We start from the raw sequence: 72,089 nt of genomic DNA, 5'->3' as shown, positions 1-72,089 counted from the left end.
TGATACATAGACATTTCTCCATGTTATATCACTTATCTCTAACTACTTTAAAGGCTAACATGACTTTGATTTCTGCAGTGGAAGCTCTTGGTGAAATAGTTGAACAACTGGGTAAAAAAGGCTGGAATTTCAATTTGAAACATTATGACAAAAACTTGAACTGGCAAACACCAATAGTGGACTCCTCCCTTATGTATGACTGTACTGTTAATTGCACCTGCCATTCTGATGATGAATGTCACATCAGTGCCATGTATGTTCCTTTTTATGTTTTTAAATATACTTATTATTCAACTCAATTTTTTGCTTAAAATGTTATTTATGATTTTTTTATTTTATTTATTTTTAAATTAGGAGGCAATGATGTTTGAATACTAGCCTATGCTCTGTATGTTAAACTTATTAATGTCAGTTGAAAGTCCAAATTCTGTTTTGTATAGATGAAAAAAAGAGTAATGTGTTGAGAAAACCCTGGTATTGTTCTGTCACTTCTTATTTACACGACGCAACCGGTTGCCATGAACATCTATTCATATATTGCTAATTACTAGGGTTGTTGGGAAAATTAAGGTTGTATTTTGATGTCCCATAGAAAGGGAACGACTGCCAACAGTACTCATAGTAATTTCGAAGTGGAAATCTGATATTTTGAGTATGCAAAGTGACAAGAATAAATGGCAGCCAATCTACAAATGAAATTCAAAATAACGAATATTGTCATGTACTAAAAGAACATAAATATGATCACTTTCAAGATAAATGAGCGAATTTTCTGTTCTTCATTAGGTGACCTCATTTTAGTAACAGTTGATTGAACTTTCACTTCTCATACCATAAAATGTTTGGTAGGTGCGTTCGAATTCAGTTCAGAAATGTTAAATGTCCAACACACCAGAGGCACCAATACACATCTATAATTAGGCATGTAAATCTGCAGGATGTATGTACTCTAATTACTTGGAGTTTTTCATGTTTTGTGCTTTTAATTATTTGTTGTTATACATTGTTGGTTTTTGAAAAATTGAATTCTGTAATTATTTATTTTCATGGAGATGACTCTCTTAGGTAATATATTGTATACAAATCTCTAATTCAAGGATGAATAAATAATGAGTGCAGCTAGAAATTTCAGGATGCAGTCAAGATTAGAAAGATTGAAGCAGATTCAAACAAAAACCACCATGCCCATGGTTTGCGATGATGATTTCAATTGGTATCCTTGTAATTGCATTGCTTCTTGGGCATATAATCAACGCAACAGTGAATCGAATAGCCAAAGTAATGATTTATTTTGGCTTCTACAAGGGTATCAATATCTTTTGTAGCTTTATACTATTTGTGTGGAGAATCAAAATAATTATGTCATTTTTGGTGGCTGTGGGGAAAGGATTGGGATAGTTTAACAACTGGATAAATTACATTATTTTTGGTGTGATCTAAATGTAAGTTTATAAATTAATTAGTAAGTTTATTCATATGCTTCTGGCGGTTTTTAAATTAATTTGTTTTTTTATTTTTCAGGTCAGAAATTTCTTGGAGAGATGCAAAATATGGTCAAAGAATTCAAGAATTTACTTTTTTCTAGTTTTTTATTTTTTATTTTTTAATGTATGTAATCACAGTTAATTTTTTTTTATTAATTTCTTTGTATATACTTTTAAACATTTAACTTTCATTTATGAAATATATGATATTATTTCATTCAATATATGGTTGTGATTCAAAATATAGTATATAGTGTGTATTACATTATTCAAATGCGCGTGCAAAAATAATATTGATTATTCTTTAAATATGTCAATTTTTTTTTATCACAGGTTTTATTAGTTATTAATCACACTTAAAAGGTGTGATCTAAAGTTTTTAATCACACTTAAAAGGTGTGATCTAAATGTTTTTAGTCACACTTAAAAGGTGTGATCTAAGGTGTGAACTAAAGTTTTTAATCACACTTAAAAGGTGTGATTTAAATGTTTTTAACCACACTTAAAAGGTGTGATCTAAATGTTTTTAATCACACTTAAAATGTGTGATTTAAATGTTTTTAATCACACTTAAAAGGTGTGAACTAAAGTTTTTAATCACACTTAAAAGGTGTGATCTAAATATTTTTAATCACACTTAAAAGGTGTGATCTAAATGTTTTTAACCACACTTAAAAGGTGTGATCTAAATGTTTTTAATCACACTTAAAACATGTGATGAAAGCATTTTTTAATGACACTTAAAAAGTGTGATTAAAAATGACCATTTTTAATCACACTCCTAAAGACCACACTTTAATAAAACTTAAAAGGTGTGATTAAAAAACATACATCACACCAAAAAAGTGTGATCTTTATCTATATTTGTAGTAGTGTTGCCAGAGAAGGAAGAGCTGTGTGTGATCCAGGGGGACGGATTTGAGCAAGGGGCAAATGATTTGACGGCTGTGGAGGAGGACTTTGCCAACCTACAGTTTTTCGATGACCAAGAATCAGGGGGCATGGCAGTCAACTGGTTTGATTATGAGGAATCGACAGAGGCCACTGGATGGCTGGATGATCAACCAGATATGGTGGAAGAATCCCAACCAGAACAGGGCCCAGCAAGGGCGAGAGTATTAACTGTGGCCGGAAGGGCTGGAAGTCAGGTTACATTGCTGGATAGCGCCGGTACGAAGAATTTCGCTCAGGACAGAAGCATTGTGAATGCAGGGAAAGTTGAACAACAAACTACACTGACACAGGTAGAACAACAAGGTTCTGAGAGAACTGGGAAAGCCAAAATCCATGAGGGGATCGGAAGTGCTGTGGGCACAAGAACAGAGGATGCTGTGAGCATGCAGGCTGAAAGTGCTGTGAGTACAAACATGCCCGAGCCAAACAGGTGCCTTTTGAATGCCAACGGAATGTGGTGGGAAGATGATGACTTATGTCTTGCCCACACAGACAAAGACTGGGGAAGCAATCAACCAAATGACACCTGGTACCTCGATGAGGTTGATCACATGATAAGAAGCGGGCGGTACTTCAAGCCCCCGCACCTAGACCAACCCGAGGCATCTGGAAAGGATAAAGAAGCTGAGAAACAGAAGGAGAAGCAGTTTGAAGAGGAGGCTGTACTGAAACAGCTGAAGAAGATACAAGCAGACATCTCCATCTGGGGACTGCTTATGGCGTCGGGAGTATACAGACAAGCTGTCTTCTCTGCCATGGACAAGGCCAAACTCTCTATAGATACTACACCAGAACAGCTGGTTGGACTGGTTTTTCCGGGAGGAGGTTCCCCGGCATTAACCTTTTCAGACAAAGAACTACCACCTGAGGGCACAAATCACAACAAACCCCTCTACGTTTCCGTGGAATGTAGAGACAAGTTGGTGCTAGTAGTTCTTATCGACACGGGATCCGCCATTAATGTATGCCCGTCAAGGACGGCATATGCAATCGGGTTGAAGCCCGCAGACTTCGTGCCGACTACTCAAGTGATCAGAGCCTACGATAACACTAGCAGGAAGGTGATGGGGATTGTCAAAATTCAGACTCAGGTTGGTCCAGGACAACACGACATTGAATTCCATGTCTTGGACGTTCCCGCAACCTTTAACCTACTTTTAGGGCGACCGTGGTTGCACCAGGTCAAGGTAGTCTCTTCCACTTTGCATCAGATGTTAAAGTACCCTCACGGGAAAGGGGTAGCTATTGTTTTTGGGAATTCATCAATCCATCCACCGCCAGAAGTGTCTACACCAGTCTTGAAAATCGAGCACGGCATGGAGGATGTGTTCTTATCAGGATTTACTTTGGCTGAGGCCCGGGTTATGCAAAATATCATGGCCGTTAATGAGGAAGTATACGTTAGTGCTCAATCCGTCTACCTCATGAACAAGTTACAACACATCCCCAGGATGGGATTAGGAAGGAGCAGCTGGAAGGGCGTCGCAGCATTGGCTGAAGTGCCACACAACCCTCATACCTTTGGCTTGGGTTATATGCCCACCAAAGAGGACTGGGTGAGGAAGGGTAAAGAGATGGCTGGGAGAGCCAGAGCAAAGAAGGCGGGGAAGCCTTTTGAGCTGATGCATAGGCCCATTCAGGGTACCCTAAACGGACACTTCGTCCGGGAGGGGAAGGACTTTCCGTTTTGCGGCTTCCCAGAGCCGTGGATAAACGCGGAGAAGAAGCGCGTACCAGGTTTCGAGATCTTCTTCGACCTGCAACTACCTGGGGATGATATTACCGAAGAGCAGACGGACCCATCAGCTGAGGTTGAACAGAGTAAGAAAGTGCAGTTTGAGGACACCGAACTTGAAATGGGGGTAGCGCTGGCAAGTCTACTCTCAGATTCTCCGATCGACCAGGAGTGCTTGGGGGATAACTTCTCGGTATGCGTGATCGGTAATGGAACGGCTGCAGGCCCACCAGTAACTATTTTGGATGCATCTATCGCACCCTCTCTCACTTGGCAGTACGAGGAGGGGTTTTTGTCCAGCAGTACCGAATCAGGTAGTGAGCCAGAATCTGATTCCACCGAGTCCTATGAGTCGGAATCAGGTTCTAGCTCGACTGAGTCTGAGTCTGGTAATCCTGGGGATGATAACCCGGATGCCACAGTTATGTCCAGGTCGTCTTTTTCTTTCTCGTTTAAGTCTGTTGTAACCGAGAATTCGGACGATTTGGATGTGCTTAATGAGAATTAAGTGACTGTGGTTTTTGAGTACTTTTCTGTGCCCTTAATTTATTGCATAAACTCAGACTTTCAAAATTTTGATGAAAACGACGAGGAAGAAATTCCTCCGGTTTTGCAACATTTAATTGAGCAGGAACAGGAGAGATTTGTCAAACCCTTAACAGATGAAATCATTACCGTGAATATTGGTACTGAGGAGGACCCGCGGCTGGTCCAGATCGGGTCCACGTTGTCTTCGGAGGAATGCGAGCGCTTAGTCGCTTTATTAAAATATTTCAAAGATTTTTTCGCGTGGTCCTACGAAGACATGCCTGGGATCGATCCTGAGATTGTACAGCACCGGATTCCCCTTGACCCTGAGGCCCGACCTGTCAAACAGAAACTCAGAAGGATCCGCCCGGACCGGGCTCTCAAGATTAAAGAAGAGGTCACCAAGCAAATCGATACAGGCTTCCTGCTAGTATCCGAATACCCGACTTGGTTAGCCAACATCGTTCCAGTGCCGAAGAAGGATGGCAGGATCTGGGTGTGCGTGGATTTCAGGGATTTAAACAGAGCTAGTCCGAAGGACGACTTTCCCTTACCGCATATAGATGAGTTGGTGGATTTCACAGCAGGGCATGCTTTGCTCTCATTCATTGATGGCTTCTCAGGGTACAATCAGATAGTAATGGCACCTGAAGATTAGGAAAAGACTGCATTCACCACCCCGTGGGGGACATACTGCTACAGAGTAATGCCGTTTGGGTTGAAGAATGCTGGAGCTACATATCAACGGGCTGCAACTACAATATTGCATGATATGATCCACAAAGAGGTTGAGGTGTACGTGGACGACATGATTGTCAAGTCCAAAGAAAGAGAGGGCCACTACACTGCCTTACAGAAGTTCTTCCAAAGGATCAGGGAATTCCGGTTGCGGCTGAATCCTCAGAAATGTACGTTCAGTGTTACAGCGGGAAAAATGCTGGGATTTCTGATTACACAAAGAGGTATCGAAGTCGACCCATCCAAAATCAAGGCCATCCTAGAAATGCCCCCACCAAGGACTGAAAAGGAGGTGTGAGGCTTTCTAGGTAAAGTGCAATTCATAAGACAGTTTATCTCAAAATTAACCTTGACTTGTGAACCACTTTTTGGCCTCCTGAAGAAAGGCAAGAAATTCCAATGGGCTGGCCGGTGCCAAGCTGCTTTCGAACAGATCAAGGAATATTTACAGAACCCGCCCGTGTTGTCGCCACCAGAGCCAGAAAAACCTTTGATATTGTACCTTTCAGTGACTGAGACTACAATGGGCTGCATGCTCGCACAAGAATCAGAGGATAAGGTGGAGAGGCCCATCTACTATCTGAGCAAGAAGATGTTGGATTACGAGACCCGCTACACTCCGCTGGAGAAGGCTTGCTTAGCTTTGGTATGGGCTACCAGGAAACTGCGGCACTACTTGTTAGCTCACTCCGTAATGTTGGTTTCACGACTGGATCCCATCAAATACCTTTTCGAGAAACCGGCACTTACGGGTAGGCTAGCTCGTTGGCTGGTGTTGCTCTCCGAATTCGATCTGAAATATGTAACACGCAAGTCAGTCAAGGGAAGAGCAGTGACAGAGTTCTTAGCCGATCATCCAGTCGAAGGAGGTGAAGCAGTTGAATACTTATTCCCAGATGGAGCCATTTTGCACATCGACGACGAATATTGGACGATGTACTTTGACAGAGCATCAAATCAATACGGGTATGGGATAGGAGTGTTGCTGATAGCACCCGACAATTCCCATATCCCTCTAGCCTTCAAACTCCGGTTCAAAGTCTCGAACAACGAAGCAAAATATGAGGCATGCATTGCCAGTCTAGAAGCAGCCCTAGAACTAGGGGCAAGACGGTTGGACGTCATCAGGGATTCAAACCTTATTGTGTCTCAAGCAAAAGGAGACTGGAAAGTCAAAGAAGAAAAGATGATGTATCACCAGACCTTGGACTTATTAATTCCTCGGTTTGAAAAGCTAAACTTTGCTCATCTTCCAAGAGAGAACAACAGGTTCGCAGATTCTTTAGCAACTCTATCTTCCACGATAGACATCTCGTTTGGAATCCGGATGCGTCCAGTCGTCATTAACCAGAAATTTGCACCAGCCTATGAGTCGATCGCTGCTATAGATGAGGTTCAGGACGAAAACCCCTGGTATTACGACATTTGGAATTTCTTGGAGAAGGAAGCATATTCGCCAGGGGTAAATGCCAAGGATAAGAGGGCAATCAGAAGAATGGCCGTTCAGTTCATCATCTGTGGGGGTAAGTTGTATAAGAGAGGTCATCTGGGAATGCATAAACTGTGTGTTGAAGCCGAGGAATCGAAGCGCCTGATGGAGGCCATCCACGGAGGAGAATGCGGTGTGCATATGAACGGAGTAATGCTAGCACGGAAGATCCTCAGACAGGGTTACTACTGGTCCACCATGGAGGAGGATTGTATTAGTTTTGTCCGGCGATGCCACAAGTGTCAGATCCATGCAAACCGCATGAATATCCCGCCGTCGAAGCTGTACAACATGACTTCGCCATGGCCGTTTTCAGTTTGGGGAATTGACGTGATCGGGGCTGTCACTCCGAAGGGGTCGAATGGGCATGAGTTCATCCTGGTTGCGATAGATTATTTCACAAAGTGGGTCGAGGCCCAATCATATGCGGTATTGAAGGCGTCGCACGTTGCAAAGTTTATCAGAAACAACATCATCTGTCGCTATGGGGTCCCAAACGAGGTCATTTCAGATAATGGTTCCCACTTTAAGAAGGAAGTGATTGACTTGTTGGAGAAATACAAAGTGGCTTTCCATAAGTCATCCACATACCGGCCGCAAACCAACGGAGCGGTCGAGGCCGCCAACAAGAATATCAAACACATACTACAGAAGATGGTGGAAACCTACCGGGATTGGCTAGATAAACTGCCATTTGCTCTGTGGGGCTACCGGACGTCAATTAGAACTTCTACTGGAGCGACTCCGTATTCATTGGTTTATGGGATGGAGGCCGTTCTACCTATCGAGATTGAAGTCCCGTCATTACGAGTATTGGCTGAGTGTCAAATAGTCGAAGCAGATTGGCAGCAGAGCAGGTTTGAGGAACTCATGCTCTTTGATGAGAGAAGACTGAAAGCACTGTACCATGTTCAAGGTTATCAGCGCAGAATTGCCCGGGCTTTCAACAAGAAAGTTAAGTCCAGGAATCTAAAGGAAAGAGATTTGGTGCTCAAGGACAATCGACCTCCCATCCACGACCCAAGGGGCAAGTTCAGACCGAATTGGACTGGTCCCTATATCATCAAAGCTATCTGGTCAGGTGGAGCTGTGGTTCTGATGAACCTAGATGGCCTGGAATTTTCCCAACCGATCAACATGGACAAGTTGAAGAAATATTACCCTTGAGAGGCTCGCTAGGCCGAAAACCCGAAAGGGCGACCTAGGCAAAAGTTAGAGCACAAAAAATTGGAAAATATAAAAACTGAGCTCGCAAGGTTGAAAACCCGCAAAGGGCGACCTTGGCAAAAGTTAGAGCGTAAAAGGAGAGTGAAAATACTCGAGTGAACCTAAGCTTGAACTACGTAAGGCTTGATTCCCATTTTCGGGATACGTAGGCAACTTCATTCTGAAGTTCAGCCATAAACTTTTCCCCGATCAACTTTGTCCATTTGATCATCTCAGTCATCTTTGTCTATCAGCATTTAAGGGCTTCCATTGGAATCTCCGGTGCAGTGCTATTCAGACTAGGGGCAACTTTCCGTTGCCATGCAGTGCCGCGGTACTTTTCAGACTAGGGGCAACTTTCCTGTTGCAAGGATCTGGGGTTGTGCATCTCAGAGACAGATCTTAAGCGTGTCCAGTTCTGATCCATATCGAAAATGGTTTTGAAAAGTTTTAATAAAAGTTGACTTTGTTCAAATTAATATCTTTACAACTAAGACCATTTTTGGACCAAAGCGGAAAATTTTTAGTACCACAACCTTAAATTTCATTGATTTCAAAACAGAATTCTCCTGCTCTTGCATACAATCGAAGTTACTTTTTATTACATTCATAAAGAAAACTTGAAAGTACTAATAAAGCAATAAATCCGGGGCATAGTCAAGTCAAGTATCCCTGCGCCCCCTCCCAGAGCTGGTCAAAGCCTCTAATGCCAAGCTAGGCCCAATCTGTGCTTCCTCATTGAGCCAATCCAAGCACTCGTCAGATAAAGTGCAACTGAAAGTGGGAGCAGGGGCCAGGAGCTCTCTAGTCCTCCATGCTGTGGCATATCGGGCAAGCTGTGCACCTCGGACCGGGAAAGCAGCTGGGTACTCAATCCCCTCTGGTGGGCAAATCTGATCATGACCGAATTGGCGCAGGAACCGGAACGGAAAGTAGAACACACAGTGGGTCAGACCAATCAACTGGATCCCGATCAGCCGGGACATGCTATAGCTCATTGCCGGGAGATTGAGCCAAGGACAACGCCAAACAATGCGATCTGCAGACAAATTGCACATCCAGTCAAACCACCACCTTTCATCAAGAGCATCGACTAGACGCTGTCGAAAGAAATAGCCTCGAGCTGAGTAGGCTGGGCAAGAGTCCACAACCTGCAATTTGTCCATCAACCATACCTGGGAAGGGATGAAAAATGAGAGAATAAAGAATAGAGAGATGTACGGTGAGAGAAAAGTGAGAAAAGGGTTTTTGTGAGAAGAGCCGAGCCTGAGGGCCGAGTGATGTGAGCAAATACATATGTAAGATTGGGTGGGAAACATTACCTGCAGCAGCAGTGGACTCCCAGCAAATCTAGTCGTCTCCCGGCGATAGATAGCATCCAAGCCCATCAGTGTCTCGGCCAAGGTCATGGCGATGCAGCTCTTTCCTTCTTTCAAGCCTTGAGCAACTTCAATCAGATGAATGTTAAATCTGCCAAAGCACAGGGAAAGCAGAAAGTGAGACAGCAGGCACAAGCAAAGGGCGTGTTGCCGCAAACCTTGCCAATAATGGTTGTTGCGGTCACCAGCGTCAAAAAAGCGGTGAGTCAGGCCGAGGATATCCAGTTCCCCATTACAGATCAGAGACCGAGCATCATGCGCTGTGAGTCCACACATCCGCTCTAAAGCTTGGGCGTGGCCAAAGCGCAACTGGGGCAAGATCTCTTCATGACATTCAGATTCCATCAAAACTTGAAAATCTTCAAAAGTTGGACATACCTCTTGCCCGCCAAAGCTAAAGACATGCGTCACCGGATTCCAAAACCTCGCCGCAGCATGGAGGAAAGGAAGGTGCAACGGAGTGCGACTCAGCGTAAACAGTGCATTCAAGCCGAAACCCCGGAAGTTCAACTTTTCCGAACCATCTAGAGAAGCGATCCAAGCTGTGAGATTTTCAACGAGAAAAGCCTCCATTTTTGTGCAAAACTAAGATGAATTGAATCAAAACACGTAGCTAAGGCTTTTAAAGAGGAAAATACACTATTCGGGGGACAAGTGTCAAAAATTTGACGGTTGCTGCGCTAAGTGGCCGGCCGGCCACTTTTTCTGGCAGGCCGGCCATTTCTTTTTTCAAAACCTGGCCGGTGGCCGCCCCTTTGCAATAAATCTGGCCGACCGGCCCCAAAAAGTAGCCGGCCATGCTCCAATGTGTGTCTTTAGCCCTGTTTTATCCTCCAAGAGAAAGTTTCAAGCATTTCCATGCAACGGGTGTGTCGAAAGCCTCTATTTCCCTCTGTTTCGGATGCGTTCCGTTGCCCAGATCGTCCGAAGTATACTTTGTTTTGTTAAGTTTTGTTTATCGAGTTGCTGTTTTGTTTATCGAGTTGTCGTTTTGCTTATCGAGTTGTTTGTCGAGCTGTCATGTTTCGTGTTTTTGAGTTGTTACTCTTTGTTTAAGCAATTTTTGTTTGAGTCTTGTTTATTGAGTTGTCAATACTATTGCGTTTTGCTTATCGAGTTGTAAACTTGCTAAGGTTTTGTTATATCTTAGAAAGTTAAGTTGTTGCGTCAGTTCACTACCTGACTGGGCAAAATGCATAATGCACATTTCTATTCAATCTCATTATGGTGCAAAATGATGCGATATAATGCTAAGAGTTTAATACAACACTTTTTTCAAAAGCTGTTTCATTCTGTCATGCCTCGCTTGTTACAACATTTTACAGGCTAAGGCACAAGTTTTACAAAGAATAAAACTGCCCGATAATGTACAATGTGCTACAACTACTAGCAAAAAGATAAGTAAAACAGGAAACAGCCGCATCTGTGCTCTCAAGAGCAGGAATAAGAGGCCCTCTTCGTCCTCTTCTGCGGAATAGACTCTCCGCCACCATCGCCATCATCATCATCGGAATCGGAGTCGTCATCCTCGGGATCTCCCTCAGCCTCGCCTCCACTCCCGGAACCCAGACCGGAGTCGTCCTCTCTGTCAGCAGATGTCTCCGACTGACAATCTGCAGCGTCCTCCTCCTCCTCATCCTCACCAGGCTCCTCCTCTATAATGTGTGCTCTGCGTCTACGAGACGACCCCTCTCCAGCTCCTCGAAAAGGCCTGGATGGCCCAGCTCCTCGAAAAGGCCCAGATGGCCCAGCTTCTCGAAAAGGCCCAGATGGTCCACCTCCCCGAGAAGGCCCAGGTGGCCCGGCCTGCGGCTGAGCAGATACCGGGGGCATCTGAGAATAAAGAGTTCAATTTAAATACATTAGTCCAAATATGTACATCAGATGCAGATACAAGAAAACTACATGAAGTGGGTACATGTAAATACAGTGTGTAAGTGAGGTGTGTGTCAGATGTGCTCTACACAAGTAGCCTATCAATGCAGTAGAAATCAGCATATCATCAGAAGTATGATAAATGCCAGAAAACTAAAGGGTACCTGGAAGCCCATGATAGACAACTGTGCCTCCCTCCGCAGGACCATCCCCTCAAGTGAGGCTACCATCTCGAGCACCTGATCCATGTACTCAACAGGGGGCTGTAGATGCAAAGGCAAGGGTATCAGTAAAGGAATGAACGTCCAAGTATCTGAATAATGAATCAAAGCTGTAAAACATACCGGCGGTGAGTCGGGGTCTCTAATATATCGATGGCCGGGCATCGGAGGCTCTATCGGGATCGGAATCGGAGAGGTAGTCCCATATTGCCACACCATCAACTTGGTCGACATGTCCGGCCACCCAGGATGAGGATAAGTCGGAGGAATCGGGGGAACCAATCCACCTCCACCTCTAGATGTACCAGCCCTGCTGGTGGAAGGGGCGTCCGCAGCCCGAGCTCAGGCCTGGCTGAAGATGGCACGCCAGCAGGCCTCATCGTCAGAGTACGAACTTCCGTCAATGGAGGCATCAGGTATATGTGACGGTAAGTAGCGTAATCCCCCTCCTCAAAATGTAGCAAGGCATCAGTACCCAGCATAGCATTAACAACATCCCGGGAGGAGAGCCTATCCGCAATCCGCATATCGACTGGGGGTGCTGAGGGAGGGTCCTAAGAAATGTACCCCCAGACCTGACGCAAGAAGCGGTACCCCAAAAACCAGGCCCTACCAACTGGCCCTTCGAACAGGAGCCTGTACCGGGAGGCACCCCACCATCCGGCAAACTGGAATCGGAGACCTTCACCTAAAGGCGCCCATGGCTGCCATGTAATCTGCGGATAACAGACGCACAAACCAAGCAGGAATCGAAAATCTACAGGTCAAATCAAAGATAAAAACAGAAAGAACTGAGAGTTCTGAAATACCTCCGTCGACCGCACAGTGTCGAAGTACTGTCGCAGATAAAGGAGAGACTCCCGAGGTCTCGGGCGATGCTGGCCTTCAAATACAAGTGAGTACGGGGTCACGAGAGGTCCCTCCACCACCAACTCCGGGGCCAATGTCGGGAAATACACATAGACCCACAACTGTGGAAAACAAAGCAGAATACGAAGTGCTAAGGGCAAAGTGCACGATACAGAGTATAAATTGCGCCGTGTGTGCAATATGCAAGTAATAAGGAGTAGAAATGTAAATCAAGAGGGCAGAAAGTAACTCTCAGGCTCTCCAATAGCCGCCAAGTAAGTCCCCCCGTCCGCGGGAGGTCGCGCTCATGTAACAATAAAGGGTAGCCAAGCCGGCGCCACCCCAGTCATACCGCCTGACCTGTGACAGGTCCACCAAAGCACTCAATAGATAAAGCCCAACAGTGTTCCCCCTGTCGGCAAACAAAGTGGTCCTGAAGAGGAACATCAGAAAGCCACGGGCATACTACGCTGCCTCCTCAGGAGTCCCGGGCTCCATCTCCACCCGCCGAAAATGGGAAGAGAACCAGGTGTATCGGACTCTCCCCGAAGTTTTATCAACAGGCGGGCGAGCCCCCAGCAAATATATCCAAGCAGCCTCCCACTGGCCCATGTCCTCGTCGTAAGGGATAGGCCAACCTCCCACGTCAAGGCCAGTCAGTATGGCGAAGTCGAACGGGGTCATAGTCAAGTCCCCCGTGGCAGAAAAATAGAAGGAGTTGGTGGTGTCCCACCATCTCTCCACCAAGGCGGCCATCAACGTCCTCCTGGCAGGACAATGAGATAGCCCAGTACAGAAGGGCCCAAACCCTGCCAAGTCAACCAAATCCCGAACAGCCTCCGGGACCTCGGTGTACCAATCTCTCGCCGCGGTAGAGCCATATCCCCGCACAGTGTGAGAGGTCACCTGCATTCAGAATGGATACATCTTTCAGCATAAAATGAGTAAGCTGCGTGCAAATAAAATGAATAGGCTGCGTGCAAAGTAAAGTAAGTGAGCCGCGTGTTTAGAATCAGTGTGTGCTGCGTGTTCACCTTCAATATGGACTGTGTGTTCAGAAAATCAGCGTTTGGGCTGCGTGTTCAACTCTCAATCAGTGTGTGCTGCGTGTTCACCTTCAATTTGGGCTGTGTGTTCAGAAAATCAGTGTTTGGGCTGCGTGTTCAACTCTCAATCAGTGTGTGCTGCGTGTTCACCTTCAATTTGGGCTGTGTGTTCAGAAAATCAGTGTTTGGGCTGCGTGTTCAACTCTCAATCAGTATGTGCTGCGTGTTCACCTTCAATTTGGGCTGTGTGTTCAGAAAATCAGTGTTTTGGGCTGCGTGTTCAACTCTCAATCAGTGTGTGCTGCGTGTTCACCTTCAAATTAGGCTGTGTGTTCAGAAAAATCAGTGTTTTGGGCTGCGTGTTCAACTCTCAATCAGTATGTGCCGTGTGTTCACAATCAATTTATGGGCTGAGTGTTAAGGAATTCAAGTGATTGAACCGTGTGTTCAGAGTGCAAACAAAATGCATGAAAAATTCATAATATGTTACAAAAAAGGTAAAAACGAAGTAAATACCTCTCGTGCCTCATGGGAGAGGTGATACTCTGGCTCCCGCAGAAGGAGATCCCCGGGTGCTCGCTCGTCAAAATCGGTGAAGTGATAGAAAACAGCCCGTGGAAGAACATGTGCCGGTGGGTCGTACCTCTCGGGGATAAAGGGGCGAACCCTCGGATGCAAAGACATGATGTCAGGCTCGACTTCGGCGCCTAGAGAACCTCCGCCATGGGGAAATTGACCCGCCATTTCAAGAAATCTGCAAAAGAGGCAAAAATGAGCCAAAATTGGAAAAAGTCAACAAAAGTCAACTCTCGAGAAATGAAAAAGTCAACAAAAGTCAACTCCCGAGAAAATCTTCCAAATATTGAGACAAATATTGAGACAAACTCACCTCAAGTGGCGAAAATGAGAAAAGAAGCCCCGAAATCAAAATTTAATCGGTTCAAAGTGCTTAAAACTGAAAGATTTCACGAAAACAACTTGCGTGGGACGTTGGAAAGCGCGTATAGAGCCCAAATCTGAGGGAGAAAATGGTTTGGGAAGGAAGAGGAGATGTTTTCGGAGCTTCACTTTTGAGCACGAAGTGTTTGGATGAGTGTATTTAAAGAAAAGAGGTTGAAAAGACAAAATTGCCCCGAAATTTGGCAAAGTGGCCGGCCGGCCACTTTTTCTGGCAGGCCGGCCATTTCCTTTTCAAAAACTGGCTGGTGGCCTCCCTCTCCCAATAAAGTTGGCCGATGGTGTTCCCCACATGCCCCCCAAGGTCCCTGCAAATTTTGAGGAGGATTGGAGTCCCCGGGACCTGAAAAAGTACAAAAGAAGTGCACTTTCTGTTGCGAAATCGCTCCGCCGGAACCTCAGCTTCAACTTCCGATGCGTGTCTCATCATTACTCATCGAAAGTGAGATATATCCTTTTGAACATGTTGTAACCTCTCCGGGAGGTGAACCGGAGGCCGCGATCGAGTCGCCCTTGCCGAAACGCGCATTTCCTTGCTCGTTGTTTTGTGACAAACATACATCCTGGTTTACGCTTGTTCTGCGTTATCATGCACATAACTTGCATTCTCATGCACATACTTGCATTGTTATGCACGTCTCTTTGATATCACCGAGCCTCCGTGCTTAAACTCGCATTGTCACGCGCGTTTCTTCCCGCATTACGATGCACTTTTCCATCAACACCGCGATTGTCTGCATTCGATATCACATTGAACATATATTGTTAGATATGTTGTGCTTGTTGAATTTCTTTATTTTGCAGGCACGATATTGTATGTACGGTTCATTCGAGGCTGGTGCGACCAGACGAACAACGCAGGTATTGTATCTTCTCCGTGTGAGACGCGATGAGAATTGAATAATTCTCTGCATTCCTAACTGCATGAAATGTAGTTGTTGCTTTGCATTATTGCTTAAAACTGTTGCATCTATTGTGAATATGTGCTTCATTACAGCTTGCTGCATTCGCATGATCCTTGAGTTACCTTTGGCTTCTTGCATTGTCGGTTGCATTTTCCCCTGCCTGCGGGCACTCCTGCGGGCACATCTATGTTTATCTCACCTGTTTGTCTAATTCTTCGGCCTTGTCAAAAATGGGTCGTCTCTGGGCTTTGACATTCACTCCCGTCACTTATGACTTTCGAGTTCTGTCAAAGAGGGGAAACTGTAGACACCCCATTTTTGACCGACCTTAAGACTCAGACGTCACCGATTGAGCGCTTGATGATGTTGCATATCGTGCTCGTTCAGAAGTTTCAGAGTCTCGGCTGCGAGCCTTGCCTTCGGACTTCCGGACTCTTTCATGCTTTGCCTCGATTTACAAACCAAGCTCTGTTTTCTCTGTTCTCTCTTCCCGAAGGGAGGGAGAGGTCTCGTAGATCATCTCTCAGTGGCCGTAGGCTACGTTTTGTGGTCGTAGGCCATTTTGCCCGTTTGGAGCTCGGTTTCTGATTTTTCGGAGCCGTTGGCCGTGTGCCACGGTTCGGGACCGCTTAACCACCTCCGTTTGCTCCGGTTTTTGGCATGCATCTTATTTGCTCCCTTTGGAGGGACACTGTGGCTCGAAAAACCAACTTCGTGGTCGAACACCACTTCCGGTGCCTAACAGTCAGTTTTCGGGGCCTCGGGTTGCGCGTTTCGGCCCCCGAACCTTCATTTTGCATCGGTTTGGGTTCATTTTTGGCAGGAACCTCTGTTTCATTGTTAGAAAGGTCATAGAAGGATGGGAGGCCAGTAATTGTTCTGACAACCAGTTTTATTCCTCCATCGCCCTCCGTCGCCCGTTTTTCTCACTTGAAAGCCAATGTTGACCACCCTAAGGCCACTTTTTCTTGCCCCAAACCACATATTTGTGTTGTACACACCTGGGAGGCCACCAATATCACATGGCCGGCCAGTAATTCTGGTTGACCCTTTTGAACCCCTCCTAAAAGTGGCCTTTTCTCTCTCCAGGTTCACTTTCTCTAATTTTTGACTACATGGTTGTGTTGTGCACACATGGGAGGCCACCAATCTGGGGTGGCCGGCCACTAATACCTCTTGACCCTTTTGACCCTTGGCCGGCCGGCCATGGGGAGAGCCAACCGGCCACCTAAACCCTAGATAACCAGCCGGCCATGATCCTCTCTCCAGGCACTTTACAGATATGCATTCTATTTCCCCCCAGATTTTGTATCCGGGGGGCTGCACTTTTGGGGGGAAACTTGAATTCTTTCCCCCCCCCAATTTTTTCCCCCTTTTTCTCCCCTTCTTTTGCCTATATAACAGCAGCTCCAGTTCCCATCTAAGGGTTACAAAAAATTGCTCTTAGCCTCCTATATTGTATCTCCCTCTCCTTCTCTTCCAAACACCAAAACCTCTCCAAACCCTACACCATTTACCCTACACCCCTTAGCACAAGGCCTCCACCTTCCATTCCAGTAGCTTCAAGGTCATTTCCAAAGCTTAGGAGCACCCAAACTTGGTCCAAAAGGCTGTCAAAGATTGGTCTTCAAGGGTAAGCCCCTTTCTCCTCTTCTTGGCTCTATTTTTGCATACAATCTAAGATATACTTACTCGCATATTTGGGCTCCGACCCTAACTGAAAATAGCATTATTTTGAGCTCCTTTTCATGTTTGTTTAAGGGTCTCTCCCTGTTTGAGGCTTTCTTTTTGTACTTGCTTCTTTACCTCTCTTGTATGCCTCTTTCTTGCATAGTATGTTTAGCCTATTTGTAAACTGTTTTGAGCTTGATTATAAACTGTGAAGTGGCTTATTTTGAGCCCTTCTTAAATATTGTTGAAGGGCTCTTCACTGTTTGAGGCTTCCTTTTGGCACTTGCCTCTTTGTCCCTCTTTTGCCTCATTTTTGCATGTTTTGTTAGCCCCTTGTGCTTGTATTTTTGGGCTCTAGTCCAAACTGTAAATAGCCTTATTTTGACCACCTATTCATGTTTAATCAAGGGTCCTTTGTTTTTTGAGGCTCCCTTTCTGCTCTTTGTGTTTAAACCTCTTTTTAGGCCTTATTTTGCATAGTACTTTAAGGTTGCATGTATAATGTTTTGGGTTTGGTCACTAACTGTAAAATACCATATTTTGGGCCCCTCTTCAACTTTGTTGAAGGGCCCTCCTTTGTTTGAGGCCAGAAACCATCAATTGCTACTTTGCCTCCCTTTTGGCCCATTTCTTGCACAATGTTTTAGGCCTGTTTGTGTTTAGATCCGTGGCTTGTTGTGAACTGTAAAGTACTTCATTTTGAGCCCCTCTTCAACTTTGTTGAAGGGCTCTTAGTCATTAGGGGCCAGAAGCTGCTACTTGTTTCATTACCTCTCTTACGGTGCCATTTTTGCATGCTAGCTTAGTCCTATTTGTGTCCATTGTTTGGCCTTTCTTAAAACTGTAAAAATGCTTGTTTTGGGACTATCTTGATCCTGTCTTCACACTTCATGTTCAAATAATGAATGCTTTGCATAGCCATAGGTCATTCCATGTGCCTAAATTCATGTTTTGGGTCCCATTCCATGCATCGGGAGCCATGTTTCCATGTTTCGGGATCATTTTGCATCGCATTTCAGTGCTGAAACTTGCATGCTCATATGTCATATTCCATGCCTTCCCATGTCTTGTTAGAGTGGCATTTGTGCCTTAGGATCGGTCCTCGGTTTGCGTGCAAGTGTGCACGCATTTCGAGTGTCTCATTTTCATACCCATGGCCTCTTATGTGAGTGTGGTTGAGGTCCATTCATGTTGGTGTAAGTCCATTGTGCATTGTGTATGCCATTTCATTTCATAGCATTGCGTATGCTAGGTTGTATGTTAGAGTATTGTGTATGCCATGTTATCTCGTGCATCGTGCATGCCATTTCATAACATTGTGTATGTTAGGTTGTATGTTAGTTGCATTTCATGCATGTCATGCATATTGCATTGTGCTTGGGATAGGAGTTAGCCCAAGCACGGGAAACGAGGGACGTTTCGTACTTCGAGTGACGGAACGTGTCTCAATTCCCAGTCACCGACACTCTGGATTGCCCATGATGGAGTTAGGTCTTGTTGTGTTTTCATATGCATTCATTCTATATTGAGTTGCACAATTCGACTCCTCGGCCATCATGCATCGAGATGCGTGATTGGTGGCACGAGGATCGAGGCATGCATACATTTGTGAAAATACATTGCCGTGCCCTTTTCCTGCTCTCTGTTGTAGCAAATCAAGAATCAGTAGCCTTTCAAAGGCCTTGCACCGCATTCTGGCATCAATCGCAAACAGAGGCTAATTGGGGCATCGTAGTGGATTTCCGTGCCAAGTAACCCGGACATACATCATTCATCATCCGAAGCAGAGTCGAGGCAGTGCCTGGCTTGTATGCCAGTTTAATGCTTTCCTAGTTAAATTTGTTATTTAATTTGGATTCTGTACATATTTGGACTGTATTATTTATTTGGACTGTACTATTTATTTGGGACTGTATATTATTTTATTCGGACCCTCCGAGTGAGGGTACAACTGTAATAAGTGTGCGTGTGTGTGATGTATGTCTTCCAACCCCACGTCTTTCTCCCTTTTATTTACCCACTTATGATGGTTAGATTTGCGCATGTTTCAATTAGCATACAGTATGATAGCATGTTTACATTCATTCATCTGCCTTGCATGCACCGGGCTCGGCGCATCATAATAACTGCATTGAATTTTCAATTCCAAGTTGAATACATGTTAGCTGTAGCATTTCATATGCCATGTCTAGAATAGCCGAGCCTGCTATAGTTGCACTTTTGCATGCGTTGCATTAGGCATTTCTGTATAATTAGGATCATGCATGGATTTCTAATTAGTTTCTGTTTTGGCTTGGAGTACTCGGTAAGTTTTATGCTTTAGCATCCTTGCATGCGTGTGAGTGACTGTCATGAATAGCATGCTTACCATGAGGCTATGTGCTTATATGATATAACTGCCTGAATGCCTGTGGGTGAAGGTTGGGTTATTTGGATTGGAACAATTCATTCACTGTGTGTTTTAAGCCCACTTGATAGTGGCAAAATCACGTTTTCTAAGCCCACCTGAGGGTGGCAAATCCACATCTTAGCCTACTTGCGAATAGCACCATGAAACCATTTTTCAAACAAACAAACATGAAATGTTTTGTTCCAATTCAGGCGATCCAGTCTATGCTTATATGCTGTGCGCATCACATAGTAAATCTAGGCTAATAACCGGGATAAGAACGCATAATGTTTTCAAAAATAGATATCATGGTTAGTAGAGGCCGATCTTTGATCGGGCGAGCGGGGGTGCTCACGAAGTGACCTTCCCCAATCGTACCCAAGTTCCCGAGCCGAGGCAACTTTGGTGATGACGGACACGTGGCCTTAGGCAAACGAGTCAGGGTTTCCTAAATTTCTCCAAAATAAAATATTTAGGTGGCGACTCTCTATCTGGCAAAGCAGTCCATGTTTAGTACTTCTTTCAAAATCTGTTTTCTCAAAACGATTTGCCGGATTTGGACTCTTTGGTTCAGATTTAGAACCGTGACAAATTGAGAGTCCGAACTGTAGTGAGCCCAATATCGAACGGAACGGGAGACTCGTTCCTCCCGGGGCGTTCGGGGACGTCTACACTATGGCCTCTTATGTGAGTGTGGCTGAGGTCCACTCATGTTGGTGTAAGTCCATTATGCATTGTGTACGTCATTTCATTTCATAGTACTGCGAATGCTAGGTTGTATGTTTGCGCATTGTGCATGCCATGTTATCTCGTGCATTGTGTATGCCATCTCATAGCATTGTGCATGCTAGGTTGTATATTAGTTGCATTCATGCATGACATGCATATTGCATCGTGCTTGGGATAGGAGTTAGCCCGAGCACGGGAAATGAGGGACGTTTCGTACTTCGAGTGATGGAACGTGTCTTAATTCCCTGTCACCGACACTCTGGATTGCTCATGATGGAGTTAGGTCTTGTTGTGTTTTCATATGCATTCATTCTATATTAAGTTGCACAATTCGACTTCTCGGCCATCATGCATCGAGATGTGTGATTGGTGGCACAAGGATCGAGGCATGCATACATTTGGGAAAATACATTGCCATGCCCTTTTCCTGCTCTCTGTTGCAGCAAATCAAGAATCAATAGCCTTTCAAAAGCCTTGCACAGCATTCCGGCATTAATCGTAAACAGAGGCTAATTGGGGCATCGCAGTGGATTTCCGTGCCAAGCAACCCGAGCATGCACCATTTATCATCCGGAGCGGAGTCGAGACAGTCCCTAGCTTGCATGCTAGTTTACTGCTTTCCTAGATTAATTTGTTAATTAATTAGGATTCTGTACATATTTGGACTGTATTATTTATTTGGACTGTACTACTTATTTGGGACTGTATATTATTCTTTCAGACCCTCTGCGCGAGGGCAATATTGTAATAAGTGTGCATGTGTGTGATGTATGTCTTCTAACCCCACGTCTTTCTCCCTTTTATTTACCAGCTTATGATGGTTAGATTAGGGCATATTTCAATTAGCATACAATATGATAGCATGTTTGCATTCATTCATTTGTCTTGCATGCACCGGGCTCGGCGCATCATACTAACTGCATCGTATTTTCAATTCCAAGTTGAATACATGTTAGCTGTAGCATTTCATATGCCATGTCTAGAATAGCCGAGCCTGCTATAGTTGCACTTTTGCATGTGTTGCATTAGGCATTTCTGTATAATTAGGATCATGCATGGATTTCTAATTAGTTTCTGTTTTGGCTTGGAGTACTCGGTAAGTTTTATACTTTAGCATCCTTGCATGCGTGTGAGTGACTGTCATGAATAGCATGCTTACCATGAGGCTATATGCTTATGTGATATAACTGCCTGAATGCCTGTGGGTGAAGGTTGGGTTATTTGAATTGGAATAATTCATCAAATGTGTGTTTTAAGCCCACTAGATAGTGGCAAAATCATGTTTTCTAAGCCCATCTGAGGGTGGCAAATTCACGTCTTCGCCTACTTGCGGGTAGCACCATCAAACCATTTTCAAACAAACAAACATGAAATGTTTTGTTCCAATTCAGGCGATCCAGTCTATACTTGTATGCTGTGCGCATCACATAGTAATCTAGGCTAATAACCGGAATAAGAACACATAATGTTTTCAAAAATAGATATCATGATTAGTAGAGACCGATCTTTGATCGGGCGAGCAGGGGTGCTCACGAAGTGACCTTCCCCAATCGTACCCAAGTTCCCGAGCCGAGGCAACTTTGGTGATGACGGACACGTGGCCTTAGGCAAACGAGTCAGGGTTTCCTAAATTTCCCCAAAATAAAATATCTAGGTGGCGACTCTGTATCTGGCAAAGCAGTCCATGTTTGGCACTTCTTCCAAAATCTGTTTTCTTAAAACGATTTGCCGGATTTGGACTCTTTGGTTTAGATTTAGAACCGTGACAAATTGAGAGTCCAAACTGTAGTGAGCCCAATATCGAACGGAACGGGGGACTCGTTCCTCCCGGGGCGTTCGGGGGGACGTCTACAGTTATCTACAAAAATGGATTGAATACCCTGGGATGTGATCTTTTTTCTTCCTTCTACCAAAAATCAAAATCAAGTTTATTTCGTGGTATGATGTCAGTACCTTCCATGAAGCCTTCTAATTTTTTAGAACATAAATTACAATTAGCACCAGCTGTATTTGCATTGGCAATGTAACCAAACAAACATAATAATGTTGTAAGTTTTTAAACAAGTAATTTAATTCCTATAGTTTACTGAAAATCACTATTGCATGATTGTATGAAACAATTTATTTGAGTTATTTATATCTTATTTTATTCAAACAATTTGGCATAGCTTCTGTCATGCCCGAAACTCGCTCCTAAAAGTTAGGGCATGACCAACTCGATAACGGTCTCAAACTTAATTAAGTATATAATATGGGGCCCGAACGGAAGCAATTATCAAAGTAAAACAACATTCATTGAGCTACACTTATATGCCAGGATCATAAACATTTCATCAGACAGTCCAACACACAACAAACACAAGCATAAGGGGTAGTTGTATACACACATAAAGATACAGTCCCATCCCCGCAACTGGGGGAATATCAAAACATCACTAATGAAGGTTACACATGATTAATCACATTTGACAAAAGGCTAGTGGCCAATGCTATAAGTTACGAAAAAAACTCCACAAAAATGTATAACCTTCATCTAATTGCTTGGACACAGCGGGGTTGACAAAAGAAAAGCTGCTAGAGCTGGACTGGGGTTGACTTCCGAGCTGATTACCTACAGAGACAGACATAACACGGAGTGAGCAAGGCTCAGTGAATAATAGTACGTAGAAAGTTCAAATGAATAAACTTGAATCACAATGTATATAAGTCCTTAGGTCACAAGTTTGGTTTTTCTTGTAAACATTTTCAAAATGGCCTTGGGCCCAATCTTTATATAAAACGGCCTCAGGCCCAGTTTCATGCAAGACGGCCTCAGGCCCAACATATTATATGGAACAGCCTCGGGCCCATATATTGTACGGAACGGCCTCGAGCCCATATGTTAACAGCTATCTGAATATTGGAGGGTAGGTGGTACATCAACATGTACACCACCTCCCTTGGCCATAGGCCATGAATCACAATTAATTCAAGTCACATTACGGTCGGTGAGACATCGACATGTCCTCACTTTCCTCTTCTGTAGATTTGTCCACACTCAGTGGCTTATAATTGAACGACCTTAGGCCCATCATTAGCAAAGCAGAATGACCTCAAGTCCATGAAGATATTATTGTTCAATAGTACACATAAGTTTCCAATTGCTCATCACGAGTTGACATAATTAACTTACGAATACAGAATCTTAATATTAATTATTAACAGTAAACGAAATATGTCACTACAGTACTATTACTCACAGTGCTGTGGTGGAGCGATAGTCCCTTCCGGTACGTGACCTACACCCACATGCAACTCATAAATTAGTCCATTTTCCTTCTCAATCAATGTCTGATTCGTTCAATCTCTAATAAATTACTAGCATTTAAAAAGTTTCAAACACACATTTTAGCAATCCTAGAGGGTCAAGCAGAAGAAACGGAGGACACAGATTTTCTCCCCTTGGGCCGCACGTGCGGAAGCCCTTCACCATACGTGCGGGAAAATGGGTCGCACGTGCGCCCCGCATGTGCATATATTTCAGTAACCAAACTTCAAATTCCCCTGTTTTCCGCACGTGCGGTTGTAAGCCCCGCATGTGCGGTTGTTGTCCCTGTTTTGTGCAGTCCGAATCAAAGCATAAATTCATCGAAGTCACCACATCACAAAGGGGAGAAATGGGTAAACCAACTCAAAATAATGGCATAACATCACCATAATCATGGATTACAAGTTATAATACCACAATAAACCTAAATTACAAGTCTAGTTAGACCATAATCGCTCCTTGATTCACATACACAATTCAATTCCCTTATGTTTATGGTCACATTTGATATATATAAACAATATATATATGTATATCCATGTGAGTTCAACATGAAAACCAAGGAATAGGATGTAATTCCTCCATATAACTCAAATTAATTCCAAAATAACCAAGTGATAAGAACACCTTTCCAATTAAGCAATTATCATACACTTGATCCCAATTGCAAACCCTAGTTTGCATGAATGTAAAAGAAATCCATACTAAGTTCAAGAGAGAGGTTAGACAAAGTGAATTGAACCTACCTTGAGCTTAAATCTCTACAATCCCTCTCAATTTCCTAATCTTCCTCCTTGTTGAAGCTTTCCACTTTTCTCTTTCTCTCTAACCCTCTCTCCTTCTCTTAAGAGATATTTTGTTCTTACCACAACAAGTGACCAACTAAAATATTAAAGGCTTATTTAAAAGTTAGACACAAATTAATCAGTTTAATCATTCCGAATCAGATTTTTACAGAAATTCATATTATGATCTAAAAATCATGCTTATCACAATTATACCGTCAATTTCGGATTATCGAGCTTCCAAGGCTCTCAATTACTGATCTAAACGTCACAATTGTAACAGATATTTTTCATAATTGGAAGATTTAAATCCATAACCATGTAATTCACACAATTAAACTTAATTTCACATGGAATTTCACATTAACCAGATAAATATACATAATAAGAGGCCGAAAGCATAGCAGAAAACATATAAGAGAGTCGGGTTGTTACACTCTCCCCCCTTAAAAGTTTGGTCCCTCAAACTTGTTTTACCTTATGATAGAAATAATTCCAGATATTGGTGTTGCATTTCCTCTTCTTTTTCCCAAGTAGCCTCTGTTCCATAATGTTCTTGCCATTCAACTTTTACCATTGGGATTTCTTAATTCCGTAGCTGTTTCGCTTGCCAATCCAGAATTCGAATTGGTTTTTCTTCATAGGTTAATTTATCATCCAATGTAATTTGGTGGTGATCTATGACATGAGAAGGATCTGGAAGATACCCTCACAACATAGATATGTGAAATACATTATGTACTTGACTCATACTTAGTGGAAGGGCAACTCGGTAGCCACCGAACCCACTTTCTCCAGAACTTGGAATGGACCAACATATTGGGGTGTTAACTTACCCTTTTTTTCGAATCTTGGGTGTCCCTTCATTGGAGTGACTTTCACAAAAACATGACTATCTACTTCAAACTCCAAATCTCTTCATCGATTATCCGCATAACTCTTTTGTCTACTTTGAGCGGTTTTCAATCTTTCCCGAATAGTTTTAATCTTTTCAGTCATCAGCTGTACAATTTCAGGCCCTAACAATGATCTATCTCCAACTTCGGCCCAACACACGGGGGAGCGACATGGTCTTCCGTATAAAGCCTCATAGGGTGCCATCCCAATGCTCGAATGATAACTATTATTGTATGCGAACTCCACCAATGGCAGATGGATTTCCCAACATCCCTGAAAGTTCAAAACACACATCCGTAACATATCCTCTAAGGTTTGTATTGTTCTCTCGGATTGTCCATCTGTCTGAGGGTGAAAAGTTGTGCTAAATTTTAACTCTGTCCCCATAGCATTCTATAAACTTTGCCAAAATCTCGACACAAATTTCGGATCCCTATCTGACATAATTGAGATTGGAACACCATGGAGTCTTACAATTTCATTCACATAAATCACAGCAAGTTTATCCGCGTTATACTGAGTTTTCACAGGTAGGAAATGGGCGGATTTAGTTAACCGGTCTAGAATGACCCATACAGAATTCATACCCTAAGAAGTCCGGGGTAAACCTACCACAAAATCCATAGTCAGATGTTCTCACTTCCACTCCGGGATTGGAAGGGGTTGCAACAACCCTGCCGGTCTCTAATTATAATCTAAAAATCATGCTTATCACAATTATACTATCAATTTCGGATTATCGAGCTTCCAAGGCTCTCAATTACTGATCCAAACGTCACAATTGTAACAGATATTTTTCATAATTGGCAGATTTAAATCCATAACCATGTAATTCACACAATTAAACTTAATTTCACATGGAATTTCACATTAACCAGATAAATGTACATAATAAGAGGCCGAAAGCATACCAGAAAACATATAAGAGGGTCGGGTTGTTACAGCTTCTTATAATTTATTAGGTTAAAATAACTTAAGTAAGTTGAAAGAAATTAATTATCCTAAAGTTAAGAAACGGATGCCTTTGATTTTGATTTTTTATTTTTAAATAAGTTACTAGTGCTCTTTGAAATCTTGATATATCAATTGGCCTCCCCTCACAAATCCTAGCTACATTATGTTGCATTTTGGTTCTTACATATGTTCCTTTGTTGTTTTTTTGACAAGTTCCATCATTTAATATATATGGTCACAATTATTTCAAAATTTTGCTAATAAATACTCTTAAAATACAAGAAATATATAAAAATAGATAGATCTTAAGAGACTTTTCACTAAATATAAAATATTTTTTGACAATAGACTATTGATCTATTGTTCTATATGATTTCCAAGGACCAATCTTTTACATCTACAAATTTTGTACATGATTAATCGGCAAGAACTCATTGGTTGATTGAGAACAAGATAGATGATAATGAAAGATATATATGACTTTGACAAAGTCCAAGGAAAGATTGGAAGAGCTGAGGTTGTTCCGTTCATATTCATTCATTAATCACTTGACTAGCTATGTTAGTGGATGTGGATGTTAGTTTTCCAAAATGTTTTGACCAGCACGAGAGAACAAATTGGAAATTTCTCAACTGTGGAATCTGATCTCTGGCCTACATTTCCAAAGTTTGGCAACATTGATAGGCTATATTTGGAGATTCTTAATATTATTTTTGAATTTATTACATTAGCATGATAGAGAGTTGAGTTTTAGTTTCCTGATTTTTAAACAAATTAATAATTAATATTTAATAATCCACATCATTCACGTAAATCCTAATTACTTTTATTTTTCTCACAAATACTGAGCCCTCGTTTGGGAACATGTTAATTTAGTAACTTTTTAGTTATTTGGCTAAAATATGAGTTAAAAAAAACTAGTATGTTTGAGATGACTTTTTAGATTTTTACGAAAAGATGTGCAAAAAGTATAGAGAAAAGAGAATCTTTGACTTTTTGGTATGGGTTGTTGGCTTTTTGGCTAATTTAATAACTTTTTGACTTTTTTGCTAAAAAGTTCGGTTGCCAAACGAGGCCTGAATAAAAATAGGGATATTTACCAATAAATATCATCTCATAAATAAATACTTCAATTAGTCCTAAGTTTTTTTTATTGATCTGTTAAGTCCTATTAGTACAGTGTTTCTCTTCGTGTGATCCTATTTTTGATTTTTTGGTAGTGTTTTGGTAGACAATTATACCTTTTTATTAATTTGACATGTATGATGTGATACTCCAATGTGGCAGATATTAATGTGACACTCTAAAAAAAAATTGAAAACTCCTTAGTGTACTTTTTCTAAATGTGACAACGTGACGAGTATGATGTGACACTCCAAAACTTTTATTCCAAAAAATATTTAATATCATTAGTTTGTTTTTCCTAATGTAACAACGTGATGAGTATGATGTAACATTCTAAAACTTTTACTCAAAAAAAAAAAAAAAAAATTCTTTAGTGTACTTTTATCAAACGTGACAACGTGACAGGTATGATGTGACACTTTAAAAAAAATTAAAAACTCCTTAGTGTACTTTTACCAAACGTGATATGTGACACTCTAACGTAAAAAAAATTAAAAATTCTTTAGTATTCTTTTCTCAAATGTGACACTGTAATGTGACGGGTATGATATGACACTAAAAAATTCTTTAGTGTATTTTTTTCAAATGTAATACTCTAATGTGACGGGTAAATGAGTCATTACATATTCAAATGACTAAATGGATCACAAGAAAAAATATGGGACTATATGAATTATAAATTCAAAATATAAAACTTATTGGTCAATCTCCTATAAAATACTATTTGTAAATTCTATCATATGACAGATCAAGTGAAAGACTTTTGCCGAATTTTTACAAAATTGTCAATTTTAATTTTTTTATTAATAAAAAATAGTATTTATTATTGATAATAAAACATTACAAGAGAAAGAGTGAGCAAAAAAAAAAAAACACAATTAGCAATCTACCCCACACGAGAAAAAGTAGTTGGCATGCTATAATTTGGAAATAAATTTTTGGCAAATCATTTAAAATAAATTTTTAAGTGGTCTTGTAAACTTTTAATTTCACCAAAATTTATAAAAATCAAAAGTCGAAAACCAATAGTGTCAATGTGTCATGTTAATCTCTCCACTAACCAACTAGTCCTAACTTAGTTGGCCAGCATACCTTTTGTAGGACTTAATCCCAAAAAGGTCATATGTTCAATTTTCTTTTAAGGGGGGTTGAATTAAGGGTATGCAAGCACTTAGGTGCTTTGTCAAGGGTGAAAAAATTTTCTCCCATAAATATTAATCTAACAACTAACAATTAACATTTGCCGATCAAAAACAATAAAAATAGAAATAAAATGTTAAATCTCCCAACTAACAAAACATGGAAATATGTGGTGTCGCTTATATTCCAAATTTGACTAATCTAACCTAATTAAATCAAATCAAAATATCTTTAGTCTCGGTTATATAAGCGAAGTTTGACTACGCACATTATTCTATTCTCCAATACTATTCTTTAAAACGATCCAATTTAAGATTTGTACAACCCCTTTTAACATTGAAACCTTTCTGGTCCATTAATATGATGTGGTTAGTATCTCTCAGTTTTTGAAACCAATAAAAGGTTCTGATAAAAAACAAATAAATAAACATTATATCTACAATTTTAGAAATTATGTTTTATCTCTTGACATTTTAGGAATTATAATTTCATTTCTATAGTTAATAGTCTCATTTCACAATTTTTCTACTTATATAAAAAGTAACAACTCCTAATAGAAAAACAGATGAAATTATATTGCAAAACAAAGGAGAAAAAAAATACAGGAAATAAAAGAAAGCAAGAAAAGATAGTATGTATAAGTTTAATATTTTCATTCCGTCTAAATAATTACAGTGACAGGAGAGTTAGTGTAATTTCTCAAACCTTCAAGAGGTGATATGTATTAAAGCTAAATTTTAGAGATGTAAGTGTAATTTATCCAAAAGTGAATAAATACTGACTGTGAGTTCTTCTTTTGGACTGCTAGCAAAGGGGATGTGTGAAAGCAGAAATATCTCCCCTCTCTCTCTCTCTCTCTCTCTATGTTTGTGTGTGAAGAGGGAACTAGTTGCGACTTGCAATGTGGGACAAACAAACGAGGTTGTTTTGTAAATTTCTATGCTCATTATTCTATTTAAAACAACCTTAATATTGCATTTACTTTGACTTGTTTTGGGTTTTTCCTTTATTATTTTGTTACCTCTTTCTAATCCTTAAAGTTTCTCACGGGTCTTTAGTATGCATCTTGTTTAATGCATTGATCAATTCACATTGGAGAGAGAGAGAGAGAGAGATTATTAATAGTCATGTTATAGTGCTACAAGTAAATCTCAAACTACTAATATTATAGTATTATAATTTATAGTAGAAATATTAGAATTCTATAATTTAAATTCTTAAATATATCAACAATGACTTTATGTAGTTGAATTTGTAATAAATCAAAAGTTACACTTATTAGTGTCCTGTGTCATTGTGGGTCAACTTAGGAGAGATTTTTTTAAGAGTCACAAACATTCTTCATTATTGTAATATAAACTTTGTTTTATTTTGGTTTGATATTTTAATTTTATCAATTGATCATCAACTTATCCAATGTGTATATAAATAGTATTCATTGCTATTTTTGTCACAATTTTGTCGCATTTGTACAAAAATGTAATAAATTTGCATGAAAACTATGAATGGGGATCATTTAAATAAAAATGATAGAAGACAATGACAAAATTGGCATAATTAAACTATCACCAGTTTGGCCTTCGCCAAATGAGCATATGGGAGAATCCACAGGCATTTTGTCTCACAACTTTAGGTTCTAATGTAGTGTAAAGTATTTGAAGGGGTACTAGGCTTGTAGTCTATTTTCTTTTCTTTTATTTTTCATGCATTTTTTAGAGTCCATTAAGTAGGGAATGTTTCCTCTTGTCAAATAGTGAAGTACCTAAAATCCTATTATAAGGTTACCTAGAAAATGAACTAGATCACCTGCGCTTTAACCTTACCCCAACTTTGGATTATATTAAGCTTTCATTTGTAAACATTTGTGCATTGTAATAACTTCTTAGACGGTATGGCATGCTTTGTTTTGACGCCGTTGACATACAAATTTGCTAATTAATTGGTTTCATGCTTATCGATTGGCTAATGCTATACACGGTCGTTGGTTCTTTCACAAAGTCAGTCGTAATTCAGAATGCACATATTTTAGGGGCTAACACAACTTACACTTTTCTTAAAAAAGCTGATCACCATAAAAAAATCTAATTTTCTTGAAAGAACTAATCTCTAATTATTATATCATTTCAATAGCTGACAGCCTAAATTAATTTTATTTATGGGTGAGAACCCATATTAAAATAAAGTTATTTGGCATTTGGTAACTAGTAGACTGGTAGCCCTCATTATGCCATATCCAGCTGGACTATACATACGATCTTCATTATTATTATTTTTTCTCCTCTTGACTGAAATAACCAACAGAAGAATAATAAGACTGAAAGCAAAGTAGGTCACTAATTTCTCTCATTCTCACTACTTGGAAGCAGCTATGGTAAGACATGGAATCTTCCATTCTTAATTTTTTTTTTTTTTTAAATTTCATATTTGATAATATTTTTCTTCAGATTATGGTACTAACATATTCAATAATTTTGTGGTCGTGAATGTTTTGAAATAAAAGTACAAGATATTTAATGGCTCGATTTTCTTGGGGTACATATGGTATAAAATTTGGGTACTTTTTTGAGAAAAATTATTAGATAATCTCATAATATTATGAGATATTATCTACATTTTACTCTTAACCAATGAGAAATCATAAGACAAACTAAAGTAAGTCATTCTTTAATTTATTGGAGAGGATCAAAGTCTAATCACTACAAAAAATTAAAGTTTTAGAGACTAAAATTTAGACACAAAATTATTTTTTAGGGACCAAATAATTTTGTTATGAAAAGTGTCACTATTATATTTTTAGCAACAAAAATTAGACATTAGTGATAAATTATTATTCTTTTGAGACTAAAATTTTTGTCTAAAAAAATAAACCATTTTTAGACCAAATTATTTTGTCCATAAAAGTCTATTCACTAAAACTTTGTCGTTAAAAACTTTATTTTTTACTTTTCGGGACGACTTTTTAGTCACTATCCTTATGATGATGGAAATAGGTTCTTAAATATCTTTTGTAACAAAATTTTCACTTTTAAAAATCAAAACATTTAATTTCTAAAACTTTTATATGTTGTAGTGAATTATGATACACTCATTAAATTTTTCACCGTGATTCGGTTTGGAGCACAAAATAAAAACACCACATAATATTACGATACTACATAAAAAAAATTTATAATTATTTTTTCCGACTACAGATCTTATTTTCAAGTACCCTAAAGAATAATATTAAGGATCATGAAAAAAAAATTATGAAATACTTCATGAAATTTTTTTATCCTTGGATTAATGTGTGGGGTTTTGTTATATGTGTAATTTAACGGTGGAGAATCTTTCATTACTCCTGCTCTAAAAATTTCACACGTCAGTGAAGGCTGTTCAACCTTGTTGAACATGTGACCATGAACCCATGACTCTTCTCATCACATCCTACACAATTTCCCTGACACCTTCGCTAGATGATGACTTGCTTCACTCAACAATGACCTACATTCTAAAGAGACACACAAACAACACAGAGAGAGAGAGAGAGAGAGAGAGAGAGAGTGTGTGTGTTAAGGCACTATAAATAGATGGGCAGGAAGGGTTGAATGACACACATTCAGAAAGCAAAGGAGGAAAAGAAAGAAAGAAAGGAGTGGAAGGGGCTCTTGTCGCAGGAAAGATGGCACCTGCTTTGTGGCTTTGCCCTTCCCAAAATAAAGGAAGCGAAGCAAGCGCCATCTTCTCCTGTGACACGACACCCTCCAACTTCTTTGCTATTTACATGCTTCTTTCTCCATTCAATATGATATGAAGGTATATATATATATATATATGATATATTGATAGTTGGATTTTTACATATTTTTTCATAATTTTCGCCTTCTAGGAGTTATGGTTGCAAGCAGATCCTCTATTCTCAAATCTTTCAGTCCTTGTCTTGTTGAGATTATCATGCATGGTGATTATGATAATCCCAATACATTATTGTTTTGGAATATGGAAGAGAGAGATTTGACAATAAAAGATCATTCACCATATTTACACCAATATAGTGAATTCATGCATATACACGATCTCTAATTCTTTTATTTTTATAGAAATCAATAATAGAACCAGATACAATCCTTTTAAATGAGTGAGATTCACAAAAATGCTAAACCCAATAAGTGATCTTCTTTAATTATGCAGTAGCTAGAGCACTGAACTGCACTGCACTATTGATATATATATATATATATATATATATCATGCATGCATATATTCATATATGTATGCATCCCGTATATATGAATGTACATTGATATACAACTGAATTCATATGCTTTCTATATGAATCGTTATCGTCTCTATTTTCAGCCAGAAGAAGTAGGGGATTCAGCTGTATAAATGATGGGCACAGTTACAAAATATTACATGACATTGTTTAAATAAAAATGTTATCATCATATACATATATGATTATTAAGAGCTTGTTTAGCAAGTGGGTTGACTTTTTTATTATTTTAACTTGGGATTAAAAAACGTTGTTTGAGATAGATTTTTTGACTTTTATAAGAGGAAAAATGAAATGATTATGAATTTTTTATAATGTTTTATTTTATGGGCATAAAAAGTTTATTTTATCTTTTTTTTATAAAATAGTCCCAAATCCAACTCAACCCAACCCTTCTTACCAAACAACTGCTAAAAGTAGTGTTTGTTGTCTATTCTCCCCACCCCCCCCCCCCTCTCTATATGGTATCTCTCTTTTTTTTCTTTTTTATTATTAAAATGCCATTTCAATATCCTTTTACCATTTTTTTTAAATTTAATATTTAAAAAATTTCTACTTAATCTAAATTATTCATAAACAAAACCTAATAGAATTATGCATACTAAAAATACTTTACCAATTAATTTTATTATACCTTTTTCACTTGTTTAAATAAAATATTAAAATTATTTCTTATTTTATGTCTAACTTATTTATAATATTAATTATATTGACTTTCTTAAACAATTAGAATCTTTTAATTTTATAATAATTATTTCTAATATCAAGTTATAATTTAATATCATATAAATTTATTATATATATTTTTTTAAGTTGCATTTTTGTAGCATGAAAGGTTAAAATTATCAAATTAATGTTTTTTTTGAGTTGTAATTCAATATAATTTAAAGTTATTATGAGTATATATATATTTATTTAATTTTTATTTTTGCAGTATGAAGGGGTAGGTGTCGTGTTGTGTTGTGTCGTGTTCATGTCGTATCATCTTGGGTTCATATCAAAATTACCGCAACACTAACACAATCCGTTTATTATTCCGTGTTATCGTGTTGTGTTATTTTCGATCTGTATCCAGTTCGTATCGTGTCAACATGTCATAGCAAAATTTTTTACTATTAACTAAAAATATCAAATGATTGAAAAAAAATTTGAAAATTTATTCGCAAGTTAAATTTAATAAAACTAATCTCTATTAAATGAAATTATTTATAAAAAAAAATTGATTTCAACTTAATTTTATTTTCTTAATTTATAAAAATTGTATTTTATTATTATATTTTTTTACTCAATTAACTCAAATAAAAGACAAAAAAGGACTGGTTTGGCATGTTTGAAAAAAGTCAAAAAGTCAGTATCCTATTTAAGTCACATCATCTTTCTTAAGTCACATCACCTCTCTAACAAATCACTTCAAACCCAACCCAAACCCAACACATATTTCATAAAAAGTCAAAAAGTACACTTATTTAGATCATCCCAAACAACCCCAGTTCAATTAAAAGTAAAAATAAAATCTATATTAAACTTAGAATCGTATTTTACATACTTTTTAATAAATTAGATGTAATTATGTAAGAGATTGAAAAATGTCATAATACTCTTTAGTAAAAATAATATTAAAATGTGCAACTAGTTCTTCATTATACTAGTTATCTATATCAATTTCGTATTATACAAATTTGACATGAACTTGACCTATTTAATATTCGTGTTATTGAGTTGTATCATATACGTGTTCGTATCAGGAAATGATCAATCCTAACCCAATAATTTCGTATACGGTTTGAATCGTGTTATTGTGTTGTGTCATAAATTCTCACCCCTAAACGATAAAGTTAAAATTATAAATATACACACACAAAAAATACTTAAAATTATTATATGTGTTGATTTAAATAAGATTTTTATAAAACGATATGACTAAAATTATCAAAATAAATTTTAAAAAAATACTGTTTACCATTAGCTTTCTCTCTCTCTCCCTCTCCTATGTAGCGCATCTTTTTTTGCTTGTCTTTTTTTATTAAAATTCCAAATCAGTACACCCTTACCAAAATTCTTTCTAAAATATGTGTTGATTTAAGTAATTTTTTATTTAAAAGACTTCTAGTTAATCTAAATTACCCATAAACAAAATTAGTAAGAATTATACATACTAAAAATATTTTACCAATTAATTTTATTATACTTTTTCACTTTTTTTAAAAAATTTAATGTTAAAAATATTTATTTTTATGAAATTTATTATATATATGTATGTAAGTTACATTTTTATAACACAACAAAGCTAAAATTATTAAAATATACATAAATAATTTATTGAAAATTAGTATATGTGTTGATTTAAGTAATTTTTTATGGAATGATACAACTAAAATTATTAAAATAAATAATTAGAATTATTATTTAAATTTTAAATTATTACTTCTTTTTTTCTCCAATTTATAAATTATTTTATATATTTTATATATTTAAAAATATAAATAATTTTATTTAATTTTATTAAAAAATGAAAGATATATATGACTTTGAAAAAGTTCAAGTAAAGCTTGGAAGAACTGAGCGTTGTCCTTTCCTATTCATTCATTAATCATTTGACTAGCTATGTTAGTGGCTATTAATTTTCCAAAATGTTTTGACCAGCAAGAGAGAGCAAATAGGAAATTTCTCAACACTGAAATCTAATCTCTGGCCTACATTCCCAAAAAGTTTCGCAACATTGGTAGGCTAAATATTTAGAGATTGTTAAAATATTATTTTTAAATTTATTACATTATTATGATAGAGAGTTGAGTTTTAGTTTATTAATTTTTAACCAAATCAACAATTAATATTTAATAATCCACATTATTCATGATAATTATTTCAATACTATAAATCCTAATTACTTTTATTTTTCTCACAAATACTAAATAAAAATACTATTTGTAAATTATATCATAAGACAGATCAAGTGAAAGACTTTTGCTGAATTTTTACAAAATTGTCAATTTTATTTTTTATTAATAAAAAAATAGTATTATTATTGATAATAGAACATTACAAGAGAAAGAGTGAGCAAAAAAAAAAAAATACCAATTAGCAATCTACCCTACAAGAGAAAAAATAGTTGGCGATGCTATAATTTAGAAATAAATTTTCGACAAATCATTTAAAATAAATTTTAAAGAGATCTTGTAAACTCTTAATTTCACCAAAATTTATAAAAATCAAAAGTCGAAAACCTTTTAAATGGCCACTATTGGGTATCAATGTGTCATGTTAATCTCCCAACTAACAAAACATGGAAATATGTGGTGTGACTTATATTCCAAATTTGACTAATCTAACCTAATTAAATCAAATCAAACTATCTTAGCCCCGGTTATATAAGCGAAATTAGTAAGTAACCCATGTGATGTATGAGAAATTATTTTTAAAATAAAAAATTAATTTTGAGTGTTAATATTTTATTTGTAAAAAATTTTAACAACTGAAAGTCAAATACAAACAGATTTGTTAATGAGATGAAAATTTTTCTCACTTTTTGTCATTGTGTGTGATGTTATGTAAAATAAGCTCATAAAAATAATTTTTTCGAAGTTTAAAAAAAAAAAAAAAGTGTATTATCAACCTAAAATCAAATTCTCATTTGTGTTAATCAAATTTACCAAAAATCATCAATTCCACTTGTATCAAAATATTTGTTTCAAAAAAAATAAAAATAAAAATAATGAAAAATTCTATAATATACAAATTATGACTTAATTATAACTTATGGTGTATTATTTTGGTTATTAATTGAAAAGGTCGTTGTTAATTTCTTATATTTTGGTGATGTCTAAAGTAGTGCATCGAGTCTTTAATTATGCTTTAAGTGGTGTTTGATTATGATCTATTATAATATTTTTATATGACAATATTTAAGTATTTTATTACACGAAAAGTGCTTAAGGTGGGTGGACTCAAATGTAGGATTTATGCTTATATCAATAAGATTGCAAGAGTTATTCACATTAATGCATAAAAAATTATAAATTCAAATAATAAACAGTGTTCTCAAAGGAAATTAGACACAAAATCTCTATAATCTTAGGAAAATGCCCCAAACCCCCACCACCCCCCACTGTTTTTTGATTGGCTCAAAATTATTATTATTATTATTATTATTATTATTATTATTATTATTATTTTGATTGGCTCAAAATTATTATTATTATTTTTTTCAGGCTTGCTCTCACAGCCCCCTACGTGGAGGTGGGGGTGCTGGGGGTCCCCAGCAGTGTTGATAATCTTAATAATTTCAGTTTTCAAAGGGGACATCAATAGGATTGACACAAAAATAAAAAATTAAAAAAATTAATTTGATACATGCGATGGACATAATTAAGCACATTTTGTCATATTTATTTATTTATTTATTTGTATATCGAGAAAAAAAATCAAATATCATAATAATTAAATTAAATATCAACTATATAAAAAAAATCTGACAACGACAAAATTAAATACACGATGAAAAATATATAGAAAATAAGTATTTCTCAAATAGAGTCCATATAAAATTGGTTAGTATTATAATTGAAATTAAATTTGTGTAGAATTTTATATATAAATGAAAAAAATATGCTGATGTGGTTTTTTTAGAAAAAAAAAAAGCCTTTAAAATATGTTACCTAAGCAAGAAAAAAATATTACTTTTAATAATATATATATGATTTGAATATGCACATAATTATATTCTCCCATACTATTCTTAAAACGATCCAATTTAAGATTTGTACAACTCCTTTTAACATTGAAACCTTTCTGGTCCATTAATATGTTGTGGTTAGTATCTCTGAGTTTTTTTAAACCAATAAAAGGTTCTGATAAAAAAATAAATAATAAACATTATATATACAAATTCTCGTACAGGATTGTATAAAAAAAAAACTTTTAAATTATATATATAAAAAGAAAATAAAATGTTAGGCCCGAGAAAGAAATCTAAAATAAAAAGAAGGAACCAGAAAAAGAAAAATCAATTAAAGAACTTTACTCCCGCATTTGTCATCGTCCTCTCACAGTAATGGATCGACACCCCGTTATAAGATGTTAATAAATACGTTGCAAAACGTTAAGAATAATGCTATATGCACTAATTAATATATTAATTAATGTATTAACGGATAATTTTAAAAATTTTGGATTAATTTGCATGATTGAACAAGAGAAAAAATTGAATGAAACAGTTATATCACATTATTTTGGTGATACGGTATAAGAAATCAATCATGACCTCTTATGTATGTGTATTAGGAATGGCAACGGGGCGGGGCGGGGCCGGGGATCACCCTCCCCGTCCCCGATCCCCGACGGTGATAATTTCTTCATCCCCGGTCCCGATCCCCGACGGGAAACCTATCACCATCCCCATCCCCGCCCCCAACGGGGATCGGGTTTCCCCGACCCCGAAAACTCCCCGGTCCAAAAAAAAAAAAAAAAACAGATCACAAAATCATCAAACAGATCAACTCATCAACAACAGATCAACAACAAAATCATCAACATCATCATACACAACAGATTAAAAAAGAGAAAAGTCAGAGAGATGGTGTCGGTGGCGAGGAGGGAGATCGGTGAGTTCAGCGAGATCGGCGAGTTCGGCGAAATCGGCGAGATGGGAGGAAGGAGAGATCGTCGAATGAGAGGACCTGGTGGATCTGAGTTCTGTTTGAACATCTGAGTTTGTAGATCTGAGAGATCGTCGAATCAGAGGTCGCCGAATGAGAGATATGTGAGTTTGCAGATTTGAGTTCAATGGTGATGGAAGGCAGGAAGACAGCCGAGAGAGGGAGATCGGCGCCGGCGGTGAAGGAGATGAGGACAACGACGGAGGTGGAAGGAGGACAGCTACGGATGTGTGAGGCTTTTAGAGAGAGAGATGAGAGAGAGAGATGACAGCCGTGTGAGCCTATTGGGTTTGTTTTTTGGGATTGGGTTATACATGTAACATGTATATAAAAAGGGGCACGACAGAATTATCACTTCGGGGGAGATACGGGGACGGGGACGGGGCCGGGGACGGGGACGGGCCGGGTGCGGGGCTGTGAATGATATCCCCGTCCCCGGCCCGAAATGCTTCGGGGATTTAATTTTAAATACCATCCCCGTCCCCACGGGAGTATTTTTCGAGAAAAAATCATTCTCATCGGGGTCGGGGGGTCGGGTTCCCGTTAGGCCGGGTTTAAATTGCCATCCTTAATGTGTATTTAGGTCCACTGTGTATATATGTTAATCAGTGGGATGAGTTGGATAGGTGATTACAAGTACATGGTGGGGTTTACTTTTCCTATGCAGTGTATTATTATATGGTGACATCTCCTCTCAACAATGATGTGACATCGTTGTTGTATTGAAATTTTACTCATTGATGAATAAGTTTACAAAAGCATAACCAAATATAAAATTAATCACATAAAATAATCTTAACTATATATATTAGATAGTGGAATCTATCATAAAATATAGAATTAATTGGTGAAAAGTCTAAGTCTATTGGGTCATATGTTATTTGGTCCAAAATTTAGTCTTGTTTTGCGACAACGACACGTGCTAAAATTTACCAAAAAAGGTTGTCGGTGCCAGAAAATTAGTCGAAAAAGTTATTGAAAAAATTGTCAATAGTGGCTGATAGTGATGAGGTAGACAGATAGGTGACATTGAATAAATAGGTGAATATATATGACATTTAGATAGACAGTTGGATAGATAGGTGACACGTGTAAAAATATGTGAAATTTGGACAACTAAATTTTATTTCAGCAGATAAATAGATATGTTAACTTTTAGACAAATAAATGTTCTTTTGAACATATCATGTCTTTTTGGCCCAATAATTTCAGAGATAGCCTCTTGCCTGAGTGCCTTAAAATATACAAGTTCATGACGATTATCTTATGTGATTAATTTTATTATTAATTCTGTCTCCATGGTCTTATCTTAGGAATTTCTCAGTAAGAAAGTGGATTTTTTATTTATTTTTATTTATTTAAATATAGAACGTGGATTGTGTTGGTCAGCTGTTGGCTGCTGGACTTTGATATATGTGGGCTTGACAAAGTTTACGTCCTCGTCTTTTACTCCAATATGGTTTAATTTAGAACAAATCTTGAGCAAGAGTGCATTCGAAGAACACCAAACTCGTTAAGTCATGTTTATTTGGGGTATATTGTTTTCACATTGGATTAATAATTTAATAAAATATATAATTTTATATTTAATTAAAAAACATTTGAGTTTAAGCTAATAGTTCTTATCTTTTATGAGACTACTGAATTTCAAAATGGGTTGGGATACAAAATAGAGAATTAAGAAAACAAATTTAGCTAAATTACAAAACTAACAAAATTTTGTCAATTTCTTCTCATAATCCTACACCAAACCAAACATGACACAATTCAAAAAGATTTATATTAACAATACTAAGAATGTTAATCTCATCTAATTTTGTCTAGGCAAACAAACACGGCCAACAAACTCCATGATTTGAGCTTCAAAATCTCTTTTTCCTATCCCTAAAAAAGCAAAAAATATATATAATATAAATATATATGTTACCAAAAAAAACAAAAAAAAAAAAAACGCACTACAACATATAAGGGTTTTAGAGATAAAATATTTTGGTCTCTAAAAATAAAATTTTGTTACAAAAGACATTTAGGGACTAATTTTCATCGTCACAAGGATAGTCGCTAAAAGGTCGTCTCGAAAAGTAAAAAATAAGGTTTTTAGCAACAAAATTTTAAAAATGTCACTAATAAATAGACTTTTAGGGACAAAATAATTTGGTCTTAAAATGGTTTATTTTTTTAGACAAAAAATTTGGTTCTAAAAAGATAACAATTTATCACTAATGTCCAATTTGCGATGTTAAAAATATAATAACGACACTTTTCGCAACAAAAATATTTGGTACCAAAAAAATAATTTTATCTCTAAATTTTAATTTCTAAAACCTTAATTTTTTGTAGTGATAAAAACAAAAACAAATAACATCATTACATGGTAATAACCATTTAATGAATCAACTAAATGCCAAAGTAGTAATTGATCTATTATTTTAATTCCTACCTCAAGAGGGTAGGAGTTACATAATAATTTCTAGAAAGTGTCATATCAACAAGAATAATTTTGTAAATACTAACATTTTTATTAAAAATCTTATCAAAAAAGTAATGATACTTAAACATTTCAAAATGTTTTGACATATATATTTTTAATAAAATTTTCAATACAAGTAGCATTGTTCTATAAATAACGTGAATAATTTTCCAATGGGAAAACAAAATTATGAACTTGTGGGAGTTTAAAATAATGCTTTGTTGAAGAGCACTTGTTATTAGCCTTCGAGAACCAAACTATACCCAACCATGACTTCTTCTAGAGAGACTCCACTTTTTAATTATATGGGACCACTTAAACATGAAAAAGGTAATTGCACAGAAATTTCTGAGATAATTCTAGGCATTGGTAAGAATGTTCATAGTACTTGGCCCAATTAGTGGTTCATTATTGCAAATTAAAGGAATATTTTCCAAGTTTGGTTTTTTGACATATTAATTTTGACAATTTTGTTCTTTATTGAAAATTTATGAAAATAATACCCGTCTAGTTTAGGGAAGAAAAAAAACACAAAAAAACAAAATCCAATAAGCTAGCTACACTAGGGCAATAAAAAATAAAGCTAGGGTTTCCATATTTCATTTTGGTTTATCCATGGGGTCATAAAACCTTAGACAAATAAAAGCCAGCCATGTTAATTGGTTTATGCATGGGCACACAAAATCTTAAATAAATTATACTCATCATGTTAGTCTGAACAGTGACAAAATATATATAAATGAATCATTATAGCAACTACTTTTTTAAAAGAAAATTAAATGAATGTGTAAGTATATTTAAGCATTTCTAATTTTTTGTCTTGACCAAAAATCATGTTTGATCAAAAGAATGAAGAAATTGTTAAGAAGGAACATGATTCATGAGAGTATAAGTTCAAGGAAATGTAGTCCTATGTCTCATTCTCCCCAAAACTACCCTGGTCCTCTCATTAATTCCCCGTCCAATCAACTTCAAACTGGTTTTGCAATGTGAATAGCATGCTCTTGAGTCTAGTTTTAACATGGATTCCCAAGTCTAATTTCATTTTTTTTTTTTTTTTCTCTTCATGTGTATATAAATATACTAATGGTGAGGGTAAATATGATACATTTGTAATTTTACATTTAAAAGTTTGGACAGTTTGATAAATAAGAAAATGGATTACAATTGTAAACTATTTAGCAGTTATTCTATTATAACCATTTGGCAGTTAGTTTATGGACATTGTTGAAAAGAAAAAAAAAAAGTGTTGCAAAACTTCAAACAAACCTTTGAATTGTATGTTTTATATAATAAAATATATGTATCTATATGGAGAGAGAGAGAGAGAGAGAGAGAGAGAGAGATTTTTAAGTTTTTAGCACTACAAATGCATGGGTAGTGTACATTGTTTGGAAGGCAAGGGTGACAGGAAACAAAGGAGTTGGGGGAGACATGTCGCAGGAGAGATGACACTTGTTGTGGTTGCACAATCTATGCGCAACAAAAGTCATTCTCTTGCGACGTGATATCCTACAACTTATATTCTTAATTTCTTCTTTTCCTTCTTCTTATGTAATTATTAAGGCTTTCTTTTTCTTTTCTTTTTTGGGTTTGATCGGCAAAAAAAACCATTCATTGATGTAGAAATTTTGTACAAACGAAGATGATACATCAACAAAAAGCAATGAGCAAGAACCTTAGTCAAATCTCATAAATATATTCTTAAGCATTTCTCTTAATTTCTTTGGCATGTTTTATGTTAGTTTATCATAGGTAACATACCAACTTTTATAATTATTGTTGCATATATATTTATTATCTTATTATGTTTCTATTCAAAGAGGCATGATTGTTCCTTTTCCGTACTAGATTTCATATATTAGTTGCTTTACCTTTTCATATATCGCAGCACAGTTGTCATAGGAAAAAAGTGGAGTTTGATTTGAATTGTATGTATGTTCATTTTAGGGCTGGTTTTCAACACCTTAACTGTCAAAAGACATTCTTGTTTCAGGCATAAGCAGTGAAGTTATGAGATTTGACACATTCTTAGAACTTTGATAATGTTGATCAAACTAGAGGAGAAGCCAATAGAACTCTCTTTCTAATGTACAAAACCATAATCTTCAGGGACCAAGACATAGAGAAAGATTTGAATTTTACTAGAGATCTACAATTTTGATAGGGTGAGGAGAAAGAATGTACTAAAAATTAGGATAATTTTTAACTGCACAAGGCTGGTTCTAGCCATTAGGAAAACTATTCATATTGTGGAAATAATATATATATCGATGATGCAAAATTCGCTTGATTTAAAAAGAAAAATGATGGATTTGTCACTGAAGTAGTGCCGGCCAAAGCTCCTTCGTTGATTAAGTCAACATTCCATTTTTTGCAATAATCTCTAAGTAATTCATGAGTAAAGAGAGGAAGAGAGAGGGAACCATGGAGAATTAGGGTTATAATGAGCCGCAATCTTTTCCCCTTTTAGTTGTTTTTTATAATTGGTTTTTCACATGGTGTGTCACATGAGCCTACTCATGACTAATCAACATTTTGGTAAACCTGATTGGTAAGTCGGTCTATTCTTACTCATATTTAGCTTGATCAGATTATCTTTTGAGGATTCGTATCTCTTAAACAATTGAATATATATACCCATTATTAATTCGAGAATCTGAAATTTGGCCCACCACATCATGTTTTGCAAGAGAAAGAAGAAAGAGCAAGCCGACATCCTAGACTGAGCTCCACAAGTATTTGATCTTTCAGTCTCTCATTATGACCATTTGCATGAACTATAATATTACCAAATATTTGATTGACTTGAAGTCAAGGTCCAAGAAATTGCGTAGTGTTATATATATAACATGAGACTCCCACTAATTTAGATCAGTAAAAGGCATAAATTAATAGTATATACACCACTAAAAGACCCTAGTTGCGGCAAGGGATACCTTACCTGCAGAGACTTTTTTTTTTTAGCCAGTTGGTTTCAACTACATGTATATTACCAGTCACAATCTAGTTCTTCAATGTTTCATTAACTTTAGTTTTGCCAACTTGATAGTAAGGTATTTTCTAAAATATTCACAAGATTTAAAGGAAAAGAGAGCTAGCTTTATTAAAACATTGCAACCAATTTTGATGCTTTGAGAGACTACTTTTGTCTCTCATTCAAAGACTATGAATTCAATCCTTGATAGATTTTGTTGAGGATATGTAAATAATAAAGTTATTTTTCTCTCTACGACTTAAATCTTTAGATGAGTTGGTAATTAATGATTTAATATGGTATCAGAACAAGTAATGATCTTGTGTTCAAGATATAAGTCATTAATCTTTCTAACATTTTAACCTTTCAATGAATTAGTAGAAAACAATTAACCAGAGGATTTATTCTCTCTCAATGTATCAATAGCAACAAGTATGATAATTTAAAAGACAAATAATTATCAAACACGTAAGCAAGTAGAAAAAGGGTTCACTTTTCATCCTTCATCACTCCACTTTAGTTTTACTTTTTTGGCACTAGGAGAATCAAAATCAACTTGACACAATTTTACATATATTGGTACAGTTTAATTGATCAAGTAATATCCCTTCCTTACAAACCCTAGGGACATAAGAACAAAAGTAGCTTTAAAAACATTTATGGGCCTACCACTGTGACTAAAAAAGCATCTCAGAATTTGTTTAGAGCCCTGTGAAGGGGAACTGTATATCACCTCTTCCTTTTTCCATATGCATTGATTGCTTTTGGGAAGAAGATTATTATTTCCCCGCTTTCGGAAAGAAGATTATCATTTCCCCCTTCTCTCTCTCTCTCTTTCTCCCTCCACACACAAACACACTATATATGTCTGTATCCGAAAGATTGAGTTAACTAACCAAGGTGATGATCCATGAGAAAGGAGAGGGGATCAGTGGCTCCTGTCGCAAGGGAAATGGCATCCAGTGTAATATTGTTGCAGTTGATGCCATTTCTCTTCGACAGGAATCCGTTCAACCTCAAATATATAGACAATATTATTGTATGATTTGCTTATTTAAACTCTTTCTCTCACAACTATATGTGCATGCATTAGAAAGATTAAGAAAACAAATCAAGGTGAGGATCCATGAGAAAGGAGAGGGGATCAGTGGCCCCTATCTCAGTAGAAATAGCATCCAGTGCAATACTGTTGCAGGCGATGCCATTTCTCTCAGACAATGCCATTGATATGAAGAAAGGGTGCTTAATAAAGAGAAAACAATTTTTCACCAATCAAGCTACACTAACTGTTAAGAAAGACACTAAGGCCTTATTTAGCAACCTTCAGTTTTAGTCAAATAGTCACTATAAGTTATCACATCACTCTTTTTATTTTTCTACATATCTTTTGATAAAATGTCAAAAAATTATTAAAATAATACATTCTTAAACGAGGCTTAAGTAAATTTTCTTTCTTTTGCATGTAACCCCGACAACAATTATATTGTAAGGGTTGAAGTCCTTTTCCTTATTCTTATTTGCTCCATGTAATCCTTATTTCGAGTTAATAAAATCTCTGGAAATTTTATATTGTTCATCTAGCATATTTATATTACATCAAAGGTTTAAAAAAATCACATCTTATGAATCAATAACCAGAAGTTGTGGCAGTGGTTAGTGTGCCCTGCAGGAGGAACAGAGGTTTGGCTGATTTGTGCTGTTATATGATTGCTGGTTTGGCTGCTGATGTGTCCTCTGAAATAATACTTGCTGGTGCTATGGTTTGGTTTTTTAACCTTTAGTGTGTTTTGTATTGAGGACTGTTGTTTGTTGCATACTTCTTGCCTTTTGCTTTGTTCCCTCATTTTGTTGATTTTTCACCGACTCCTTTGACTTGAGCTAGCATATGATTGGTGTTTTTCTACCTGCCAGCCAAGTTAATATTAGAAATATATGCTATGATACTTTTTACTCTTTATCTCCCCTTTATTGATGTATACCTATATGTAACGTATGTTTGTTGTCATCAACGAAGTTTTCCTTTTCTGCTGATTAAAAAAAAAAAAAAAAAAACTAGCTAGCTAGATGTTTATGGTTGATGGACAGAGAAATGCATTGGATCTAATTTAGTTACTGTACAATTAATCTTCATTAATATATGTGGTTTTCTTTTATTTAGTTACTGTACAAAAAGAAAGATTTATTGATGAAAATATAATGTGCATCATAAACAATGAGGCAAACATCAATAATATATGTTAGTTTGTCCTTTATTGATACTTGTCTTGTATTCTTTGTATTTGATTTCATCAATAAAGTTTCTTTTTTGCTGATTAAAAAAAAATATCAGTTAATCTCAGGCTTCAACTTGATTGTGTAGCCTGAATTTGTGTATGTGAACAGTAAGTCCTAGATATCAAAATGCTTATACTATATATATTGCACTACATTAACTATGATTCAAATTGTGCATATATATATATATATATAACTCTCAGGAAAAGCAAAATCTGTTGAATCATCATTCCATTGTATTGTTGATTATGTCATTTAGTTCACTAAGAAAAAATTATAGAAATTGTATTAGAGATGGAATCCTTATTCATCATTGTAAATGAATAATTATTTCATAAGATGACTAACAAATCATTCCATTTTATAAACTTATACATTCAACATTTTTAAGAAGCAATGATCAGTTTTATCAGACACAATCACACAACTGGCTTTCTAACACACTTTCCTTGTTAATTCATTTTCTACAAGTTGAAATTTTCAAATTTTAATTTTCAAAAGAAGGATTCAATGTTCTACACCAATAACAGTTGGTTCCATTCCAGCTAAGCGCTGCGGTCAAACCGTTACAAAACTTCCTTCCAATTTCCTATGAAATGCAGTGTGTATATATATATATATATATTTTTTTTATCGACAAAAAAAAATTTCATTAAAAACAGAACATTACAAGTACAAGGAAATAAAACGCATTGAGAGAGATTCGAAGAGTAAAAACTCACTCTCCCACTACTGCTACTCGCGTTCTTACAACCAATCCCTAAGCCTCACGAATTTAAATTTTAAAATACAACTAAAAAATAAAAATCACACTTGAGCCCCCGCCTAAACACCCACACTGCCAGCCCATGCTACCCATCTGCTACAGCCCACACCACCTACACTGCCTGCCCACGCTACCCATCTGCTAAAACCCAAGCTCTTCTTCTTACACGCACCCACTGCAGCTCCCCTGCTGCTAATTTTGAAACTGAATCTTTACACCTAAGCTGCTAGCCCACCTGCTACACTCCCCTACACCTGACAATACCCACACGCCCACCAGTGTGTGTATATATATATATGTGGATTTGTTTTAGCACAACAAATAAATATGGCGAATTACACTAACAGGCTCTATAATTTAGAGCTTGTTTTATTTTAGTTTTTAACTTTTCAATTGTGACACATTTAACTCTGAATTTTGAATCTTGATCCAGATAAAGACATTAAAGATACCATTACTTAATTTCGAGGACAAAATTGTCAATTTGATAAAATATAAACTAATTTGACAAAAATAATGTCAAAAAAATATTTTTAAATTTTTAAAAATTATTTCTACCCACTAAAGATAAAATTATGTAAAATTGATAAATCTTTTAGATATTTATTTATTTTACCAAATTAATTTTTATTATGTGTTTGGATAATGATCATGTAATGGATTATTGTTTTTATTTTCATTAAATTAGTTTCTATTTTTCTAAAAGTCAAATATATCAACAATTTTGACATTATTATTAAACCAAAAAAATCCATAACTAAAAACATTTTATATATTAAATATATCAATTATTTATTAAAATTCTAACAATCATCAATCACATTATCATCATCCAAACACATAATAAAAATTAATTTTGTAAAATAAATAAATAAATGTGTAAAAGATTTATCAGTTTTACCTAATTTTATTTTTGGTAGGTAGAAATAATTTTTAAAAATTAAAAAATATTTTTTTGACATTTATTTTGTCAAATTAGTGTATATTTTATCAAATTGACGATTTTGCTCTTGAAATTAAGCAATGGTATCTTTAATTATCGTTATTTGAAACATAATTTAAAATTTATGGTCAACTGTGTCACAATTAAAAAGTTAAGTACTAAAATGACACAAATCCCAAACTATATGAACTGTTAAGATAATTCGCCTAATAAATAAAAACCTAATTTTGGAATCTATCCAAATCTTAAATCGCATAGGAAGTCCCTCGTTCAACTCTCACAAAACGTAAACCAATACGCGTGATTTATGAATAATTATGTTTATCCGGAGTTTAAAATGCCATTTGACAAACTTCTTCTTTGAAAAATTCTATTTCTACACACTTAGGCCTCGTTTGGAAAATGATCGGTTTAGTCAACAAATTAAAAAGTTATTAAAAAAATCAAAAAGTCAACAACTCATATGAAAAAGTCAAAAATTTCATTTTCTCTCTATTTTTTGCACATCTTTTCGTAAAAAGTCAAAAAATCATTCTAAACATACTAGTTTTTTTTACATCACATTTTAACCAAAAAGCCAAAAAATTACTAAAAAAGTATGTTCCCAAACGAGACCTTAATTATCTCAGTACGCATCTTCTCTCAATACACACACTTATTAATTTGATTATTAATTAATTTTCTCAATCCACAAACTAAAAGTTATAATTATACCATTCACTCATAATCATTGTACATACTACTCAACCCTCTTTTTCACACTTTTTTGTTTTGTTTTGTTTTTTGTTTTTTTGTTTGTTTGTTTGTTTTTTTTTTTTTTTTCTATGTTTTTCAGTTTGGAGATTTCGGTACTGATTTTTCGAAATTACACATTTAATTCAAAACTTAACTTCCGAATAAAAGTGATTAGTTCGACAAATTTATTTCAAAAAAATTAAAAAAAAAAAAACTTTTAGCAGTTGATGTCCGAATATAATGAAATAATTCGGTACTGGTTGTCCGACTAAAAATCGTGAAAGGAAAAAAAAAAAATGCACGAAAAAATTAACATTTTCATTACTAATAGAGGATAAATTTAGAGATTAAAACAATATAAGAGTTGTTATGAGAGTGTTGATTTGCAAGTAATAGAGTAGTATAAAGTATGTATCAAGCAAAGTGACAATAATGGAAAAATTAGAATTTAATTTTTTTTTTACTTAAAATGTGTACATTGAGATTTTTTTTTTATTTTTAAAATAGGTGTATAAAGAATATTTTTATGTAATTTATTATGGTCATTTTAATTTAGGATATAATTACCATTAAAATAATATTTCATTAAGTATGTGTACTGAGATAATTAAGTGTGTGAAAATAGAATTTTCCTTCTCCTTTTTGTTTTGTTTTTTTTTTTTTTTAATTATTGGAACTCCCTGATTTTATTTATTTATTTATTTATTATTATTATTATTTAACCTTTCATAAAATCTTATCCTGGATGATATAGTGAACTAACTGGTGTTCTCCGTCACTTAAAAAATATATATTTCTTAATATACTCTTGACCTAACCTAATTATTAACCTTAATTATAAAAATAAATAAATAAATAAAAATTGGTGTTACTATGGCTCCTTGATTATCATTGTAACTGGTTGTAATTATCATTGTAACTGGTTGTAAGGATGCAAGTTGGAGACCCCTAGCTCCAAGGCGCCGCCCCCCCTCCCCCACACCTGAGGGACTGTCAGTGGCTGAAAACAAAAAAAAAATAAATAAATAAATAAAGTTTTTTGGACCAAGCTGAAAACAAAAAATAAATAAATAAATAAATAAATAAAGTTTTTTGGACCAATCAAAAGAGACCCCAGTACCCCCATTGGGGTCTCTCTATACATTTTTTTTTTTTGTAGACTTTTAAATTTCATATTTTTAATGAAAATTTTTCATTGTCAATAAAAAAAAAAAAGAAAGTAAATCACGTCAAATTTGGATCAAGTTTTTTTAATTTTTTTTTTTTCAGTTGGGATGATTTCATGTAGGTGTGTTTGGTTTGAGTTTTCTGAATTAAGTTTTTTGAAAATTGATTTTTTTGATTTTCGTGTTTTTTTGTTTTTAGTGAATATTTTTTAAATTTTAAACATTTTTTTTTTTACTTTTTTAGATACACCTTACTTAGATGTATCTAAAAAGTAAAAAATTTGTGAAAAAATATTTTAAAAATTTAATAAATACAAAAAATGTATTGAATTTTTGTATTTTTGGTACTTAGTGAATTTTTAAAAGATTTTTTTTACAATTTTTTTTATTTTTTAGAAGTATTTATGTTAGATGTATCTAAAAAGTAAAAAAATTACTTAAAATATTAAAAAAATTCAGTAAAAATAAAAAAAATTACGAAAAATAAGAAAATAGAATTTTTTGAAAAATATTTTTTAAAAAGTGAAAACAAGCGGTGTGGAATCAACAATGTTTTAAATGCTTAAGTCAACTTGTAATGTTTTATTTTTTAATAAAATATTAAGTTTTTGCTAATAAAAAAAAAAATACACTTCTATGGTGAAATAAGTCAAGATTTGGGGCTCAAGAATTGTTTCCCCTCCCTTAACTGATACGCTTGATTTACAGATGATTATACTTATCTGAAATTTACGCTACTCTTTATTCCCAAAAAAAACTAATCCCTTTCTTGTTTAATCAGTTGGGGAAGGCATAGCCTCCGTTTGAGAAGTGAGTTGATTTTTTAATTTTTTGATTTTTTTGGTTATTTTAATTTCGGTTAAAAAGTTTGGTTTAAGAAAGGTTTTTTTTATTTTTTTGACTTTTTTTGTGAGAGAATAGTGTAATGATTATTGGTTGGATGTGATATTTTGTTTATTGTGACTAAAATAACCTATTTTGTCTTTTGTAATTATTTTAACCACAAATTAACTTGCCAAACACCACCTATGTGATCGGGGTTTGGGGGTGCTTCAATCTTATTTATTTCTTATATTATTTTAATAGTAAATTATCAATAGGTCTTAATAGTTTGAATTAATTTCTATTGAGTCTTATTGAAAGTAAATCTTAATAAAATCGTAATTGAAAATAATTTTTTGTGATATTTTTTGCATATGTTGTTAAAAATTGACAATTAGTGACTTTTTTGTTACAGTTTTTATAAATTATAGCTAAAACTTACAATTAGTGACATTTTTCTATGACAAATTTTTTAAATTGTCGTTGAAAGTTAAAAATTAATACTTTTTTGATGATTTTTTTAAACTATCGCTAAAATTTATAATTAATGATTTTTTTGTGAAAACATTTTTAAACTGTCTCTGAAAATTAGCAATTAGTGACTTTTTTTAATAGTGTTTGATGAAAAACACCATTAATTATCATATGAACTGTCGAACAATAAGTCTAGGCTGCCCCAAAGTTAGGAATCATGAAAAAAATATTCATGAAAATGATCATAAAAAATTTATGATCATTGGATTATCTTGATTAGTGTGTGGTACTTTATTCTAAGTGCAATACAATGGTCACAAAACTTTCATGATTATTTTCATAAAAAAATTTTCATGGTACCTAGCATTGCTATTTAAACAATTTGATACTAATTATCTTGCATTGAAGGAAATAAATGATAGGGATTTTTCTTTTTCCACTCTTCATAAAACCTTTTACTAAGGACAAGTTATTCAAATAGTGTTTTTTTTTTTTTTAAAGTCAATTATTTTCTCTATTTTTTTACGTCTTTAAGTAAAAAATTAAAATAACTAATTCTCAAAACAAAAATCATATAGTGGTTTAGTTAGTCTTGGTACACTCCAAAGTCTAGACCTAACCTAATTCTTGACCATAATGTAATAAAAATAAAATTAAAAAAATTGATTGTACTATGGTTCCATGATTATAAAAATAATTGTGCTTTTATGAAAGTAAATTACATAAAATTTGGATTAATTTTTTTCTTTTTCAATGCATTAGGGATGATTTCACAACTTGTAGAATAATGTTGGAATCAACAATGTTTTTGAATATGTCGTTGTCAAAGAATTTGTCCTCCCTTGACCAAGACCAATCCAATAGATAGACCAATTGAAAGGTATGATGTGAACAAGCTCAAAAGGAAAAATGGGGGAATAGGTTATTGTGACTATCATCATCTCTCCAATCCCCCCAAACAGGTTCAACTATATATGTGCATACTTAGAAATTTCCATGTGTGAAAGATTAATGTTTAACTTTGTTGAATATTTGTGGGTGTAGACTCCTAATTGAGTCTTTTTCTGTCCTATTTAACCTAACATGTGTTTTTGCAACCAAATTGTTGGGATATACCTCCTTATTAGAGTGTGGAGCTCAATTAATTTATTAAAAGAGTTTAATTTTTTTTGGAGACCTAATTCAGTTTGGTAACAACTAGAATTTGGGTAAAATAAATCCAAGATTTAACAATATATAAATATTGTTTATGTGTCCCGTGGATAGCACCAGCAAGTAATTGATTCGGTGAGATTGCACTTGGTAATCAATTCGGTTTACTTTGCTTTGTGTAGCAACAATTTGTTTGATATTAATTCAATTCAGTGGGTTGTTTTCAAGTACTGTTTAAATGCTTTGACGACTTCGGCGTGCAGTTGGTGTTGATTTAGGTTGTTATTTTGAGTTTTCTACAACTCTGGTTCTGAAGATTTTGGTTCATTTATTTGGTAAGGTCTTTCCTCTTTGTTTATTTGTGATTATTTGGAATTCACCTAAAGGTGGTTTGTGAGACCATTTGTGTCTCGTTTGTAATCGTTTGGAAACTTATTTGGTTGATAGTTGAATCGGATTTCGATCCCGTGGACGTACCTCACATTGAGGGAACCACGTAAAAATTCTTGTGTTGTTTTTTTTTTAATTTTTCCGCATTAGTTTTTATTCCCATTGATTGATTTACTTGTGGGGAATCATTGATTTTCCCAAACAACTGGTATCAGAGCTTACGGTTTATTGGGGTTTATTTATTTGTGTAAATCAATGAAGGGGAATGTAGGTCGTATGTTTAGCTTCAATGGAAGCAATTGGGTAACTTGGAAAACTAAAATGGAGGACCTATTATTTTGTAAAGATTTGTATGGGCCAATTGAGGGTGATAGTGGCAAACCTGATGATATGAAAGATGATGAGTGAAATAGGCTTAATCGAAAAGCCGTTCGTGTTATCCGTCAATGGATTGATGACAATGTGTTTCATCATATTGCCACTGAAATTTCAGCACATGATTTATGGAAAAAAAATTAGAAGGCCTTTATGATAGAAAATCAGCCACAAATAAAGCCTTTTTGTTTCGTAAGTTAGTTAATTTAAAATATAAAGAGGGCAGCCCTATTCCGGAACATCTGAATGAAATAAAGAGTATTGTTAACCAACTTGCTTCTATGAAAATTATTTTTGATGATGAGTTACAGGCTTTGATGCTACTTAGTTCTTTGCCCGAAAGTTAGGATACTTTGGCTGTCACAGTTAGTAATTCGGCACCTGATGGAGTTGTCACAATGAGCCAAGTCACTAGTAGCTTGTTGAATGAAGAAACTAGAAAAAAATCAGTGGGTTCCTCTCATTCGAAAGCATTTGTTGTGAGAGGCCGAAGCAAAACAAGGGGGAGGAGTAAGACTCCTCATGGTCATGATCAAAACCGTGACAAATCAAAAAATGGTTCTTTTTCAAAGAAAGACATTGAATGCTATTATTGCCATGAGAAAGGGCACATGAAGCAAGAATGCCGAAAGCTCAAGAACAAGGAGAAAAGGCGTAACAAAAGTGTCGATAAGAAACAAGAAGACACAACGACAGTTACTACCAATGATCTCATGGTCGTTTGTGAAGATGATTGTATCAATTTTGTGGGCCAAGAGAGCAATTGGGTGATTGATTATAGTACTTCTTTTCATGTGACTTCTCGAGTTGATTTCTTCACTACCTACACCGAAGGAGATTATGGTTTTGTTCGAATGGGTAATGAAGGTTTGTCCAAGATTATTGGCATGGGTGATGTTTGCTTGGAAACAAATTTGGGGTGCAAGTTGTTGCTTAAAGATGTTAGGCATGTTCCCGACATTCACCTCAATTTGATCTATATTGGGAAGCTAGATGATGAAGGCTTCAACAACAAATTTAGTGATGGAATATAAAAGCTCACAAAGGGTTCTTTGGTGGTGGCTAAGTGCAAGAAGACGCATACACTTTATTCGATGCAAGGAAAAATTTGTAAAGGTGTTATCAATGCACTTCAAGATGATACTTCTACCGAATTGTGGCACAAGCGGCTTGGCCATATGAGTGAAAAGGGGTTGCAAGTTTTGTTCAAGAAAGAGCTTCTACCCGGTTTGAAAGGTACACATCTTAAAACTTGTGTTCATTGTTTGGCGGGTAAACAACATAGAGTTTCTTTTCAGAAAAATGTTACTTCTAAAAAAGAAAATGTTTTGGAGTTGATTCATTCGGATGTTTGTGGTCCTTTGAAAGTTAGAACACATAGTGGTGCACTTTATTTTGTTACTTTCATTGATGATTATTCAAGGAAAGTTTGGGTTTTTCTACTAAAAACTAAAGATCAAGTTCTAGAAGTATTTAAGCATTTTCAGGCCATGGTTGAAAGAGAAATAGGACAGCAATTGAAATGCATCCGATCAGACAATGGTGGTGAATACATTGGACCATTTGATGAGTATTGTCGCAGCCAAGATATTCGACACCAAAAGACAGTTAAGAAGACTCCTCAACAAAATGGCGTTGCCGAGAGGATGAACCACACTATTGTGGAAAGAACAAGGTGTTTTCTTTCACAAGCTAAATTGCCAAGATCCTTTTGGGGTGAGGCAATGAAGATAGCGGTTGACGTAATCAATTTATCTCCTTTTTACCCTTTGAATGGTGATGTTCCAGAAAGAGTTTGGACCAGCAAAGATGTGCTTTATGAGCACTTGAGAGTGTTTGGTTGCCGAGCTTTTGTTCACATTCCAAAGGATGAGAGGTCCAAGCTTGATAGCAAGCCACGACAATGTATTTTTCTTGGCTATGGACGTGATGAATTTGGGTATAGATTGTGGGATCCAGTCGACAAGAAAGTCATTCGAAGCCGTGATGTTGTGTTTCTTGAAGACCAAACAATTGAAGACTTTGGCAAAGGTACTGGAGCCAAAAACTAGTGATCTCATTGACATGGATCCATCTCCTTCATCTTCAATTGATGACGAAAATGGGGGAGATGTGAAGCCACCTATTGAAGATATGGAGGATGATGCTAATCCTAATGAGGTTGAACCAGAAATTGAGGAAGAGCATCCAACTCAAGAACCGCCACCATAACTTGAGTTAAGGAAATCTACAAGGGACCGACAACCTTCAAGAAAGTATCCTCCCAATGAATTTGTGTTGATTTCCGATCAAGGGGAGCCTGAGAACTACCAAGAAGCAATTGAGCATGCAAAGAAAGATGATTGTGATTGGAAAAAGGCCATGGAAGAGGAGATGAATTCCTTTCTTGAAAATCACACCTATGATTTAGTGAAGTTGCCTAAGGGGAGGAAAATTTTGAAAAATAAGTGGGTCTTCAAATTGAAGAATGATGGCAAGAATCTGAGATACAGAGCACGTCTTATTGTGAAAGGCTTTGGGCAAAAGAAAGGTATTGACTTTGATGAGATTTTCTCACCAGTTGTGAAAATGTCTTCTATTCGGGTTGTACTTGGCATGGCTGCAAGTATGAACCTTGAAGTTGAACAACTTGATGTGAAGACCGCATTTCTTCACGGTGATCTTGAAGAAAAAATTTACATGGAGCAACCAGAAGGTTTTGTGGAGAAAGGGAAAGAGAAATTTGTTTACAAATTGAAGAAAAGTTTGTATGGCCTCAAGCAAGCCCCGCGGCAATGGTACAAAAAATTTAACTCTTTCATGATGAATAATGGTTTTTCTAAAACCACTTCGGACCATTGTGTGTTTGTGAAAAAAATTTCGGATGGTAAATTTATTATTCTTTTGCTTTATGTTGATGACATGTTAATTGTGGGTCAAGATTCTACCATGATTAACAAGTTGAAGATAGAGTTGAGTAAGTCTTTTGCTATGAAAGATTTGGGACCAGCAAAGCAAATATTTGGTATGAAAATTGTTCGTGATCGCAAAGAGGGGCTGATTTGGTTGTCTCAAGAAAGCTACATTGAGAAAGTTCTTGAGAGGTTCAACATGAATAAAACAAAGCCGGTTGGTTGTCCACTTGCAGGTCACTTCAAGCTTAGTTCGAATCAATGTCCGACAAGTGAGAAAGACAAGGAAGAGATGTTAAAAATTCCTTATGCTTCAGCAGTTGGTTCTTTGATGTACGCCATGGTTTGTACAAGGCCGGATATTGCTCACGCCGTTGGTGTGGTGAGTCGGTTTCTCTCTAATCCGGGTAAAAAACATTGGGCAGCAGTAAAATGGATTCTAAGGTATCTTCGAGGGACTTCGAATGTGTGTTTGTGTTTTGGGGATGGTAAGCCGATGCTTGATGGGTTCACAGATTCTGACATGGCCGGTGATGTTGATTCTAGGAAATCTACTTCGGGGTATTTGATGACTTTTGTAGGGGGAGTTGTGGCATGATAATCAAAATTACAAAAATGTGTTGCTCTCTTAACTACCGAAGCTGAATTTATTGCCATTATGGAAGCTTGTAAAGAAGAGTTATGGTTGAAATTTTTTTTGCAAGAATTGGGTTTGAAGCAAGAAAAGTATGTGCTTTATTGTGATAGTCAAAGTGCTATTCACTTGAGCAAAAATTCTACTTTTCATTCGAGATCGAAACACATTGATGTGAGATACCATTGGATTCGTGATGTGTTAGATTCGAAATTGTTGCAACTCAAAAAGGTTCACACAGATGATAATATTTCGGATATGTTGACTAAGACTTTGTCGAGGGACAAACATTTAAAGTGTCGAACTTTGGCGGGTATGGTTGATGTCTCCACCTAAGTCGGTAGGTGTAGACACCCCATTTTTGACCGACCTTGAGACTCAGACGTCACCATTCGAGCGCTTGGTGATACTGCATATTGTGCTCGTCCAGAAGTTTCAGAGTCTTGGTCGTGAGCCCTGCCTCCGGATTTCTGAACCCTTTTCTGTGCCTTGCCTCGGTTTGCGAACCAGACTCGATTTTCTCTGTTTCTTTTCCTGAGGGGAGGGAGAGGTCCCATAGACCATCTCTCAGTGGCCGTGGGCTACATTTTGTGGCTGTAGGCCATTTTTCCCATTTCGGAGCCCGGTTCCCGGTTTTCGGAGCTGTCAGGTCGTGTGCCTCGGTTCGGGACCGCTTAACCACCTCCTATTTGCTCCCTTTTGAGGGACACTGAGGTATGAGAGACCCACTTCGTGGCTGAATGCCACTTTCGGTGCTTAACAGGCAATTTTCGGGGCCCCGAACTGCGTGTTCTGGCCCCCGAACATTCGTTTTGCATCGGTTTTCGCTCATTTTTGGCAGGTACCTCTGTTTCATCACCAGGAAGGCTGTAGAAGGGTGGGAGGCCAGCAATTGTTTCAGCAACCAGTTATATTCCTCCGGTGCCCTCCGACGCCCGTTTTTCTCACTTCCGAGCCAATGTTGAACACCCTTGGACCATTTTCTTGAACTTCTAACCACATATTTGTGTTGTACACACATGGGAGGACACCAAAAGTTGGTGGCCAGCCAGTAATTCCACCTGACCCTTTTGAACCCTTCTTAAAATTGGCCTATTCTCTCTCCTGTTTTACAGTTGACAATTTTGAACCACAGGGTTGTGTTGAGGGCACCTGGGAGGACACCAATCTGTGGTGGCCGGCCATTAATCTCACCTGACCTTTTTGACCCTTGGCCGGCCGGCCATGGGAGGTGGCCGGCCGGCCACCTGCAACTCCAAAACCTGGCCGGCCATTGTAGACACCCCATTTTTGACCGTCCTCAAGACTTGGACGTCACCGCTTGAACACTCGGTGATCATCCATGTTTGTGTTCGTTTGGAGTTCCCGGAGGTCTCGGCTCGCGTGCCCTGCCTCAGGATCTCCGAACTTGACCGTTTAGTGTCTGGTTTTGCACCGAACACTCATGTTTTGCCTTGGAGGGGCAGGGAATGCCTTGTGAGACATCCCCACACATCACCGGCAGTGGCTAGAGGCCACCGGTCGGCATATTTTATTGCCGGTCGGCATAGTTTGTTGCCGGTCGGCACTGTTTTTTGTCGAAATGACATCTTTGGGCAGCCGACCACTGTTCATCCACTTTATGGAGATATTTTGTGCCAGCTGTGATAGCTGGCACCAACTCTTCTCCCCTCCATACACGTGTATGGAGTGATCTCCCTCTAGCCAAGCTTGTTGTATAAGCTTTGCAAGAGGGAGTCCTATAAGGGAGGGGCTTTCCTCTTGGATCTAGGTTAGACTTTTGCAACCAAAAACCAGAGCTTTGAGATATAGATACACTCTATCTCTATATCTCCCTCTCTCCCATCCTTTGTGTGTGTTTCCTTGGCCTAAAGGTGGTTTTTACCTTACTTTTGCACCATTACACACACTATTACACCTTACTCCGAGATTGAGGGACTTGGAGGGTTGATTCTTGAGTTTTTGGACTGGTTTTGATCAAAAGAAGAGGGCTAGACCATTTGTTCTTCAAGGGTTCTTCAAGGGTGAGCATCTTACTTTTTTATTCCCCAAACTTGCAATAGTTTTCTACCTATCTTGCTTGCTGTTTTAGCTCTTGTGTATAACATGAAAGAGGCTTATATTTTCATGCTTTAGAACTTTCATTAAGGTCATTTTGTGGTTTGAGTACAAACTCACCCTTCTAGGCCTTGTTTGGTCCATTTTGGTGCCTATTTAGTAAGGCTTTGTTCACTTCAGTGTTTTGGTCCTTTGACCACTAAAAACCAGCTGATTTTCAGTGTTAAAAAAGGTGGTTTGAAGTCTTGCATAGGGGAGGGACACCCCTCTCCCTTCTTTGTTTTGTTTTCTTGCTTTTTGGCTTAAAAGGATAGCATGTGTGCTTGATCATTCTTGGCCTCATTTCAGAAGTTTTTTTTAGGTGTTTTAGGTCATGTGTAACCTCTGTTTTTGGCTGGATTTGTGCCTCCTTGTGTGCTTGTAATACTTGCTTTGTATTGCTCCATTTCGCTTAGAAGTGTATCTCATGATTAGGCTATGATTCTTGTGTGTGTTGGCTTAGTTCCATGAAGCTTTTAGTGTTGTTTTTCCATGCTTAAAGTCTGTTGGTTATCCATTTGGTCATGCTTGGCATGTTTGTCATAGGTGCTATGTATTTCGGCTTGAAAGCTTTGAGCATTTTGACCTCTAACATGCATGGTTGTGATTACCCTCATGATTTAACATCATCTAGGACCACATTTTAATCCAAGAATCATGTTTGTATATGTGCATGCATGACCTCTTTTATGCCTTGAGGGTGTACCCTCTTATGCCTAGGAATGAGCCTTGGTGCATATGCCTCTTGGGAGTCACCTTAGCTGCCATTTTGGGAGGGTTTGGAGTCCTATCTTGGTCTGCAAAATTCTGTTTTTACTTGTTTTAATCATGCCATGAGAGGTCATGTTGGTGGGGGTAAGTTGTCTCCTTTTTTTGCCTTAATCTTGGGACCATAACTTTGCTTGTTAACATGAGATGTTGCCCATCATTTTGAGCATTTTTTGGTGCTGTTTTGGGGTGGACTAAGGTCTGTCCCTTTATGGTTCAAGACCCCCATTGCATGCTTGCTTCATGTTTGTTGTATGGTTGTTCCATTAAGCCTCGTAGCATGTGAATCCCATTCCCAAATTGGTCCATATTTGCATCATATTTGCATCTTGTATGCTTGGCATTATACATTTGTCATGTTGGTTGCATAATGCTTGTTGTGCTTTGCATCTTGGTATCATGTTGCATGTTGAGCCATGTTTGCATAACATGCATTACATTCATTTGGTTTGGGGTGTCAAACCAAGTGTGGGAATCAAGGAACATTCATACTTCAAGTGATGTAATGTGCCTCGATTCCCGGTCATCGGGGCCTTTGACTCCAACTTGATAAGGCTTCGGATCTCATTTTGTTTGTTGCATGCATCCTTACATCAAATGGCAAATTCGATTCTTTGAGCCACCATGCACCATTGATGGCTCGAGGATCGAAGGTCATGCTTCTTTGAGTTCAAAACATGATAGGAAGCATAACCATGCTCATATGTACCTGAAAACCCCATGCCATGCACTGTCTGTTCCCTGTTTGCTGTCAAATTGTCTTCTGCAGGAAGTTTCTGCCGACCGGCAGAATTTTGTGCCGACCGGCAATCTCTGGAGTGCCAATGAATCCAATAAATGCTGGTGGAAATTTTGAAGTGCCGGTGGGAATTCTGTCCGGCCGGTGGTGCTCTGCAGCATGTGAGGAACCTGTTCCAGGACTTTGGTAATTTTCAGAGAGACAAGGCAGTACAAACAGAGGTGGCAGGAGTACGGTACAGGTTTTTCGGGCGAGTCAAGTTCCGAGCATGCATCATCTGCGCATCCCGAGGCAGAGGCTGCGGCCACCCTCTTCTTTCTTTTGCATCTTTTCTTTTAATTAATTAGAATTTTTGTAATAATTTTGTTTGTTTATTATTTGGGACTATAATATTTTATTTGTTTATTATTTTGGGACTGTAATATTCATTTGGACCCTCTGAGTGAGGGTAAATATGTAATAAGTGTGGGTGAGTGTGTGTATATCTTCCAATCCCCATTTCTTTCTTCCCTTTTATTTACCTGCTTATGATGTTAGATTAGGGCATTTTTTGAAATTAGCATACCTTATACTATGCATGCGTGCATCAATGCATTTGTATTGCATACATTAGGCTCGGTACATCACGCTAACTGCATTTGTACTTCAAAATTCTAAACCGAATATGTGATAATTGTGCATTTTCACATGCCATGTTTAGGGCTAGCCGAGCCTGCCTAGATTGCATTTTGCATGTGATACATTAGCCATTTTTAACATGAACTAGGACATGCATGTTTGCTAACTAGTTTACTGTTTTGGCACGGAGTACGATGTAAGTATTTATGCTTTAGCATCCCGCATGCGTGTGAGTGTTACCATGACAGTATGCCTACCATGCAGCTAAGTGCTTATGTGTTAAACTTCTTTGAATGCCTGTGGGTGGAGGTTGGATTGTTTGAGTTGGAAAAACTCGTTGAAATCCGTATTTTAGCCTACTTGCGAGTAGCAAATTCAAAACATTTTCCAAAACAAACGGATATGCAATGCTTACTTCCAAATTAGGCAATCTAGTCTATACTTGTTTGCTGTGCGCATAACATAGTAATTCTAGGCTAATAATTGGTTTAAGAACACGTAACGTTTTCAAAATTGGATATCACGGTTAATAGAGGCCGGTCTTCGGACCGGGCGAAAGGGGGTGCTCATAGCTTACCTTCCCCGATCGTACCCAAGCTCCCGAGCCGAGACAACTCCGGTGATGACGGACATGTGGCCTTCAGCACCGAGTCAGGGTTTCCTAAATTTCCCCATTAAAAAATATTTAGGTGGCGACTCTGTATTTGGCAAAGCAGTCCATGTTTGGCACTACTTTTTCAAAATCTGTTTCTCAAAACGATTTGCCAGATTTGGACTCTTTGGTTCAGATTAAGAACCGTGACACAAAATCGAGTCCGAACCGTAGCGGCGTCCCCCTCGCGGACCTGTTACAGTTTCTGGCGACTCTGCTGGGAAAATTAGAGAGCTTGACTCAAACTTGTGATACCCTGTTTTGATCTCATTTATGTGTTTCTTTGCATTGCATGTGCATTGGTGCGCCTAGGAACACAGTGTTTGCCATCTGCCATTCCTGAACGGTTTGCCGGAGGCTTGTCTTGTCAAGGCATGTCCATAAGGCTGACCGGCTATGGGCTCTGACAGCATGGGAATACGAACCCCGGTTTACCGGGGCACCCTTTTCGACCATTCGACCTAGTGCATATTCGGATCCATAGTGGCCATTCCAAGTTAGGACAGGTTGCTTACCCGATGTTAGGTTGTTTGAAACTGCTGCGTGTATAGTGAAACCCTAGCTCCTGACAAAGTAGGACAGGGAAGCCCTACCCCAACATAGGGGTGTTTTTGGTTCTCTTTACTTGCTATATGCTTCTAGAATGTATTTCTACAGGGGAACGTGCATATCAGTCTGCAAGATTGAGTATTAGGCCTGAAGGTATCAGTATTAGTTTGAGAGAATCAGTTATCTGCGGGTATCAGATTCAGTTTTGGGAACAGAGATTTTAGGGAACAGTGATTAGTATCGAGGAACAGTGTGTTCCGCTTACCGGCTATGTATTATGGATGTCCAACTGTGTATTATATGTTTATTTTATGCCGTTGTGCTGTCCGGTTATTGGTTTATTTATTGCTTTATTTATCTTTTTGCTAGGTAGTTTAGCATCATTGCTTCCAACCCGGTAGACATTCCCCAAGCACTCTGGGTCAGAGGTCGCCGACTCCATCGATCTGAGGATCTGATAGCAGGACAACCGGTGTACCATTCTCTACCCCCGGTTACTAAACGGAAGGCAACTAGGCAGAGGACATCGGTCCAACAGTCAGTACAGAGGGCTTCATCTACCCCACCTATGTACAGTAGGGATCAGGATCCTGTTTCACCCACGGAGAGGGAACGCATACCAGTAACTCAACCAGAGCAGAATAGTATGGCTAGCTTAGAGGAGATGGTGCGCCAACTTCAAGAAAGCATGAAAATGATGCAGCAGGATGCTGTTCGACAAGCAGAATTTGCCAGACAACAAGCCACAGTTATGAGTGAACAAGCGGATTTAATTGGGAGATTGCAACAGCAAACTGGGGCATCACCTTCGCAGCAAATCCCTCCTCCATTAAGGGTTCCAATACCCGAAAAGACACCAAACGCCCGGAATGTCCAAGAAGATACAGACATCCCAACAGGGCCAGCTCCCCCCCCCCCCGATTCCACCCCAACAATCCAAGGCACCCACCCCTATCAACCTATCGGATTCTCCCTTTGAGTCCGAGGTAGACCCCATGGCATTAAAAATGCACAAGCTTGAAAAGTTGTTCAAGAAATCTCAAGGTGCGAAGACCATTCCGGACATTGGAGACGGATACATCGACACGGCCGTGACGCTGCCAGATCGGTTTAAGATGCCACAAATTGATCGTTTTGACGGATCTGAGGATCCCATGGTACACCTGCGACTATTCTCAAACGTCCTAAGGCCAATGGGCCTCACCAAATTGCAGAAGTTGTCTTTGTTTGACCGGACCCTGTCGGGTGTAGCGGCCGCATGGTATGCCAAGTTGGAGGACGACGTCAAGAGAAGTTGGGACGAGATGGCTGAAGCCTTCATCCTGCAGTACTCATACAACACACAAATCGAGATCATGACCCGGGATCTCGAGACAACAAGGCAAGAACCCAAGGAAAGCTTCTCAGAATTTGTAACCAGATGGCGGGCTAAGGCTTCGATGATGACCTTGAGACCCACAGACAAAGACCAGATTCGGATGATTGTGCGCAATCTCCAGCCGAAGTTAATGCAAAAGATGATCGTAGTCCCCTTCCCTACCTTTGCTGATCTGCATGAAATGGGGGTACAGATCGAGGAAGCCCTAAGACAAGGGTGGATTGATAATGACCGGGAGCAACCCCGCAGAAGTTTCAATCATAATACTAATGCAGGCCCGAGCGGCGCTACGACTGCCAGGACCTCCGAAGTGAGTATGGTCACCACTAACCCTTCCCCAAGAAATACAGCAGCCACACCATTCTCCGGTGCGTCCGGAAGCAACTCACAAACAGCCAAATACCCTCCCAGAAACACCAGAACCTTCGCTCCACTTTATATGCCCCTGTCCAAAGCTTTGGGGGTTTTGATCAGAAAAGGGCATCTGAAGCCCCTAGAGCCGCGGCCCTTACCTGAAAGACTGCCCGCCACCCACAATCCGGCCAAGTATTGTGCGTTCCACCAGCAGCACGGTCACGACACCGACCTATGCTTTCGTTTACGTCATGAGATTCAAGATCTCATTGATAATGGGGTGATTTTACCCCCTGAGAAACCCAATGTTACTACAAATCCTCTCCCCACACATAACCAAGTTCCACCACCCAAAAGAATCAACTTCATCCACACTGGGGTCGCATCCTACGATCCTAGTATCTATATCACACCCTCCTACTTGCCTAAGCCGAAAGTTTTCCTCCCTGATTGCACCGATTTGTGCATGATGGACGTCTCTATAACCCAACCCAAGCCAGTGGTGGTGACCATCGAGAACAGGAAAGAGGTTGTCAAACCAGAGTCTGTGGAGCCTGAGAATGATGTTGGGAACGCTTACAGTCCGAGTGACTACATTTCACCAGTGGGCCAGAATAGACCAAATGTCGAATTTCCAGTTGGGGGAGAGCTGTGTGTAATCCGAGGGAACAGTCCAAGACAGGAAACGGATGATTTGGCAGCCGTGGAAGAGGATCTTGCCAAGTTCCAATTTTACGATAACCAAGATCTAGAATATTCAGCCATCAACTGGTACGATAATGAAGAGTCAGCGGAGGCCACGGGATGGTTAGACGATCAGCCAGATGTAATAGGGGAGTTCTAGTCAGAACAAGGCCCGGCATGGGCAGGAATGTCCACAACGACCGGGAGTGTCGACGAACAGAATACATCGCCGGAGAGCGCCGGTGTCCAGAGTTTCGCTCGGGAATGGAGCATTTTGAGTACAGGGATCAGTGAGCAATCTACTGCATTGACACAGTCAGAACAAGAGAGATTCGAAGATTCTGAGAGGATCAGGAAAGCAAAAGGCCACGTAGGGGTCGAAACCGCCACAAGTACGGAAATGGAGAATGCTGCGAGCATAGGGATAAAAGGTACTGCAAGTATCAGGACAGTTATGACAGAGCCAGACAGATGCCTGTCAGCTGCGGATGGTATGTGGTGGGAAGACGACGACCTATGTCTTGCCCGCACGGACGAGGATTGGGAAGGTAACCAACCAGATGATACCTGGTATATCGGCGAAGTCGATCACATGACTAGGAGTGGACGGTATTTCAAGCCTCCACACCTAGATCAACCAGAGGCGTCTGGAAAAGATAATGACGCAGAGAAACAAAAGGAGAAGCAACTCGAAGATGAGGCCGTGTTGAGACAATTAAAAAAGATACAAGCAGACATCTCCATCTGGGGACTGCTTATGGCTTCTCGAGTACATAGGCAGGCTGTCCTTTCAGCCATGGACAAAGCCAAGCTTTCCATAGACACCACGCCCGAGCAGCTGGTGGGCTTAGTCTTTTCGGGAGGAAGTTCCCCGGCATTGAGTTTTTCTGACAAAGAACTGCCACCTGAGGGTGCGAACCATAATAAGCCACTCTACATCTCTGTGGAGTGCAGAGATAAATGGATACCCGTGGTGCTTGTTGACACGGGGTCCGCCATCAACGTTTGTCCGGCAAGAACAGCCTACGCGATCGGTTTGAAAGTCGCGGATTTTGCGCCAACGGCCCAGGTGATTCGGGCGTATGACAACACAAGCCGGGAAGTAATGGGGACAGTTAAGATTCAAACAAAGGTTGGGCCGGGACAGCACGAGATAGATTTCCACGTCTTGGAGGTTCCTGCAACGTTCAACCTGCTTTTGGGGCGGCCGTGGCTGCATCAGGTAAAGGCGGTCTCCTCTACCCTACATCAAGTGGTGAAATACCCCTATGGGAAGGGAGTAGCCATTGTTTTTGGAAACTCATCAATTCATCCGCCACCGGAAGTGTCTACGCCTGTTCTAGAAATCGAACACGATGTGGAGGATGTGTTCATATCAGGCTTTACCTTGGCTGAGGCTCGGGTTGTACAGGACATCATGGCAGCTAACGAAGGGGTGTATGTCAGTGCCCAAGCAGTCTATCTCATGAACAAACTCCAGCACATCCCCGGGATGGGATTGGGCAAGAGCGGCAGGAAAGGTGCCGCAGCATCGGCCGAAGTGCCACATAACCCCCATACCTTTGGTTTGGGCTACCTACCCACCAAAGAGGATTGGATAAGGAAAGGGAAGGAAATGGCCGGAAGGGCCAGGGCGAAACAGATGGGGAAGCCCTTTGACTTAATGCACCAGCCCATTCGGGGGACCCTAAACGGACGCTTCGTTCGGGAAGGGGAGGACTTTCCGTTCTGTGGCTTCCCAGAGCCGTGGCTCAACGCGGAAAAGAAGCGCGTAATGGGTTTGAGATCTTCTTTGATTTACAGTTACTTGAGGATGACATCACCGAAGGGCAGGCAAATCTATCGGCTGAGGCTGAGCAAAGTAAGGAAGTGCAGTCTGAGGACGCTGAAAATGAAATGGGGGCAGCGCTGGCGTGTCTGCTTTCAGATCCTCCGATCGAACAAAAGTGCTTGGGGGATAGCTCCTCGGCATGTGTGATTGGGAATGAAGCGGCTGCGGGCCTACCATCAGCTATTTTGGATACGTCCATCGCACCTTCTCTCATCTGGCAATATGAAGAAGGCTTTTTATCTAGCAGCACCAGGTCAGGTAGTGAGCCGGAATCTGATTCTACCGACTCTTATGCGTCGGAATCAGATTCCAGCTCAACTGAGTCTGAGTCCGGTATTCCCGGGGTGATAACCCGGATGCCACAGTCTTGTCTAGGTCGTCTTTTTCATTTTCTTTTAAGTCTGTTGTAACAGAGGAATCCGACAGCTCGGAAGTATTTAATGAGAACGACGTGGATGTGGTTTCGGAGTATTTTTCTGTGCCTTTGATTTATTGCTTAAATCAGGATTTTCAAAATTTTGAAGAAAACGACGAGGAAGAAATTCCTCCGATTTTGCAACGGTTAATTGATCAAGAGCAGGAAAGATTTGTTAAACCTTTAATGGATGAAATCACTACTGTGAATGTTGGTACTGAGAAGGACCCGCGTCTGGTCCAGATCGGGTCCACGTTGTCTTCTGAGGAACGCGAGCGCTTAGTCACTTTGTTAAAAGATTTCAAAGATGTTTTCGCGTGGTCCTACGAAGACATGCCTGGAATCGATCCTGAGATTGTACAGCACCGGATCCCTCTTGATCCCGAGGCCCGACCTGTCAAACAGAAGCTCAGAAGGATCCGCCCTGATTGGGCCCTTAAGATCAAGGAAGAGGTCACCAAGCAAATTGATGCAGGCTTTCTGCTGGTGTCTGAGTACCCGACTTGGTTGGCCAACATTGTTCCGGTGTCGAAGAAGGACGGCAGAATTCGGGTCTGTGTAGACTTCAGAGATTTGAACAGGGCCAGTCCGAAGGACGACTTTCCCTTGCCACACATTGATGAATTGGTAGATTTCACGGCAGGACACGCCTTGCTTTCGTTTATGGATGGCTTCTCAGGCTATAATCAGATAGTAATGGCACCCGAAGACCGGGAGAAGACTGCATTCACTACCCCGTGGGGTACATATTGTTATAGAGTGATGCCATTTGGGCTGAAAAACGCTGGAGCTACCTATCAACGGGCAGCAACCACAATATTGCATGATATGATCCATAAAGAGGTCGAGGTGTATGTGGACGACATGATTGTCAAGTCCAAAGAAAGAGAAGGCCACTACACCGCCTTACAAAAATTCTTCCAAAGGATCAGAGAGTTTCGGCTGCGGTTGAATCCCCAGAAGTGTACTTTTGGTGTTACAGCAGGGAAGATGCTAGGATTTCTGATTACACAAAGAGGCATCGAGGTCGACCCTTCCAAAATCAAGGCCATCTTAGAAATGCCACCACCAAGGACTGAAAAGGAGGTGCGAGGCTTTCTAGGTAAAGTGCAATTCATAAGACGGTTTATCTCTAAATTAACCTTGACTTGTGAACCACTTTTTGGTCTCCTGAAGAAAGGAAAGAAATTCCAATGGGACGGCCGATGTCAAGCAGCTTTTGAACAGATCAAAGAGTATCTACAGAACCCGCCCGTGTTGTCACCGCCAGAGCTGGGGAGACCGTTGATATTGTATCTTTCGGTAACTGAGACCACCATGGGCTGCATGCTCGTGCAAGAGTCAGAGGACAGAGTGGAAAGGGCCATCTACTATCTGAGCAAGAAGATGCTGGATTACGAGACCCGCTACACACCACTGGAGAAGGCTTGTTTGGCCTTGGTATGGGCTACCAGGAAGCTGCGGCACTACCTGTTAGCTCACTCTGTAATGTTGGTTTCACGTTTGGATCCCATCAAATATCTTTTCGAGAAACCAGCACTTACGGGTAGGCTAGCTCGTTGGTTGCTATTGCTTTCTGAATTTGACTTGAAGTATGTAACACGCAAGTCGGTGAAAGGGAGAGCGGTAGCGGAGTTCCTTGCCGACCACCCGGTTGAGGGGGACGAAGCGGTTGAGTACCTATTCCCAGATGAAGCCATTCTGCACATCGAAGATGAAACTTGGACGATGTACTTTGACGGAGCGTCAAACCAGTATGGGTATGGGATAGGGGTGTTGCTGATAGCGCCTGACGATTCCCGTATCCCTTTAGCATTCAAGCTCCAGTTCAGAGTCTCGAACAATGAAGCAGAGTATGAGGCATGTATTGCTGGTCTGGAAGCAGCCCTAGAACTAGGGGTAAGACGATTGGACGTCATTGGGGACTCGAATCTTGTTGTGTCTCAAGCAAAAGGAGACTGGAAGGTCAAGGAGGAAAGGATGATAATTTACCACCAAACCTTGGATTTGTTAATTCCTCGGTTCGAGAAGCTAAAATTCACCCACATCGTAAGAGAGAACAACAGGTTCGCAGATTCACTAGCAACTCTATCTTCCATGATAGACATCCCGTCTGGAGTTCGGATGCGTCCAGTCATTATTGATCAGAAGTTTGCGCCAGCATACGAGTCAATTTCTGCCATAGATGAGGCCCAAGACGACAACCCCTGGTATTACGATATTTCGAACTTCTTGGAAAAGGAGACGTATCCACTAGGGGCAAATGCCAAGGATAAGAGGGCGATCAGAAGAATGGCTGTTCAGTTCATCATCTGCGGGGGTAAACTGTACAAAAGGGGTCATCTGGGAATGCATAAGCTCTGTGTAGAGGCTGAAGAGTCGAAGCGCCTAATGGAGGCTATTCATGGAGGGGAGTGCGGTGCGCACATGAATGGAGTAATGTTGGCCAGAAAGATCCTCAGGCAAGGTTACTACTGGTCGACCATGGAGGAGGATTGTATCGGCTTTGTTCGGCGATGCCACAAATGCCAGATCCACGCAAACCGTATGAACATCCCACCATCCAACCTTTACAACATGACGTCCCCGTGGCCATTTTCCGTGTGGGGGATTGATGTGATCGGAGCTGTTACCCCAAAGGGGTCGAATGGACATGAATATATCCTGGTAGCGATAGATTATTTCACAAAGTGGGTCGAGGCCCAATCATACGCGGTGTTGAAAGCGTCGCACGTCGCAAAGTTCATCAGAAACAACATCATCTGTCGCTACGGAGTGCCAAACGAGATTATCTCGGATAATGGATCCCACTTTAAGAAAGAAGTGGTCGACTTGTTGGAAAAGTATAACGTGGCTTTTCATAAGTCATCTACGTACCGGCCGCAAACCAACGGAGCAGTTGAGGCCGCCAACAAGAACATCAAGCATATATTGCGGAAAATGGTGGAGACCTATCGAGATTGGCCAGATAAGTTGCCGTTTGCTCTGTGGGGCTACAGGACTTCAATTAGAACTTCTACCGGGGCAACTCCGTATTCGTTAGTTTACGGAATGGAGGTTGTTCTACCTATTGAAATTAAAGTTCCGTCTTTACGGGTATTGGCTGAGTGTCAGATAGCTGAGGCAGATTGGCAGCAGAGTAGGTTCGAGGAACTCATGCTCTTTGACGAGAGAAGGCTGAAAGCACTGTATCACGTTCAGAGTTATCAGCGCAGGATTGCTCGGGCTTTTAACAAGAAGGTTAAGTCCAGAAATCTAAAGGAAGGGGATTTGGTACTCAAAGACAACCGAGCTCCCATCCACGACCCGAGGGGCAAGTTCAGACCCAATTGGACTGGTCCCTACATCATCAAAGCTATCTGGTCAGGCGGAGCTGTGGTTCTTATGGACTTAGATGGCTTAGAATTCTCTCAACCGATCAACATGGACAAGTTGAAGAAATACTATCCTTGAGAGGCTCGCTAGGCCGAAAACCCGAAAGAGCGACCTAGGCAAAAGTTAGAGCACAAAAAAATTAGAAAATATAAAAACTGAGCTCGCAAGGCTGAAAACCCGCAAAGGGCGGCCTCGGCAAAAGTTAGAGCGCAAAAGGAGAGTGAAAATACTCGAGTGAACCTGAGTCGGAACTACGTGAGGCTTGATTCCCATGTTTGGGATACGTAGGCAGCTTCATCCTGAAGTTCAGCTATAACATTTCCCCGATCAACTTTGTCCATTTGATCATCTCAGTCATCTTTATTCATCAGCATTCGTTGGAATCTCCGGTGCAGTGCCACTCAGACTAGGGGCAACTTTCCGTTGCTATGCAGTGTTGCGGCGCTCTTCAGACTAGGGGCAACTTTTCAGTTGCAGGGATCTGGGTTTGTGCATCTCAAGTGACAGATCTCAGGCGTGTCCAGTTTTGATCCATATCGAAAACATTTTTGAGAAGTTTTAATAAAAGCTGACTTTGTTCAAATAAATCTTTTTACAACATTGACCATTTTTTGACCAAAGCGGAAAATTTTCAGTGCCACAACTTTCAATTTCTTTGATTTCAAAATAGAGTTCTCCTGCTCTTGCATACAATTGAAGTTGCTTTTTTATTACATTCATAAAGAAAACTTGAAAGTACTAATAAAGCAATAAATCTAGGGCATAGTCGAATCAGGTGTTCCTGCCCCCCCTCCCAGAGCTGGTCGAAGCCTCTGATGCCAAGCTGGGCCCGATCTGTGCTTCTTCATTGAGCCAATCTATGCACTTGTCAGACAAAGTGCAGCTGAAAGTAGGAGCGGGGGCCAGGAGTTCTCTCATCCTCCATGCGGTGGCCTGCCAAGCAAGCTGTGCGCCCCGGGCTGGGAATGCAGCAGGATACTCTATCCCCTCTGGCGGGCAGGTCTGATCATGGCCAAATTGGCGTCGAATCCGAAATGGGAAGTAGAATACGCAGTGAGTGAGACCAATCAATTGAATCCCAGTCTGCTGGGGCATGTTGTAACTCATTGCCGGAAGGTCCAGCCAAGGGCACCGCCAAGCAATACAGTCTGCGGACAAACGGCACATCCAAACGAACCACCATCCCTCATCCAAGGCATTGACTAGACGGTGCCGGAAGAAGTAGCCGTGAGCTGAATATGCTGGGCAGGAATCCACAACTTGTAGCTTATCCATCAGCCATACCTGGGGAGGGATTGAAAAATGAGAGAGTAAAGAATAGAGAGATGTACGAGGAGAGAAGAGTGAGAATGGGGTTTTTGTAAGAAAAGACCGAGCTTGAGGGCCGAGTGATGTGAGCAATACATGAATGCGAGATTGGGTGGGAAACATTACCTGTAGTAGTAGTGGACTTCCTGCTAATCTGGTCGTCTCATGGCGATAATAGGCGTCTAAGCCCATTAACGTCTCGGCCAGAGCCATGGCAATACAGCTCTTGCCCTCTCTCAAGCCTTGGGCAACCTCAATCAGCCGGACACTAGCCCCTCCAGAGCCCGAGACAAATAGAAAATGGGATAGCATGCACAAACAGAGGGCGTGCCGCCGGAAGCCTTGCCAATGATCGTTGCTGCGATCACCAGCATCAGAAAATCGACTGGCCAAACTCGGAATGTCCAGCATCCCGTCACAAATCAGGGACTGAGCGTCACGCATGCTGAATCCGTACATGCGCCCTAAGGATTGGGCATGACCAAAATTAAGTTGGGGCAGGAGCTCCTCGTCGCGTTCGGACTCCATTAAGGCTCGGAAATCCTCGAAGGTGGGACATATCTCTTGCCCGGCGAAGCTAAAGACATGTGTCACCGGATTCCAAAACCTTGCCGCGGCATGAAGAAACGGGAAGTGCAAGGGGGTGCGACCCAGAGTGAATAGTGCATTTATGCCAAAACCCCGGAAATTCACTTTTTCCGAGCCATCCAAGCTAGCAATCCAAGCTGTGAGGTTTTGAGCAAGAAACGCTTCCATTGGAGCAAATCAGTGTGAAAATGAGAAAAACTACGAAGTTGGGATCTTTTGTAGGAGATAAGGTTGAGTGGGGGACAGGTGTCAACATTCTGCTAATCCCCTCATTCAGTGCCGGCCGGCCAAACGGTTTGCCGACCGGCCATAATAGTTTGCCGACGAGGAAATTTTATGGTCAGTAGCCATTCTTTGTAGCCGATGGTCTCTCCCCCATGCCGGTGGACTTCCTT

Source organism: Camellia sinensis, chromosome 4 (genome assembly GCF_055761805.1).
Source record: "Camellia sinensis isolate YWXY chromosome 4, ASM5576180v1, whole genome shotgun sequence".
Taxonomy (NCBI): Eukaryota; Viridiplantae; Streptophyta; class Magnoliopsida; order Ericales; family Theaceae; genus Camellia; species Camellia sinensis.
This window is presented reverse-complemented; position numbering follows the sequence as displayed.